Source organism: Papaver somniferum, chromosome 3 (genome assembly GCF_003573695.1).
Source record: "Papaver somniferum cultivar HN1 chromosome 3, ASM357369v1, whole genome shotgun sequence".
In the NCBI taxonomy this organism is placed as follows: Eukaryota; Viridiplantae; Streptophyta; class Magnoliopsida; order Ranunculales; family Papaveraceae; genus Papaver; species Papaver somniferum.
In genome coordinates this window covers 60257053-60329141 of record NC_039360.1, presented here as the reverse complement: position 1 = coordinate 60329141, position 72089 = coordinate 60257053, and the positions used below count along the sequence as shown (strand labels likewise).

The following is a 72089-nucleotide window of genomic DNA, read 5'->3' as shown; positions in this document are numbered from 1 at the left end:
CGGGTATGCATAATGTTTCCCAGACTTGGAATAACATGCAACAGTTTAGCATACAAGTACGCATACTGTGTGTTAGAGCATTGCTTGGTTGAACCCACTATCGTTGGTATGTCAAGCTAGTTGTCAAATTTAGTTGCCAAAATGCATTCTTGATTTAGTATACTAAAGATAGTTTCAGACTAGATTAGGTCTAAGAAGAGCTATTCTTGAAGGATGAAGACTGAAGATTACAAGAAGACATCAACAAGGACTTCATCAACAAAGGTATGTGGTGATTAATTTCATTTGGATACTTGTTAAATTCTACCTTTCTAATCTATCGAAACAAATGCTCATTCTATGGAACAATTCCTATGACGGTTAATATACATTTATGTATATATACTTGAGGTTATTTGAGCCACGACTTTTGTGAAAATAACCTTTATACTTAGAAAGGTTCTCATGTTATAGCGAATGAGCTTACGAATTCAACGAGCCAAGAATCACTCAATTCTGAGTTACAACGATGAAGTTATGAGTGATTTATTAAAGTAACATTTATAAGTGTTGTTGTAAATGTTACAGTTCGTTAGTAGGAAACAATCTATGGTCTGCTTGTAAGGGTTCACGGACTTGGGCCCAATTATGTGACTAAAAGGCAATTTTGGTCAAGTTGGTGATGTTTCCTAGGCAAGTTAGCTATTACTCCAAACATCTTTGATTATCATATTAAAGTGTTTGTGATTCCTTCCTAATTTAATTTGTGATTTATTCACATAAATACAATTTTGCTAAATTAATTGTTTATTTAATTATTTTGGCAAGAGTTGTAACTTAGGAAAGACTCCCAAAATTAGGAGAGTCTTGAAAAAGGAAAATAGCTTTGCTTAGTTTTCAAGCTATGTTTCACTATAAATATAGAGTTCGTGAATGCTACGCGTTTTCATCCCCTTTGAAAAATTGGTGTAAGCTCATAAGGTTGTTTTCCATGTCTTCTGTTCCTCGTGAACAAGAGTGAGATAAAAGTCTTTGTATTGGGGATCACAAAACCGAGTTGGATTAATCTTCGTGATTGATTATACAACTTGTAATCTAGGTTTTTCACCTCTTGTCTATTCTAAGGTTTTCTCTTCTGATATAAAACCATTCAAGAGTTGTTGATCATAAACCCTAGGTTTTGATAGATTTCAGTTTCCGATCGTATACCAACACTTGTTAGTCGAAATAGGAGACTAGAAAGAAAAACTTCTGTTGAGGCATCTCGTAAAAATCCTTGAGAAGTTTTAAACAAGATATCTCTAGATTTATTCTAGTTGTTCTTGTGGTAGAATAATTAGGTTTCTCTTCCTTTATTGAAGAGTATAATAATCCCTAATCTACACGTTTGTTTTGATATTACTTTTACCTAGTATTTGTTCTTATCAAAATAAACACAAGATTTCCAAAACCTTGATTCACATCTAAAGGGAAATCAAACCGGTGTTTTGTGCAAAAAAAATATCGAATCGTATCAATCGTGTTGTTGTATCTTATAAAGAGAGCCTTGGGTTCTGCTAGAAGATTTACGAGAAGAATTCCTAAAGACAAACGGTATTGTGCTAGGAGTTCTATTTGTGATGAAGAAGGTATTACATCTAGTTCGAATAGGTAGTAGGAATTTGGCGTAACATCTTATAATCAGTGTGTGTTTATTCTTGACTAGGTCCCGGGGTTTTTCTGCATTTGTGGTTTCCTCGTTAATAAAATTTCTGGTGTCTGTGTTATTTCTTTTCCGCATTATATTGTTTATCTTTATAATTGAAATATCACAGGTTGTGCGTAAGTTCAATCAATTTGGAATCCAACCCTTGGTTGTTGATTAAATTGATTGACACTTGGATATTGGTTTTTGATACCGTCTAAGTTATTTCTTATATTCAATCGGGCTCGCAAATTCCTATTTGTTTGATTGCGGATTTAATTGAGAAATTGAGATATAACTCTTTGATTTACTTTTCTTAAGATTGAGTCTGAATGTCTAGTTGATTCTCTTGAAAGTATATTGGAGTTAGTCCATGCAGATTGCCAAACGAATTATTGGGTGTGGTTGTTAGACCCCCACTTTTTCAATTGGTATCAGAGCAGGCAAACACGTTAAGACCTCATAAGTCTGTGTTTGTAGCAATCTGATTCTATGGACAAATGTGCTATCTCTATAAACGTACCACCATCCTTCGATGGCACGAACTACTTATGGTAGAAAATTGCTATGCGATCTTTTCTTCAAGCACGTGATTTTCAATCATAGGTATATATAGTTAATGGTTATGATGCTCCCGTTGTGGCAGTTGGAGATGTAAATGTTCCCAAGAACATTGGTGAATACAGTCCTGCCGAGATACTTGCTGCAAAGCAAAATTCCAACGGTTTGAATGTCATCATACATGCCATTACCCCAGATCTTCAGCACCACGTGACTACGTGTAATAAGTCTAAAGATGCTTGGGATATCTTAGAAATCGTATTCGAAGGGAATGCCTCAGAGAAATAAGCAAGGCTTCAAAATCTAGCTTCTGACTGGGAAAACCTTCGCATGTCTGATGATGAAACCTTTGATGAGTTTAACCAAAGACTTTCTCAAATAGTTAACTCCTCATTTGCGTTAGGAAGAACTATTTCGGAGAAAGATATTGTGTGCAAAATTCTCAGGTCTCTACCATCAAGATACGAGTCTAAGAAACATGCCATTGAAGAAGCAAACGATCTTTCTACGCTCTCCAGAAATACTCTTGTTGGAATGTTAAAGATCTTTGATAATGAACGCGCATCTAGAAAAGAGGTGATTTCTCTTAAAGCTGCAAACAATTCTGAATCCTCTAAAGATAAATCTGGTTCTCCAGATACTAAGGATGTTACTCCACAACAATTTAGAAAATTATTGAGAGATAGGAAAAAGAGTTTTTCTAAAGTTACAACATCTCATAATGATGATGTACAATGCTATAACTGTCGTGTTTTCGGGCACTTGTCTTCAGTATGTCCTAGCTGGAGCCGTAGACGATCGGCATGCGCAACATCTTTGCCTACTCTTGATGATGGTACTGAATATTATAATCCCCAAGAGCTCGTAGGCGAGGTTGCATTAGCTTCTGGAAAAATTCTTTCGGATACAGATTCTAATTCTGACGAAGAAGTGTTCCATGTTGATCCAGTCTCTAATAATCTTCTTAAGGAATGTCATAAAAAACTCTCGGAAGCTGAAGACACCATTTTAAGTGAGAGAGTTAAATATGACAGACTTTGTAGTTGGAATAAAGACTTGAAATACCAACTTGATTCTAGTGGTGCAAGAGATTATCTTAACGAAATACGAAAGCTTAAAGAAGAAATTTCCGAAGGTCGAGATCGGGAAATTACTCTTCAAGCAAAGCTAGATAACTTGGAGAACATTGAGATGAACTTGTTATTTGATTCGGAACGAGAAGATCTCAAAGTTCAATATGAATCATCCAAGAATGATCTAGTTATTGCACTTGAAAAGGTCAAAAGGTTGGAAGAAGAAAACTCGAGCTTAAAAGAGAGTTTGTCTAGAAATAGCAGCTCAGATAAATTAACCTCGATATTGGGAGCATGTAGAATTCATCGTGATACACGAGGATTGGGCTATGAAGGAATAGACACTCCTAGTATTTGCAAATAGGTAAAATTTGTCAAAGCTAAAGATTCTTCTAAATCAAAACCTTCCACGGTTGACAAAAGTGAAGTATCTCTACCAACTGCCGATGACGAAAAGAGGAAATTCTATCAATCTCCAAATCAAGCACATACACATTTAGGTAACACTAAACATAACTTTTTCCATTCTACTAAACATTGTTTTTATTGTGGAAAACCAGGTCACTTGCAAAGGAATTGCAGATATCTTAAACGAGATAAAACCAGATCTGATTTTGTTAAGATGACAAGATCTGATGTTCCAAACTGGAGAAAACTGAGTCTCATAATATCAGTTCTTCTAGTATTCCCTCCAAGAAATTTCATAATTATATTGGGGAGAAAAAGAAATACATTGCTCCAAAATTTACTCAGAAATGGGTACCAAAGAAGATCAATAAAGCAACGAGTACTTTTAAAAATGATCTCCCAGACAAGAGTGCGACAAGGGATAACATCTTAAAAAGGTATGGAACAGTTATTGAAAGTTTCAAGGGAGTTTTTAAATTCCTAGAGTCCATGCATGATTTTGTTTCAAATACCTGCAGTGAGCAATATTTTGTTCACCTCAACACAACCTGATTGTGTTGGAAGTGCATCCTCACCAAGAAGCCCTAGTAAAAGCGGTGAGGATTGCAACAGAATTGGGGAGCACATATTGTGTTTGGTAATTTTTGAATATGTGGAGCAATTTATTGTTTCAAGCTGAGTCTAACTCGCTTACATATTTCTCGAAATATGTGTTGGTAAGCTTTTGCTTTGGCCAATTCATCTTTACCTAGTGACGAAAGTCATGTTATGTTTCAATCACTTTGAAAATTGCTCTGACGAAAAATGGTTTGTGAATAAAAACTATATAACGTCCTCTGAGAATGTTTCAATGATTGAAATGAGAGTTTAGATTATATAACCATTGGAGGATATAAGCATTGTTGTGGAAACACATATATGTATAAACCTTAATTCTTGAACCGAAGTTTGCGGACTTTGTTGATCAAGTGAACAAGTGCGTGAGCTAAGTCCGCGAACTGGCAAAGTTCTCAAACCCGAGAATTTCTGCTGGAGTTTGTGAACTCCATCCGGGAACTTAAGTCCGCGAACCCACTCCGCGAACTTTAGTTGGTTATATCTAAAAACGGTTGTTCTTGAACTCATGTTTATATAAACTAAGGAATGCTTTTGCAAACCGTGTCTATAAAGTTCATGAACCGATTCGAGTGAATCAACCCGTTTTTGCTTCGATTGTGCCTTGTGTAGTTACATAAGATCTAAGCAATTGAACAACTCTCTGACTAGTTCACTTGAGTCATTTGAACTAGTTATGGTAAAGAAGAATATGGTTAAATACCACGCGTATGATTCTTAATTACCTAACTTGATGTGTGATTGAAATTCTTACGTATAATAGGTTAGAAGCAATAATCAATGCCATTGGATGAGTTTTTATTGTCAAAGAATCTTTTTCATACTCTTTTGGTAGCCATTCTTGGTGTAAATCCTTATGGAAAATGTTATTCTTCCTTCTATGCATATCAATTCTTGTCTATACAAGTGTGTATCTTAGAAAAGATGATCACAATACATGATCTTCATGATTATATAGTGTGTATTGTTACCATGAGATAGTTCTATTGTTTCTAGTAACACGATCTCATGAGAGACTTTCAATGATTGGTTCTTAACTCGTATCTCCTTGTATGTTTTCTAAAATCCAATATATAAATCCTTATGTCTGGAGTAAGGTCACTCTTGTTGTTCTTTCGGGAATGACATCTTATGGGGGAGAGTTTTTAAATGAACTTGTGCTTAATTGCTATATCTTTGAGGGGAGAAGCGGTTGTGGAACATGTAGGGGTTAACTTGTATCTTAAACTCCTTGATGAAGTCACCAAGTTTCGACTATGTGATATCATCTAAAGTAAAATTGATATGTTTTCCTTTGGTCAAGAAGTTCCTCTATGAAAATTTCATTAGGATCCCACCAATTTTCGTACCTTCGCCAATTTATATTGACAAAAAGGGGGAGAATTATTTTGTAGTTCACACTACATATACATATGGTTTACGGATCATTATGTAGGGGGTGGTTTTCATTGTGAGATGAAGTATTGACTAAGGGGGAGTGATACATATCCCCGTAGTATTATTATAAAAATTGTGATACAATTGAACTTTGTTGTGTAATAATACTATGATGGATCTTCAACAAGTACAGGATGAACACACGTATATCAAGCATGTTGGGTTTTGGAGCTGTAATGCTTTTATTTGTTTAAATCCATATGTAAAATGGTTTTGTCACTAAAATTTACAAAGGGGGAGATTGTTAGAGCGTTGTTTGGTTGAACCCACTAGCGTTGGTATGTCAAGCTAGTTGTCAAATTTAGTTTCCAAAATGCATTCTTGATTTAGTATACTAAAGATAGTTTCAGACTAGATTAGGTCTAAGAAGAGCTATTCTTGAAGGATGAAGACTGAAGATTACAATAAGACATCAACAAGAACTTCATCAACAAAGGTATGTGGTGATTAATTTCATTTGGATTCTTGTTAAATTCTACCTTTCTAATCTATCGAAACAAATGCTCAACTATGGAACAATTCCTATGGCGGTTAATATACATTTATGTATATATACTTGAGGTTATTTGAGCCACGACTTTTGTGACTATAACCTTTATCCTTGGAAAGTTTCTCATGTTATAGTGAATGAGCTTACGAATCAACGAGCCAAGAATCACTAAATTCTGAGTTATAACGATGAAGTTATGAGTGATTTATTAAAGTAACAGTTATAAGTGTTGTTGTAACTGTTACAGTTCGTTAGTAGGAAACAATCCATGGACTGCTTGTAACGGTTCATGGACTTGGGCCCAATTACGTGACTAAAAGGCATTTTGGTCAAGTTGGTGATGTTTCCTTATCTAGGAAAGTTAGCTATTACTCCAAATGTCTTTGATTACCATATTAAAGTGTTTGTAATTCCTTCCTAATTTAATTTGTGATTTATTCACATAAATACAATTTTGCTAAATTAATTATTTATTTAATGATCTAATGATCTAATGATCAATACAAAACATACCGAGTCTACATCAAATGACTGTCTCACACAAATCATGTAAGATGTTATCAGGAGATTTTCACATGATCATCTTTTGACTTTCGTCAAGAATATAAGATGAACTTGGTTAAAGTGAAATCTTACCAACGCATATTTCGAGAAATATGTAAGCGAGTTAAACTCAGCTCGAAATATCAAATGTGTATAATCGAAGTTTATATAGCTATACGACTTTTGTCTCAAATAGGAGATAAAGTAGATAGAATTTTGAGTGATAGATGAGTTCAAGTCTACACATACCTTTTGTTGATGAAGTTCCACAAGATCCCCTTAGTAGTTCTTCGTCTTCAATCGATAAATGCCGTGAAGCTTAATGCTCAACTACACTTACTATCCTAATCCGAGACTTAGCTATAAGGAAACTAGAAATCAAGACTTATAGTTTTGGCAACTAAACTTGACAACCAAGTTTGAGATAACAACGCTTGCGAGTTCAACCGATCAGTGCTCTAACAATCTCCCCCTTTGTCAATTTTTGTGACAAACTATCAATACATATGGATTACAAAATAAATAAACTTTGTAGCTTCTCATCCAAATGCTTGATTTCCTTTGTTCTTCAACATTACTCGAACTCTTCGTCACTTCCAAGTACTCCAGTGATTCTGAACGTGTTTAACTCAGCATCATAGTTGTTGAAGATCTGTAGCTATAACAACATATATAAACAAGATTTTTTCGTATTGTTATACAATGTCATAGTATTATTACACAACATCAAAGTACAATTGTATGAAAACCACTCCCCCTTAGTCAATACTTCATCTCATATGAAAAGCACTCCTCCTTACATAATGATACATAAACCATATCTATTTGTAGTGTAAACTACACATTAATTCTCCCCCTTTTTGTCAATATAAATTGGCAAAGGTACGAAAACTAGTGGGATCATAATAAAATTCTCATTGAGATTCTTCATGATTAAAAGAGAACATATCAACTTTGTTTAGATGCAATCATATAGTCGAAACTAAATGCATTCATCGAGGAGTTAGTAGAGATACAAGAAAACTCCTACGATATTCCACAGCCGCACTCCCCACAAAGATTTGGCAATTTAAGCACAAGTTCAAATAAGAACTTTCCCCCATAAAATATCATTCCCGAAAGAACAACAAAAGTGACCTTACTTTTGCAAGAAAAGAAGGACTTCTTTGGACGTTAACAAATTACATGAAACATGAATTTATATCCAGAAAACTCAATTAAATTAACCACAAGAGAACCCATGACTAATTTAATCGGAAATGCTCAACGTAAGAGAACTTACGGGGACGCACAGTACTTTTACATAGAAGTGGATCAGGTTAAGATCAATACTGTGGGATATTCAAAGATTCATTCTATTTTTTTTTATCAATATTCGCATAATGATATCATATACTTAATCTTTGTAATCAAAAGTTCACTCTATCTTCCATCAATATTTGCATAATGACACAATAGGCTTAACTTTTGACATATATGGGACAATCATAGTTCACGGACGCAAACACACATATCCCATAATAATTTTTGCAATATATAAAAACAATAAAGATTAATACTGCAAAATCATCTTCCAAATAAGCTTTACAATTTAAATAAATAAATCTAAAAACATTGCAAGATGAAAATCGTTGGCAGTGGCTATGTGTATTCACAATAATTGCTATTCCAAACCCTTGTTATCCATCTTAAAACACAAGAATAAATTCTCATAAGAAGTTTCATAGACATTAAGACCTTTGAAAATCGTCCCCGAACTCCTTGTCATCAACATCCATTGGAACATAAGGTTCATGAAGAAAGGAGTCAATTCCAACAAACCTTGTTGACTGATACCGAACCAGGGCCTTCTGAATTTCAAGAGTCCTAAAAATAATAGCCTTTATCTGTTGTATCTCCTTTGTTGTTTCCTTCAACTCTTCAAGAACACCAAAAAAACTTCTGAAGATTTGAAGGAACATCCCTTGGTTTTCCAACATTCCTCCTTTTTCTTTTCAAAGTTGAAGGTGCAGGAAATTTATCTTTTTCCTTCATGATTGATGGCTTAACAATCATATTAACATCTTTTCCATCAGAAGACAAAATGCTCCATAAGTATGTGGTTGTGAATGGAATTCACAAATCAGGATCAACAAGCTATCTTGTGATAAAAAGAGTTTTTCAGAGAAGGAAAAAGGAATGTAAGGTTACGAAACCTTTATACAAAAGAGGATTCACGTACGCATAATTCCCAACCCTAAAGAAGGCAAAATTATCGATTTTAACCCTTCTTTTATTGTTCAAACAGGGAAACCCTTTTCAATATTAATTAGATATGAAAAGGTGGAAAAATTCCAAACAAGCGAAAAACGAAAATAAAATAAAAATTCTTTTCCTAAAGCCTAAAGTGTGCAATTTCTTGTATCTTTTGAACCAGGCACTTGAGACAACAAACACCAACAACACAATTAAGTTGTGCTGGGGTGAACAATAATCTGTTCACCATAACCTTCTTGAATGGAATTCTTAGACCCTTGTTTCACAGATTGTTTAGACCATAATTTTTTCTCTATTGGTCTAATCTTTTATTTGGAAATTAACTTCTTCAGAGAAGAGATGATTTCACATACCTCGGACGACTTCTGAACAAGTTTGAGCTTGTTTGCTAATCGATTTTCTCTCAGTTGAAGTTTATTGACATATCTTATTTTATGTTTGTACTTGTAACACAATGAGAGTTCATGACCAGTAAAAGCACAATAAGAACATGTCAATGTGGAGGACGGTTCAGACACCATAGCTGAGCATGCTTCTACAGAAAAAGTGGTACCTGAAACATGTGAAATAGAATTTTCACTAGTTAGGGAAAGGTCCTATCCTCCATAGTGGTCGACGAAGTTTCTCCAAGAAGAATATCAAGATTGATGTATGTATTGCTACAATTATCAAAATCAATATTTTCACTAAGAAGTGCAACACTTGGCTTTTCATCTTCATCCGAATCATAATGATCAGACATCTCATTGAAAGTTGCAGCAAGACCTTTGTTCCCAGTGTATTTTTCTACAATTTGGACACTCATTAGAAAAATGACCAAAAACTTTACACTTGAAGCACTGTGGCATATCCTCATCATCATTATCGAATGTATCCATGTTTTTAGGAGGAACACGGTCATGAGGTTTAACTGATGATCTAGGCATATCCCTGACAAACCGTTTATTTCTCTTCAAAAGAAGATCTCTAAATTTTTTTGTGATCAGGGAGACTGAGTTATCAAGATCTTCATCAGACGAATCAGTCTCACTAGAATCATCCACAGAGTTGCCAACACTTTACTTTTATCAAGTAATTTAGTGTTCTTTTGTGCTTTGAAAGCAATATCCTTTCCATACTTGGATGTATGCTCATGATCAAAGATCTTTAACTTCCCAAACAACATATTTTTGGATAAAGTATTAAGGTTATTTCCTTCAACGATGGCATGTTTCTTAGAATCGTATTTGGCTGGTAACGATCTGAGAATTTTCATCATAATGTCTTTTTCAGCAATAGTCTTACCCAATGCAAAAGATGCATTAACAATTTCAGACGCCTTGTAATTAAACTCATCAAATTAATCTTCATCAGCCATACGAAAGTTTTCCCCATCAGAATTTAGGTTTTAAAGCCTAGCTTTCTTTTCAGAGGTATTCCCTTCGAATACAGTTTCTAAGATATCCTACGCATCTTTAGACTGAGTGCACGTAGTCACATGGTGCTGAAGATCAGGGGTAATGGCGTGAATGATAGCATTTAAATCGTTAAAATTTTTCTTTGCAACGAGAATCTTGTTAGGTTCATATCTACCAATATCCTTTGCAATAGAGACAGCGTCTAGTGTAACCATTGGAGGATCATAGCCATTAACAACATAAACCCATGATTGAAAATCACGTGCTTAAAGAAAGGCACTATATCAATTTTCCACCATAAGTAATTTGAGCCATAGAAGACTGGTGGTACGTTTACTGAGATAGTGCTTCTGTCCATAGAGTCAGATCGTTACAAACACAGACTTATAAGGTCTTTAAACATGTTTGCCTGCTCTGATACCAATTGAAAAGGCGGGGGTCTAACAACCTCACCCGGTATTTCGTTTAGGCAATCTGTATGGACACACTCCAATATAATTCCAAGAGAATCAACGAGACAGTCAGATTCAATCAATGGAAATATATCCAAGAGTTGTATCTCTGTTTCTTAATGTAATCAGTAAATAAAACAGATAGAAATCCATGAACTTGATTATTATAAGAAACAACTTGGATGGTATTAAAAACCAATATCCGAGTATCAATCAATTCAATCAACAACCAAAATTTGGATTCACAATTGATTGAACTTATGCACAACGTGTGATATTTCAATTATATAGAAAATGAAAAAGAAATAATACAGACACCAGAAGTTTTGTTAACGAGAAAACCGCAAATGTAGAAAAACCCCAGGACCTAGTCCAGATTTGAATACCACACTGTATTAAGACGCTACAGACACTAGCCTACTCCAAGTTAACTTCAGATTGGAATGTAGTTGACCCCTAACCAATCTCACACTGATCAAGGTACAGTCGCGTTCCTTACGCCTCTGAATCCCAGCATGCCTATGCGCACTTGATTTCTTAGCTGATATCACCCAAAACTAAGAGTTCCTACGACCCAAAGTCGAAGACTTGATAAACCAATCTATCTCACATAGAAAAGTATATTGAGAACAGATAAATCTGTCTCCTACAGAATTACCTATGAGTTTTGTTCCATCTTTTGATAAATCAAGGTGAACAGGAACCAATTGATACACCGGTCTTATATTCCCGAAAAACATCCTGGTAATATCAATCACCTCACAATAATCTTAATTGTATGGTAGCGAAACAATATATTGGTCATAACACTATAACAATGAGCATGTATTCTTACATACTCATCCCTTGACATATTGCCTAACCATTTGTACGGGAAGTCAACTTGTTGATAGAGCAGAGTAACGGGGAGGCACATGTGAAAAAGCGGGGGTCTAACAACCACACCGAATATTTCGATTAACAATCTGTATGGACTAACTACAATATACTTTCTAGAGAATCAACTAGACATTCAGACTCAATCTAGATAAAAGCATATCAAAGAGTTAATAATATCTCAATCTCTCGATTTGATCTATACTCAAGCAAACAGAAATCTGCGAGTCTTTATCAAATACTAGAGAGATAAACTTGGATGGTACCAAAGACCAATATCCAAGTGTCAATCAATTTAAATCAACAACCAAAGGTTGGATATTCTAATTGATTGATCTTAACGCACAATCTGTGATATTTCAATTATATAACAAAATATAATGCGTAAAAGAAATAACACAGACACCAGAAGTTTTGTTAACGAGGAAACCGCAAATGCAGAAAAACCCCGGGACCTAGTCCAGATTGAACACACACTGTATTAACCTGCTACAGATACTAGCCTAATACAAACTAACTTCAGTCTGACTGTAGTTGAACCCCAATCAATCTCACACTGATCCAAGGTACAGTTATGCTCCTACGTCTCTAATCCCAGCAGGATACTATGCACTTGATTCCCTTAGCTGATCTCACCCACAACTAAGAGTTGATACGACCCAAAGTCGAAGACTTTAATAAACAAATCTGTATCACACATAAAATTCTACGGTAATAGATAAATCTGTCTCCCACAGAAATACCTACAAGTTTTTGTTCCATCTTTTGATGAATCAAAGTGAACAGGAACCAATTGATAACATGGACTTATATTCCCGAAGAACAGCCTAGAATTACCAATCACCTCACAATAATCTTAATCGACGTGGCGAAAAAAGATATTGTGGAATCACAAACGATGAGACGAAGATGTTTGTGACTACTTTTTATCTTGCCTATCGGAGATTAAATCTCGAGCAAATCTTAGAGAAGATAGTACTCAATACGATAGAAAACAACAAGATCAGTAAACGCAACTACAGAGAAAATAGTTGGGTCTGGCTTCACAATCCCAATGAAGTCTTCAAGTCGTTAACCTACAGGGTTTTGGAAAAACCTAAAGTTAAAGGAGAATCGACTCTAGTCGTAACTACTATCACACAAGAGGTATGGGGATTAGGTTTCCCAGTTGCTAGAGTTCTCCCTTATATAGTCTTCAAATTAGGGTTTGCAATCAATGCTACCTTGGTAACAAAGCATTCAATATTCACCGTTATATGAAAACTTGATTAGACTCAAGCTAATATCTTTCAGCCGTTAGATCGAACTTAGCTTGTTACACACAAATAAAAAGTGACTTCATTTACCTAAACGTGTGTACCTTGTTGGCTCAACATTTGTTAACCGAAGTTAGCCATATGAACACTTTCATATCAACTTTAACCATAACTAGTTCAAATGACTCAAATGAAACTAGTTCTAGAGTTGTTCAATTGTTTATATTCTCATAGAAGTATACAAGACACAATTGAAGCAAAATCGATTTTGATTCACTCGAATCAATTCATGAACATTATAGCCACAGTTTGCAAAAGATTTCATTCGTTAATATAAAAACGTATTAGTTCATGAACAAACCGATTTTAGAACATAACCTACTCAAGTATGCAAACGGGTTCTCATACCTAAGTGGACGGACTAAGTTTGGGTTTGCCGGTATGCGAACGGGTACGCATACCTCCAAACTCAGTTGAATTTCCCGGAATTGAACTTATGCCAGTACGCATAAGGGTATGCATATTAAGTTCCCGGACTTTCATTAACCAACCAGTACGCATACGGGTATGCATATTATGGTTCCCGAAATTGGAATAACATGCAACAGTTTAGCATACAAGTACGCATACTGTGCTATATCCAATCATGGTTAATTGTTCTAAACTCTCATTTCAATCATTGAAACATTCTTAGAAGACGACAACAACTGTCTCACACAAACTATTAGCTTCAAAGCAATTTTCAAGTGATCAAATGATCAGTACGAAACATTCTGAGTCTACATCAAATGACTGTCTCACACAAATCCTGTAAGATGTTACCAGGTGATTTTCACATGATCATCTTTTGACTTTCGTCAAGAATGTAAGATGAACTTGGTTAAAGCGAAAGCTTACCAACACATATTTCGAGAAATATGTAAGCGAGTTAACCTCAGCTTGAAATATCAAATGTGTACAATCAAAGTTTATATAGCTATACGACTTTTGTCTCAAATAGGAGATAGAGTAAATAGACTTTTGAGTAATAGATGAGTTCAAGTCTCCACATAATTTTTATTGATGAAGTTCCATAAGCTCCCCTTAGTAGTTATTCATCTTCAGTCGATGAACGCCATGAATTTTATTGCTCAACTTCACTTACTATCCTAATCCAAGACTTAGCTATAAGTAGACTAGAAATCAAGACTTGTAGTTTTGGCAACTAAACTTGACAAACAAGCTTGAGATAGCAACACTTGCGAGTTCGACCGAGCAGTGCTCTAACAATTTGGCATTATCAAAAACTTTGGAAGACATTTTTGTATGAGTAAGAATGAGACAACTTTTTTTCCACAGATTCAAATTGCTACAAACACAGACTTATGAGGTCTTAAACGTGTTTCCCTTCTCTGATACCAATTGAAAAGGCGAGGGTCTAACAACCACACCCAATATTTTGTTTAGGAAATATGTATGGACTAACTCCAATATACTTCCAAGAGAATCAACTAGACAGTCAGACTCAATCAAGGAAAATACATCCAAGAGTTATATCTCAATTTCTCAAATCAATATGCAATCGAACAAGTAAAAATCTGCGAGTCGGATTAATATGAGAAATAACTTGGATGGTACCAAAGACCAATATCCAAGTGTCAATCAATTTCAATCAACAACCAAAGGTTGGATTCACCAATTGATTGAACTACGCACAACCCGTGATATTTCAATTAAATAAAAATATAATGCGGAATAGAAATAACACAGTTATTAAGCCACATTGTATTAAGCGCTACAGACTCTAGCCTACTACAAGTTAACTTCAGACTGGAATGTAGTTGGCCCTAACCAATCTCACACTAATTAAGGTACAGTCGTGTTCCTTACGCCTCTTGAACCACGCCGGATTCTGCGCACTTGATTCCCTTAGCTAATCTCACCCACAACTAAGAGTTGCTACGACCCATAGTCAAAGACTTGATAAACAAATCTGTCTCACACAGAAAAGTTTACTGAATAGATAAATTTGTCTCCCACATATAAACCTATGAGTTTTGTTCTGTCTTTTGATAAATCAATGTGAACATGAACCAATTGATACACCGGACTTATATTCCCGAAGAACAACCTAGTAATATCAATCACCTCACAATAATCTTAATCGTATGGTAGCGAACCAAGATATTGTAGAATCACAAACGATGAGACGAAGATGTTTGTGGCTACTTTTTATCTTACCTATCGGAGATTGAATCTCGAGAAAATATTAGAGAAGATAGTACTCAATATAATAGAACAAAGTAAGACCAGAACACACAACTACAGAGAAAATAGTTGGGTATGGCTTCAGAATCCCAATGAAGTCTTTAAGTCGTTAACTTATAATTGTCTTAGTAAAAACCTAGGTTAAAGGAGAATCGACTCTAGTCGCAACTAATATCACACAGGAGGTGTGGGGATTAGGTTTCCCAGTTGCTAGAGTTTTCCCTTATATAGTCTTCAAATTAGGGTTTGCAATTAATGCTACCTTGGTAACAAAGTATTCAATATTCACCGTTAGATGAAAACCTAATTAGAGTCAAGCTAATATCTTTCAACCGTTAGGTCGAACTTAGCTTGTTATACACAAATGAAATGTGACTTTATTTAGATATGGGTAACTGTGCCTAAGCATATACACTTAGTTGACTCAACAATAGTTAACCGAAGTTATCCATATGAACACTTTCATATCAACCTTGTTCATCTTTATCACAACTAGTCAAATGACTCAAATGAAAGTAGTTCTAGAGTTGTTTAATTGTTTATATTTTCATAGAAGTATATAAGACAAAATTGAAGCAAAATATATTTTGATTCACTCGAATCAATTCATAAACATTATAGCCACGGTTTGCAAAAGATTGCATTCCTTATTATATAAATGTATTTTTTCATGAACAAACCGATTTTAGAACTTAACCCACTCAAATATGCAAACAAGTACGCATGACTCAAGCGTATACACTTAGTTGGATCAACAATAGTTAACCGAAGTTAGCCATATGAACACTTTCATATCAACCTTGTTCATCTTAATCACAACTAGTTCAAATGACTCAAATGACATTAGGTCTAGAGTTGTTTAATTGTTTATATTCTCATAGAAGTATATAAGACACAATTGAAGCAAAATATATTTTGATTCACTCGAATCAATTCATAAACATTATAGCCACGGTTTCCAAAAGATTGCATTCCTTATTATATAAATGTATTTTTCATGAAAAAACTGATTTTAGAACTTAACCCACTCAAGTATGCAAGAAGGTACGCATACCTAAGTAACCGAACTTGGTCTGGGTTCGCCAGTATGCGATCGGGTACGCATACTGTCGTACATGACCAAACTCAGTTGAATTCCTGGACTAGAACTTTAATCCGGTACGCAACTTAGTACGCATACGGGTATGCATACTAAGTTCCCGAACTTCAAATATCAAACCAGTACGCATAATAACTTGTAAAAGTTAGCATACAAATACGCATACTGTGTTAATTTTTGTATCCAATCAATGGTTAATTTTTCTAAAATCCATGTTAATCATTGAAACATTCTTAGAAGAGGGAATGGCTGTCTCACACAAATTATTAGCTTCAAAGCAATTTTCAAGTGATCAGTAGATCAATACGAAACATTCCGAGTCTACATCAAATGACTGTCTCACACAAATCATGTAAGATGTTACCAAGCGATTTTTACATGATCATCTTTTTACTTTCGTCAAGAATAAAGATGAACTTGGTTAAAGCGAAAGCTTACCAATACATATTTCGATAAATATGTAACCAAGTTAAATTCAACTCGAAATATCAAATGTGTATAATATAAAGTCTATATAGCTATACGACTTTTGTCTCAATAGGAGATAGAATAGAAAAGACTTCTGAGTGATAGATGAGTTCAAGTCTCCATATACCTTTTGTTGATGAAGTTCTACAAGCTCCCCTTAGTAGTTCTTCGTCTTCAATCAATGAACGCCGTGAAGTCTAAAGCTCAACTACGCATTCTATCCTAATTCGAGACATAGCTATAAGTAGATTAGAAATCAAGACTTATAGTTTTGGAAACTAAACTTGACAAACAAGCTTGAGATAGCAATGCTTGTGAGTTCGACCGATCACTGCTCTAACACTATGAATTGAATCTCTAATCATAAAACATTTTCTTTCATACAGAGAGTTAGGAATTCAAGCCCCATAAGTATTATTTGAGCAACGCTTGGTTGAAACCATAAGTTTTGCTATCTCAAGATTGTTGTCCATGTTAGATGATCAAAACTATATCTTGATTTATAGTCTACTAAGTCAAGTATCGGACTAGGTTAGAATTTGGTAGTTGAGTATCAGACATCACCCTTGAAGACTGAAGATCGACGAAGACATTTGTAGAACTTCTGTATCAGGTATGTGAAAACTGACCCATTCTATTTTACTAATTATCTTACCATTCTATCGGAGATGTCATATGACTTCTAGTATATTCACAAAGAAGAAGTTTTGAGTCAAGCTTGTCTTGTTAAAAATCTCGAAATATGATTCTAAGCAAAGATGTTCAACGATCCTTATCAGTATTTTTTTAAACAATTTTTTATGTGAATTAATTTGTGGATCAACTTAAAATTTCCCATGCAAATGATTTTATCATGTGGGAATGTTTCAAACATCATAAGAGAGAAATATTAAACTATATGATATTTCTGCTCAGGATACGTTGGCGAACCAGTTCGCATCCATAGATATCTGAGTTTCATAAATACACGAGGGTTGGCGAACTAATTCGCAAATCGAAAGTTCAGAAGGGCATAGTTCACAAACCGTTGTGAACCCGGTTCAAGAATTTTGAAAGTTGGTATTATAGGCTAGCAATTGACAAACCCGGTTCACGAGTTGTTGCACCCTAACTTCTGAACAAGCCTAACGATTCACGAACAATTATACCAACCATCCCAGTTTAAGATTTTAGCAGATGCTCAAAGACTTATTTTTAAAATATTTTTAGCATTGCTAGAACTCTCTCAAACACTTATAAGACTTCATTGATCACTCAAACACTTATGTATATACATCATGATTAAATTCTTAGGTGTTTAGATGAACATCAACTTGCTTTAGTTCTATGGCATACTTGGCAAACTGTACAATAATTATACTCGGTTCCAGAACCGGTTCCTAGTGTATATTCTTCTATTGTATTTTCAAGACCTAAAAGTGTTTGCTTGATTCTCAAGTTATCTTACCTTGAATTCTAAGCAACCACTGGTTCTTGAAAATCTATAAATAGAGATGCTCTTTCAAATGGGAAATTTAATCCCTGACACTTTGTGTCATAGTTGATTCAAGAGTCATCCTCTATAGGCCTAGGTTTCCTCTGAGAAACATAATTAGGTCTACGACTAACAGACTTCTCTTTGGGGTTCGTGAAGCCATGTCCGACTATTTTTACCTTGATAGGTCGTGTATCCTGATCTTAATTTTCTATTATCGAGGTTTTTGTAATCTCTTTCAGGAAAGATATATAGTAATCACAAAGTTCTCTTCATCTTAGACTTTGTGATTCCACAAGATAGATATATGAAAACTGATCTTAATTGATCTTTTGAAGATTATTCTTGAGAGGTGGTTAAGAATCTAGGATGCTCTTCGGGAGTCGTAAGTTCCGAATTTGTAAGGTTTGATGGCTTTGTCTATTGCAAACATATTTCCTCACCTTGATATTTGATCTAAACGTAAATCAAATAGGTTTATATGTTATACGCAGATTGGTATCAAAAGACTTCACTTTGGGTGAAGCAACTCTTAGGTTGTAAAGGACGACAGATAAGGTAATTAATTTCGTAGAGTGTTGCTAGGTTCAAGAGGCGTAAGGAGCGCGAGTGTAACCGGATGCCTTGAAGGTTGAATTTGATCTCAACCACATTCTAGTTTGAAGTCTGATAGTAGGATGGTATCTGCAGCGGCTTCATACAGTTTGGTATTCAAATATGGACGAGGTCCCGGGGTTTTCCTTCTATTGTGGTTTCCTCGTTAACAAAACTTCTGATGTCTTGTGTTTTCCCTTTTTTGTGTTATATTGTTTACGGAGTAGCGGCTACGATGTGGTCGGGCCACATACTTGAAGTATGTGTCCCCTCTTTATATTTTGACACATATTGTAAAATAGAAAATAAATTTTAAAAAATGTTTTATTATACAACTGTTTAACTAAAAATGAAATTACCTTCCTGTTTTTTTATTCATTCAAAAAGTGAATGTTTTACGGGGATTTAAAGGGGGGGGTTTTTAGGTTATACAGGTGTCAAGAAATAAAGATGTGCCACATACTCATTATATGTGGCCCGACCACATCGTAGATGGAGCGTATTGTTTATCTTTATAATTGGAGGTTTGTACGTATTCAAGCTAAGTAGATATGTCCGCTTAAGTATAATCGATTATGAGACAAGCTTCTTGTAGAATTCGTATCTCGAAAGATAGATAACAAGTTTAATTACTTGGAAGAATTCTGATTGGATTATTTGGATACGACTAGATTGATCTTAGATATTGATTTTTGAGATCGTCCAAGTATTCTGCTTAACAATCAAGTTCACGGACTTTGTGTCTATATACATACTGATCGAGTAGAGTTGAAGATATAAATTATATATCATATTGTCAGGGATCATTCATTTGGTCTATTTGCACCAGTATTGGGTTTTCTCCATACAAGTTGCCGAACAAAAGTTGGATGTGTACTTGGTACCCTTGCGTTTTCATTTGGTATCAGAGCAGGAAAAAATCGTTAGACCTAATAAGTATGTGTTTGACGCGATCTGTATTATCGACAAGAGTGCAATCTCTATTAATGTACCACCATCCTTTGATGACACAAATTACTTATGGTGGAGAACTTTTATGTATTCCTTCTCACAAGATCGTGACTTTCGGACATGAGTTCTTGTAGTAAGTATATACAATACTCCAATGGTGGGAGAAGGAGATGATGTTGTTCTTAAAGGCATAGAAACATATACCGAGATTGAAATCAGTGTTGCTAAACACAACTCTGATGGACCGAATGCTATTAACCACACCATAAGCCCAGATCTTCAACATCATGTGTCTACGTGAACTAGATCGAAAGATGCATGGGATATCTCAGAAACCGTAATTGAAGGGAATTCCGCAGAAAAGGAGGCACGGCTTCAAAACCTAACTTCTAACTGGGAAAACCTTTGTATGGATGATGAAGATTCGTTTGAGGAATTTAATCACAAATTTTCAGAAATAGTGAATGCTTCTCATTCATTAGGAAAGACTATTCATTCCTGAACGGGATATTATGATGAAATTTCTGAAATCTTTATTAGCTCGATACGAGTCTAAGAAACATGCCATTACTGAAGGAAATGATCTTTCTACACTTTCCAAAAGCACCCTTTTTGGAAAGTTAAAGATCTTTGACCATGAATAACTCACAGCTAAAGAGAAGGCTTTGTCTCTAGAAGTTGTGACCAAAACAAGCCCACCTCCTCCAAAGGTCAGTTTTTCTTGGGCCGATGAGCGTTGTGATGATCATGATGAATTAAACATCACTATATATATGATCACACAACATATTATAAATCTTTTCAAGAGACGTAGAGAAAGACATTTTGGAAAACGGCCCCGTGGTTCAAATTTTCAAGATGAATCTTCTTCTCATGATGAAAATCCACTCGAGTGCTTTAAATGTCGCGATCTCGGACATATAAAAAAGGAATGCCCAAGTAAGTAATACTATCAAGGAAATAATGCTATCATAATTTCTCTCGATGATATGCCTGATGAGCTCTTGTTTGAAGATTACGCAGAGTATTATGTTCTTACTGTAGAAAAACCTGTGGTTCTTACTTCTTAACTCTGAGTCAGATAATGAAATCTGGAATTCTTGAATAAAAGTGAAGAAATTCATCGTGAAAACCTTCATCTGAAGAAAAACTTGGAAAAGGTTGAAACATCTCTTCTTGTGAAAAATCAAGAGCTTGACAAGCTTAACGAGAGTTTCACAAAAACTATGTCTCTAAAGGATAAAAGATTAATATTCTTAAGTGTGACTTACGAAGGCTCTCCGGAAGTTTCGATAAGATCTCAGCTATGTTTTTTGGTCAAAAATCCTTTAGTAACACTAGTGGAATTGGGTTCAACAGTGATACCTCTTTCACCAAGAACAATTATTTCATTCTTGCAGGATCTAAGGAGGATGAGGATGTTCCTTGTGACAAACGGGAGACAATTCCTTTAGGAAATTCTCTTACCTCTAACTGCACTTTTTGTGGCAGTTGTGGTCATTCTAAAGGGAATTGTCAAAAATCAAAAAAAAAATGACAAGATTCTTGTCAAGGTTCATAATAATATGGAAAGGATAATCTTACTCTGAAGAACTTTACAAACTCTTCAGAATCTCTTCGAGGAAAAAGAAAAAGTAAACGCAGAAACAGTAAGAAAAACATAAAAAACCTTGTTGTGCATACCTATGACACGAGTGGTGAGTATCCCACTCACCCCATCACTACTTAATTCTAGTGATGTGTGCAACCTCACAATATTAACTTGGAAATATGAGGTTTGCACAAAAACGTCATGAAAAATTATGTTTTTCTGATGTCAAGGATGCTCAAGTATGGTGTTACCTTTTGTAAAGGTCGCTCAGTATTTTTCTTTACTTTGGTATTAAGGGTGTTCACACGGGTTCTGTTACCCGTGGTAATACTGGGTCACGAACCTTCTTGCAGATGTTTCTCTTCAAACACCATTTTTTTTGTTTTCTTGGATTTCTTGACTTCATGGTTCTCCTTTGTATATATATGACATTCTTTCTCCCAACAGAAGGTAGAGAATATGACTCTTGTAACTAGAGGTGTTACAAACAAGGATGCAGTAGAAGTTGTCAATATTTCTTTATGTGAAGGCATCACGTCGTCAAGAATCAAGAAAGAAAAATCTTCAGAAGATGCAAACGATCATGTTGTCAACCTGCTATTGTGATAAAAAAATTAGACCCAATGTGGAGGAGTTCGTGACTAGGAGAAACGATCTATTATTCAAGATCAATCACTCCTTGAAAGAGATAACTTACTATGAACAAAAGCTTAATCTATGGAAAAATACATTATATGATCTTGAAGCAGAGCTTAGTGAGCTAACCGATATTTCTGAAGATGTATGATGCGTGTCGTAAGTGCGACAAATTACTCAAGATATTTCTCACTAATTAACTAGTAATATAGTGAGAGTAAGGATCGTTCCCACAGAGAACTGTGTAATTGATAAGTTATTTAGTTCAGCAAAACAAGATAAAAGATAAAGGGGGATTGAATTAAAGTAAAATAAAAAGAATAACAAATAAAAGAAATATATCAAGGAGTCCTTCGCCGTTACCAAACGTTGAATCAATAATATACTTATTTATCTTCTTCAGAACCATTCAGCACCATCCGTAGAATAAAATCTAGAGAAGTGTTATCCCCAAAGTTCCTCATGTAACCAGATATCGAAGCGCTCGCATATCAAGTTTTATCCAACCGAACCACCAAGTATTAGCGAACACAAAGTGTAACCCAATCGGAAGCTTTAAGTTATGTGAACTTAGGTCGATCCTACCAGTTAGACTTTTAGTGCTAGGTCCACTTACTACTGTTGTCTTCACACACGATTGCTCCACAAAATCCCTCTATGAGGTCTCACGTTCTCTACTTGTGTAGGAGATGCACGACAATTACGGATCGCCCAAACTCTCTACTAGCAATAGAATGATCAAAAAAAAAAAATCCAATTGTACACTTAAATAATCTAGAAGTGAATCGTAAACCCTAATTATAGTAACAACAAAGGATAATATGATTAAAACTCCAAATAAATTTATATAACTAATAAATTAAGCTTCACGCTAGAACATTAAATTTATCCTTAACCAACAAAGGATTAGCTACACATGATTACAAGAAAAATGGGTTCTCCCTAAAGGGGTAAACCATAGGTTTAGATGTAGAAGATTTGGTATGAGAGGTAGAATTGTGTTTCCAAGGTGTTGAGTATGTGTAAGATGTATTCTTAATGTATTCAGGCCATCTTATATAGTGCTCACATGGTCTGGGGTTTAGAATTCTTCCCGGACCGTGTTTTCCTTGATTTAGAACCCTAACTCGTGCCAAACACCTTAGTTACGGTTGGACTCAACCCAGCCGTAACTCTGACAAGAAAACCGTGTTATAATATCCAGATTTACGGTTGGGTCCGAGTCTCTTGGACCTGGTCGTAATTATTCCTGTACACTTTTTGTTCTTCGTCGTTTCGACCATAACTTCTTCATCCGACGTCCGATTGACCTCATTATTTTTGAGTTACATTCGTATCGTCGTCCTCTATAAGATGGAAATGAACAAATATTCATATCTCTTCACTTAAATTTACGGTGTCTGGAGGTATAGTTGTAACTCCTTATGCAAATTATAGTGGAAATTCATCTCTTTTACGGTTAAATTTGGGGAATTTCTTTTCCAAACGTAAATCTTCCTGGAACTTGTATCCAAGAGTTGTATTTGCACCTTACAACTTCTTCGTTTCTCTTCTTAGTTCCTTTTAACTCTATTTCATTGATTTTGGATGATTCACCTAAAGAAACAATTAAAATATAAAAGAAGAGCAATACAAGGATAAAATGAAAGAAACATAACAACTATTAGTATGGATTTGACACTCTAAATATGTGAATTAAGTACCTATCAATGTAAGAGAATTGAATGGTTCAATCATCGATGAATTCTTCAACAAAGAGAGAGAATTTTCTGCACTTTTCTTAGGGATGAACTATCACGTTACTAGTTAACTCCTTGTAGGAATTTTATTATTATTGTTTAAGGAGGAACACTAGCTTTTGGAGTAGTTCTTATGTGTTACATTAGCTATTCCAAATACTATCATCTTGCATGTTTAAAGTTTATTTAATTAAATTTTATTTTGGAAGATGACTTGCAATACCTAATCCTCATGGATTTTATATATGTACTGCTTATTTTGTGAGATTTATTCTTTCCTATCATATTCGGGTGATTAGAACATATATCTCATATTTTCTCATAGGTTAAGCTCTTAACTCTTGCAAAAGAGGAGTAAACTATTTTGAAAATGACAGTTTTGATCTCTCCACCTTACACTTTTGTGAATAAACTATTACAGGATTCCGTAAGATATTCTTTAGGGGTCGAATTACTTCATCGAATGCGTCACCGCCAGGGGATAAGTGGTGAACTTAATCTATACTCTATACATGGCTAGAGAAGTTATAATTCTTATGTTGAGTCATATCACACTAATTGTTCTCTTGTTCGTAACTGGCATAGAAAATACTTTTCGTTGATGATTATTTTTCTCAGGAAAATCTAGTATCTTAGTGCCTCTAACATTAAGATCGTTATTTTTTAACTTCTTTGTTCATAACTGGCGAGAAGAGAGAAAAATATTGGGATACTCATTTACTTTGTTCGTAACTGGCAAGTAAATTTGTATGTACAAGGAAAATCCTCCTCTTGTGGTTACAGTAGTCTTTCATGATGTTCTTTCGCAAATGACATCAAATGGGGGAGAGTTCTTTTGAACTTGTGCTTAATGGTAATATTCTTGTGATTCCATCTTACACTAGGTATCCTTCAGCAGTAAGCCTTCAAGACCAGAACGTCCATCATCAGCTGGGTTTGATTTGCCAGAATTGATGTGGGACTTATAGCAGGGGAGGAGCTAAGGGTTGACTAATCCTTGCTCTAGCCCCCACCCACCTGGGGTAACCCTTGCCCACCCCGCCCAAAAAAAAAGAAAAAAAAATGATAACCATGTACTAAACCCTTGTATTATCTTTGTATTTTAGAATTAGTCCACCTAAACCCGTTAGTCTAAGTGTTTGTATTCTATTTCAAACTAAGTACCTAAATATCAATATATCGAACCTAATATAGGGTTATTTTTCCAATCATTTTAATTATTACAACAATAAACATCCAAAATCGAAAAAAATATTAATGTTCAAACTCAGAAATTGATGATTTTGCAGGTGTTTATTTAACAAAAAAATCTATCCATACATAAACTTTTTAGCCCCCTCTAGATGAAACCATGACTTTTTCACTGAGCTAGAGTCTCGTACTATGGATGGAGAACATCATATACTTCCAATTGTATCATAAGGTCTCGACTGTCCCAATTCGTATACAGGAACATCGATTGGTCAGTCTTGAACAATGCACAAAACACTTGAATCGAACAGAGTTAAGAGGCATGTAAATTAAGCGTTTGTACGTACAAGAGCTATGCAGAATGGAAGCTAGCATGAGTTTTAGTCCTAATCTTTTGACCAATGCTGGAACTCGAGCGTCCCAGGAAAGAGTTGCAGACTCACAAGCCATCATTATGCAAAGAGAAGGCAACCAACCAGTGCTACCATCTCTGTAACGTCAAGCTCATGAACAAAATTCTCAGGATTATCAAGATTATAAAAAATCATTAAACTTCGAATGCGCTCCAGCTCAAGGATTAAATTCATGATTGAACTAGCCGTTATCGGCTGAAACAAAACTGACGATGGACAACGCCTCAACTTGAGCCGAGGCTCGACCTTATAACGACCATTCAGGTTGAACGGCTCGGCTCAATCTGAAACGGGATGGGCAAACTCCCAAATTTAAACAGTTACCCATCCTTTTTTAGTTTGACAGTCCCACTATGTGGGATGACAATAGACAAATCTGCTAATTTGCCCACCCGCTGTCTTTACTCTCAGGGGACACGAGGGGCTACCAATATTCTTTCGAATGCGATTGGTTGATACAAACGTAAATACACTTGACAGTCAAAGATACTAATCTCTACGTGATTGATGATTCATTGCTTCAAAAAAAAAAAAGAATTAATTGATTCATGAATTTTAAGTTTTAATGTAACTACTACTAGTACTAGTGTAATAATGGTACAATTAAAAGATCAATGAATGGCAGAAATTTCCATAAATAACGTACCTTCCATACCACTTCTCTTCCCATATATGTAAAATCTTAATTACCATATTCGAATTTTTCTTTGAATTTCTTGTTTTCTTATTACTGTATATAGTTAAACATCCCTATTATGTCTGTAGAACCAAAGAGTATTTCGTTTTTTTAGTATTTTTTCCTTTTTAAGAACTAAGAAAACGCATCCCTTTAAATATGGAAACTCCAAGAGTATTTACATTCCGTTGGTCCTCTCTCTATATATAAATATACTTGGTTGCACCACAGTATACTACTAGTCTACTACACGGTTCCCGTTTTGCTTATCATCTTCTTGGAGTCGTACAATACTAGGTTAGTTTTTGGTGGACTTTCCAGCTTCTTTACGTTCTCTTTTAGTTCATCTCTAGTCAGCAAGTTTCTGCAAAATCGCGCAAGAGCGTAGTGCGTAGAAAAGATGGACATGAAAAGGATCATCACAGTACTGTTCCTGGCATTGTTTTTTGCTCACCAGTTGTTTATCACCAGTAAGATATCCCAAATTTTCTTTCAACGTAGCAAAGGTATTTATGTTTCATTATCATCTTTATTACTTTTGTATATGAAAATCATTCTACCTTTTGTACTTTGTCCCAAATCAAAAAGAAAAGAGATATCTTTCGTGAATCAGCAGAGATTCTTGAGAAATCAAGAAACGGATATTTCGAGGTCTAAAACGATAATAGATGGCCCAAGTGGTAAACAGCCGAATGGGAGTCTGGGACAGGCAATTCTCGATAATTTTGAGCCGCATCTTATAAGGCGTCGAACTGTCGGGTCAATTGTTTACCGTTGCTATGTGGATGCGGGTGTAGGCCCATAGGAGGCTTTTTTTTTTTTTTTTTTGTTTATAAGCATAACATATGCCATGATATCAACCTGTCAAATTTAACTTTTTTTTTATGATCTTCGAATTCTATCATGTTTTTAGTGATAACTAACTCAAACCAATTGCATGGCAGGTGCTGCTGGTCGAATTGGGGTTTGCTATGGAACAGTTGCAGACAATCTCCCTTCACCTAAAGAGGTAATAAGTCTCTACCAAAGAAATGGAATCCAAATGGTAAGATTATTTGCACCAACACCTCAAATACTAGAAGCATTAAGAGGAACTGGGATTTTAGTAGCACTAGGTACTCTTAACGAAGATTTAGCATCTCTTTCGTCGAGCCAAGATGCTGCTAACTCATGGGTGGCAACAAATATTGTCCCATACAAAGATGATGTTAAGTTTGGTTGGGTCACTGCTGGTAACGAAGTTATCCCTGGACCGCTGGCTCAATATGTTCCTGGAGCCATGACCAATCTTTACAATGCTTTGGTGAATATCGGCTTAGATCAAATTAAGGTTACTACAGTGGTTCATGCTTTTGTTCTTGGCACTTCTTATCCTCCTTCAGCTGGTGCTTTTTCTCCTGAAGTTATCGAGGTCATGACTCAAGTTTCCGCGTTAGTAAAAAGTTATGGTGCACCGTTAATGATCAATGTGTACCCGTATTTTGCTTATGCTGACAATCCAGAATATATCTCTCTGGAGTATGCACTATTCACCTCTACTACACCTGTTGTGGTAGATGGAGACTTGAAGTATTACAATCTCTTTGATGCCATGGTTGACAGTTTCAATGCAGCTCTGGAGAAGATAGGTATGTCTGATGTAAACATTGCCGTATCTGAAAGTGGTTGGCCAAGTGCAGGGAATGAGCCTTATACAAGTGTTGATAATGCCAAGGCTTACAATACAAACCTTGTGAAACATGCTTCAAATGGAGGAACTCCAAGAAGACCCGATCACCATTACGATACATTTCTTTTTTCGATATTTAACGAGAATTTGAAGCAGCCTGCTGGAGTTGAACAGAATTTTGGTTTATATTATCCTAATATGAACCCCGTTTATCCCTTATTTTGAAGTTCACTCTTTGGTTCCAAGAAGACCATGGTCTAGGATTTGCTTCACAATTTAGTTCCTCTATACTTTTACTTAGTTTCATGAGAATAACACATTCTCTTAGGCTGGTTTAGTGGTACTTGGATTTCTATGTTAAGTTTATGGAAGGCTATACCAGACATGCTTATTATTGTAACTTATAATCAGCTTTGGCTCTTTCATTGGATCAGTAAAAAGATCTTTTTTTGGTTAAACCTTGTTATAATTCTGCATGATTGGTTACTTTGTCCTTGTTTGTACCTTTCTATTGCACTTATGTCACAATTGCACAAAGAAAAGAAAAAAAATCACATTGAAGATTAAATTTTTGATTTAGGTGTTGACGAATTTCTAACTGAAGTCATTGGTAAGCTCACTTAGCGACTTTACCATGCACTACAATACAATGACATTTCTCGAACTGAAGATATTATTAGTACATACTTATGTATGTTCTTCAAATATACAAAGTACATTGAGCTTATACAAAACTAGTTTCATTCTTCCTTATAAAGAATCAGAAACCCACTTTTTATTACTACTACTAGAATTCGCACTTTCTCCATCTTTAAGAACCAAAGAAGACCCTGATGTAGGTTGAACTGTACGAAGAGTTTCTTTATTAAACATATTTGTGATGGCTGCTGCAACAGCAACCCTGAATTTTGGATCTGAAGCAATTGCACTCACATTTTCAGCTAACGAATTTGGTTCCTGTCCTATCCTATTATTATTATTATTATTATTGTGCGCATCAACTACGGCTTGTTGTGCACTGTTGAAGAACCCTGCTGTATTATCAGATTCATGACCACGGTGATAGCTGGAATTGCTATTAGGATTCATCCATGAATAATTCAGCTGCGGAAATGAGTTTGATGAAGAACCTGGGATATTGGTGAAATGAGTAGACCTGTTTGGTGGATTATGATAAGAATTGTTTGAGAGGTCTAGCATGAGCCCATTGTTTGCACGATCCGCCGCCTGGTTGAACATACTATTGATGGCAGAAGTATTGGAATAATGGTTTATTTGGTTAAGGTTGCTCCAGTGTGAAGCTGGAGGTACGTGGAAACTGTTCAAGATACTATCTGAAATAGCACTATCAATTCCGGAATATGGTCTCGACGATAGCATAAAATTATTAGCTTCTGCAGATGTTGTCGAAGCCATGGCTGTTGCACCTACAGGTAATGGATGGTTGTGTGTTCCTTCATAGGTTGTTATGAGTATGGTCATATCTTCAAGACATCTTTGCACCTATATACATGAGCAATGATTAGACTTTGCAGCATAATTCAGCTTCTAATTTTGATTCCTGAGGAACCAATTTTTAGCAGTTAGTCAGTTACATTATGTTTTACCTGTTTCCGCACTGGACATCCTGGAGCAACCGTGCAGCGGTAGTAGGCCCTTGGACAAGGATTTCCTTTTGCAATTTTCTGCCCGTATTTTCTCCATTGACACCCATCATTCATCTGCACAAGATCAGTAGATTATCGGGATCCATAATATCGAAATGCATTATAATACTGCGCGACTTAATGATATATGTTTATGTCTAGTAATATAATACTCACTGTGGCTTCTTGACATCTAGCTCTGACGGAGACTCTGGCCTTCCTATTAGGAGGGGATGACATATTATTGTTTGCAATTCCCATGAATTCACCACCACTCTTTTGCAACTTGTTTTGTGTTGATAAAGCCAAATTGGTCGTATCTTCTATAACCTCTTTAGGTTCTTCTACCATTTCATGTTGATGATGACGACTTTGCAACCTCAATGTCAGTCCCAATTCAGCAGCTTCTCGATCATCGTGGCATCTTGAGGGTAATGGGGGTGTCGGCGTTCGATTTTCAAAATCTAAACTCCTCGTGGAAATCATCAGTTCTGGTCTCTTGGATGAATCTTCCTCATGATCAATTGTGTAATCATGATGATCACCGTTTAGTGACAGAAAGATTTGTGGGTCCTAAACAATCAAAATTGCCAATCATTAATGTGTGACTAGATCCAAAAATAAAACGAAAAAATAAATTAATTTGTACTATAAGATAAGAAATGAAAAATAATGTACCTTAGTATAGGATTGATCATTTTTCTCTTGGATGAGTGATAGTTTCATTTGAAGGTCATGATAATCCTTCGTTGTTTTCTCAATTACCTTCCTCAAACCTTTGTTTTCCTCTTGCATTCTCTCCATCTCTACCTTCAACACTGATAACTGAAAATCGTATAGGTACACGTAGTGGTTAGTGACAGGAGCCAGGATTCAGAAGAGACAAACATAAATAATATATGAGCAAAATATGTACAAAAACAGACAAATCCAGGAGTTTTGGTGTAAACGCATAAACAAAGTTACATTTGAGAGCCAGTTAGGGAGCCGGGACAATTGCCCCCACTTGTCCATGCCTGCATCCATGGTACTAATTGCAGTAGTAATTCACATATTAGTCTTTCCCCTTTGGTATATGATATCTGTAATAGAATTGAGACCAGCAACTAATTATCATGCGAGAGAGAGACAATACCTCAGTGTTAGTTTGATGCAGCTGAGATTTATCTGATGACAGTGGACCTATATCATTTTGTCCTACGTTATCTTCTTTGTCTTCATCGTATGATTCTGTTGAGGGTGCTTCTCCTTTGTTTGGACTAGTTTGAGGGATGGCTTCGTTATCGTTTTCATCATCTGCTCTTGTTGTTTGATGATCCAAAGTCTCTAATTCTTCTCCTTCATCTTGATTATTGGCTTTTACTTTGAGAGAGAGATTAGTCTGCATTGTGTTTTCTTCTTCCCAATCCTCCTCCATCCACTAAGCTGTCGATCTCACTAGCTAATCCCCAGAGACAGAAAAGTACTAATACTACTGGTTTATTATTATAAATCCTTCTTTTGAGGCACCAAAGTCAATGCCCTTAGTTCTAAAACGTATTTATACATTATTTAAGCTACATACGATACCGAGAGAGATAAAAAAAAAGGCGTCTAAAATACAAGTCATATATGGTTCTTGCTTTTCTTTATTATTTCTCTCCATCGTTTAATTATATGCTGATGTATATCTATCACCTTCCAAGAAATTGTCTAAATGAAGGTGTTGGTGGCTATAAGAGCAACTGCAGTGGTGCGACCAAAATCAAAGATCAAAGACTAAAAAAAAAGATCAAATTTGGGTTTAGTCCGTCGTGTGGCGTAGAGGAAGAAGAGTAAATTTGGTCGCACGTTGATATAAAGTTCGCCTGGACATCGAGCGTTGGTAAAGTTTACGCCTGGAATCAGGCGTTGGTAAAGATAACGCCTGAAATGGGGCGTTTGTAAAGATTACGCCTGAAATCAGGCGTTAATAAAGATTACGTCCCACTGAATTCAAACAAACAAAAAAAAATGGGGCGGAGGTATAAAGCCCGCCCCATGTGATGTATCTCATTTTGGTCCAAAGTATATCAACGCCTGGTCTTCAACTCAAAGAATATCAACGCCCAACTAAGGGGCATTAACTTTATGTACGCCCCATCCAGGCGGACATTATACCAACGCTCCATCCAGGCGTAAGGTATACCAACGCCCTGCATCAGGCGTTAACTTTACGAACGCGCGGCTACTAGCGGACATTATATCTACGCCCGTTGGGTAGGCGGACATTATATAAACGCCCGACTATATTTGGATTTGGTCTTGGTCCCCGACCAAATTTGGTCTGGATTTTAGTCTTTGATCAAATTTTGATCGATGGTCCGTCCCACTACACCTATCCACTGGACACTATATTTAGGTTTAGTCGTCCATTGTGGGCGCTCTAAGAGGACCAAGTTTTGCTAATCAAAGAGACCAAAAATATTAGCATTGGGTTTTATGGTATGCAATTCACAAGATTCATAGGCAATGCACTTTGGAAGAATGACCAAGATAATATCTTGTTTATGAGAAAACCAGAAATGTTTTGAATGCTGCTAGTAAAATCCCAATGAATCTTTCATTTTAATACGATCTAGATCGTCGCTAGATCTGATATACTTCAAAAATGTCAACTGTTAGTAAGATCCCTTGCCCATAAGATTATAAACATGATGACTCATTAACTTATTAACTATCATAAAAATAAATTAATGACGATCCTTTCATAAATTTCAGATTGGGATAGTGATGTATTCTAATCTGCTCTAGTCAACGCAATTAAGAGCAGCTCCAGCCCAAAGAAATATGTTACTATATCCAAGTCCAGTGTCCGGGAAATAAGAGTAACCGATCGACACCAACGGAGACGCTAGTATGGAATGTCGCTGCATTGACTAAACAACTGCTCAACGGTTATCAGTCCTCATTTGATTCACTTGTTCGATGACTCCGATTTTGTGCACACTCCCCTGTTACTGTTATACTCCACTGTTAGTACGTGATTTCAAGGAAGTATCTATATTTCTATATTTTATGATACCAGTACCTCACTTTAACTTGAGATTGTTGGATAAAACAATGTATAGAAGTCAGCAACTTAATTTCCATCTGAATTCAGCTTCTTTAATGGAAGTGTTACTCATCATCACATAACTTAAGTAGGTTACGATCTAGACTCCAACATGGCTATATAGTATATAGATGATATACACCTTGTTTCTATCTCAAGCAACTCAAAAGATGCTGATGTCATAGAAGACCCGAGATTATTTGAGCCGAATCCCGAAATATGCCCTTAACAGATCACACTTTCAGAAGCCATGATAGAGTAACATGCAAAAAAAGACTCCCCCAATATATAGCACGGTTTCAACTTTCAAACTTCAATCTAGAGAAAACAAAAGTCTTTTTATAGATTGGAAACATCATGCAGAATAGAGGACGGGAGCAGTGGCACGTTGCTGCAGACAAGGGAGCAAACGTCGCCGCAGCCAATTCATCCGTCGGGATTATATGTATAAATTGGAGAGAAATATTATTTTCTTAATTCTAGCCCATTCCCCATCCCCATCCACGGGGATTTATGCTTGTTTAGATACTAATCATGTTGTTTGAGATTTTCAAACCTTTGTACTTAAGAGGGGTACCTCAACTTAATAAAAACAACCGAAACATAGAAAGAAAACCGATTTGGGAATCGGTTATCCAAGAAAGAAAAAAGTGAAAAGAGATCGAGAAAGTAAAAGGGAGAACATACAAGATTGCCCTTTTAGGCCCTTTCAAAGGGTTAATAGAAATATGAATCCCACAAATAAATTACCATATTGGCCGTTAAGCCTAGCATTTTGGTGTTTCATTCCGCCCAAAAGAAAGCTTGAATCTTGATATCTCTAATTATACTTGCTAAATTTTTCCTTTTGTTGTTGAAAATCCTTTCATTTTTTTCCTTCCAAATGCACCACCATATTGCGGCCGGAAGATTGTTCCATATACGGTTAAGCCGCTTATCACCCTAATCACGACTCCAACATTGAATCGTTGTGGCAATATGATCATTGTAGCTCCAACGGAAATCACATCCTTCAACAAAATAAGTCCAAATTCTTTTAATTCTCAAACCTTTATTAGTGCATTGCATCCACCAGGACCAGGAGGTGGAGGGAGGATGTGATTTTCCTCATGGAAACAAACTTACGATGATTATACTAGTCTAAGATATTTTTTTGAAGCCTTTCTTTCCGACTATAGTGATAACACGGTTGGAGCTAAGCGTGCACATAAATTTCAGCTAATATAACCAGATATGTGTCCAACTTTTGAAACACCGGGAAAAAACTTATAAGATACCAACATTTTGTAGGAAGATTTATTTGTGGGTGGAGTCAATTAATTTGGGACTGCAGAGGTTAATTTCATCAAGGGCAGTAGAATAACGGATAATTTTGGGAAAATTATCGTTTGGTCCTTTTATAGGTGGTCCCAAGACTATTTGGTCCAGCGTGAAAAGGTGTTTCTTGTTTGGACCATAATTATTTGACAAAAACACCCTTTGGTACTATTTTAGCATTAATTTTTGTAACTTTTCTATTTGCATAATTATTTGAGTTCATGCTCTCTGATGAACTCTGAACTTCCTACTTATTTTCTTGTAAGAGTTCATCCGGTTTGATAAACTATCGGGTGTTTGGTAATGCTTTTTATTGATAAAAATGAACACACAACAAAGAATTCATTATTATGAACAAAAAATAAAAGTTCATTCTTTCGAATGAACACCTAATCAAAACCACTAAATCAAGTATGAAAACAAAATTCATTCTTTCAAATGAGCAGCCAATCAAAGTTCATTGTATTAATTTATTATGAACAAAAATTCAAAGTTCATTCTTTCAAATGAACATCCAGTCAAAGTTCATTATTATGAACCCAATAATTAAGACCAAACAACAATATATATTTTAAAATAGGGCCAAACAGACAGTTGACTAGGCCAACATGACCAAACTAACACCATTATATTATTTCTATGACTATATGATAGTTTCTAGTAATTTAATGGTAGAAAAGGACTAGATTATCTTTAGATCGAAAATTGTAAACAACTATCTTTTTATGGGAAAGAAACAGCCGAGCCTGAATTTTAACCGGGTAAAATAACAAAAACGAAACCTCGGACAGCCAAACCTGAAGTTCAGTTAGGTTAAAAACGAAAACGAAATCTTAGGTTTGGCCGGGTGACTAGGTCAATAAAAAGAAATTGAATCTCAGGTTAGCTAATAAAATTAAAAAAAAAAGGCGAATTTCGGGCTCACGACTCATGTTCTTGTTGAAAAAAGTCAAAAAAAAATAATACATTAATCCAAATTTTTCCCAGTTCGGTCAATAAAAAATTGTCAAAATCTCAACTTAACTTATTACACTATACCAAAATTAGGATTTTATCACAGTGTAGATTGTCACAGATTCGTTCTAACAAGATTATCCCAGAATCAATTAAGATAATCTGGACATTTACAAAAATATTTGGATAAAGGTAGCCCGACATTTACTTCATAGTGACTATATTTCGATCTATTCAAAGCTTAAAATAAATTCATTGTAGTCCCTAGCCCACAACCTTTAATTTGTATAAGGATAATTTCTATGGCAATCAACAAAAAAAAAATTGTTGAGCCACCTGGGAACAAATTGTGTTTTCTATTATGGAAAACTAGAGCAAAATGAACAGATTGGGTTTCCTAGGTCCCCACTAATATTTCTTTCTAATATAAAATGCTTTGTAGGATAAAGTTAAAACATAAAATATAATAGTTTGGTGAGATAAAATAGGATGAAGTGAGATAAAATAGGATAAAAGTGAAATAAAATAGGATAAAGTGAGATAAATATTAGTAAAATAACAGAATTTGAAGTGGGCGGTTGTGGTAGAAACATCGGAGTTTGTGATAGGAACGCCCGCGGTTATGGTAGAAACGCCCGCGTGTTTTCATGGCACGTGCGGATTACCTAGGCTCGCGCGACCCTCTATTAAACGCGCGCTACATGTTCCATCTCAATGTTCAAACCAATAAATTTGTTGAGTCCATAGTCGGATCAAAATCCACAAACTTCATGGTTTATTCATTCCATAGAAATTGTTCAAAGATGCTGGATTACATAATGTTTCAATGATTTTGGGCCCACCATGTGATCTCAAATGGAACAAAGAAGACGAAAAGTAGATTTGTGAGACTAAGCTAAATTACAATCTAACATATCTTTTATCGCCTGGTCAACCTGAACATACATTTGCTTCCAAAATACCAGCCTAAAAACACAATATTTTGTTATTCATACATGTTGATACGGGATACCTGGCTTAGGCAGTAGTCATCCATAGTCATATGATCAAGTCCGGTAAACTCTGCTTAGAGCTTCGGCTGTAGCTACACACTCGCATATAATGAGCTCTAAAGAGCGTATCATCATAGGAGTAAACTTGTAGCTGACTGTATCGACCATCTCAGTAACACCGTATAACCTGAAGGGTATCTCTTCATGAAGTTTATAAATAATACGCTTAACCTTTAAGTCGGGTCCCTATCCTTTGAATCACTGTTATAAAAAAAAGGTGCATTTTATCTCCTTGATCAAAGAGTCAATCGGTGGACAGGATTCACTGAAAATTGTCATCCGGCAGTCGGGATCATTCGGATGGAGTTTGACTTGGACGGCTGGGAATAATTTGGTAATGTTTTGGGACTGGGTGTGGGTCAACAGATACAATACAGAACGAAATCGTCTTTTACGATTCAAGGTTCAAAGTATACAAAAAACGCTCTCTCTTCCCTTTTTTTTCATCAAAACACTTGACCTGATTATTGTTTGATTTCCGAAGTTTGTTTGTTTTATGGTATAGGTTTAGGCAAATTTAGTTTTTTTTTCCTTCCAAATTGAGGGTTTTCTGAATTCTAGGGTTTTCACTCCTCCGTCTCAGCCATTAACAATTGTTGTAGATGCAACTGTAATTATAAAATCAACTCTTCTTCCATATGATTCCTTCCGAAGTAACTACCTCTCTATTAAAGAATGCATCTATTAAATTTAGTATTCAATTTTGTTATCTTTTTTATGTGTCGTCTTCTCCTCTCTAAAAACACTTCATACAGATTTCTCTAGTGTCTGTTTTGTTTAATTTTTTCAGTTGTATGGTTTGTTTATTGCTATTTTTATTACTGTTTCTCGCTTCAAGAGGAAGATATTGTAGTGCTTTTAAGAGGTTTGGATCTCGAATTGCAACAAACCTCAATTTCTTCTGTGATATCCAGGGCTTTAATTCGTTTTAATTCTGAACTATTGAGATACTCCTTTGTATAGTTACTGATAAGATTTGTAAAATTGTTGCAAGTTAGGGTCATAGATTTTGGCAAAGTTAGGATTTTCTGGGTTTTGCAAATTATGGGGTTTTCTTCGGCCATTAACGGTTCTAATAAGAATATCTTCAAATTTTAGGATGCCGATTACTGTGGTGTAATAAGATATCTAGCTACGAATTCTAAGCATGTTATGTTGCACAGTTGAAACTTGAACGGACGGGTGTTCTGAAACCATCTCCAAAGGAGAGGCTTCTTTCCAATTCAAGGTCAGTTTTCTTCTTGAGATTAGTTTATTAGATTAAACTTATCATTAATAGCATATAGTTTAGTACCCGAACATGGGCAACAAAAGATAATCCATTAGCATAATTCCCATGGCATAGGGGGGTTTTATTCATATGTTATGGAAACATAGTGATTGTATAGAATCTTATATGATGTCGTTTGGGGTTTTAGAATGTCTTGACATAACCCATGGTTTTCTAGGAAGAAAAGAAAACTTATTGAACTTGGAGTTTATTTTTCATTCTATAGAGGTTGATTTTGTGATGCTTAGTAGTGTTCTTACGTAATACATTGTGCACCCTGGACGATTACAATCGGTCGGTGAAGTTCTAAATTTGTTTTGCAAGATGCGTTAGGTTCTAATTTCTTCTAAATATGATAGATGTTCTTCTATTATGTCTCCTAGCTTCTTTTCCATGGACTATACTTCTATAATTCATTCTAGCACATAAATTATGCTAGGTATAATATTTATATGTGTAACCAACAAAGCTCATGCAATTAAGAAGGAATTTGCAGGAAAGATAATGTGAGTTCTAATACAGTCCTAAGATATGTTTCTCTTTACTTTATATTTACCTATAAGTTTTGGTCACTGAGCTATGTTTTGATTCCATGGTAAACAGGCCAGACAACAGTTATGCTGCTAAATATGTCTCAAATGACTGTCCGTATTACTCGCCAAGGTTTGTGATCATTCCATTCTATGTATAAGCACTTGCATGTGTAGACATTGTTGGTTCAGCGTGCGTTGGCTTATAACGATCTTACTCTCATCTTTGTTTTCTAATGCATAGGAAAAACACCGACTAAGATGGACTATAGCCTCTTTAATTACTTGATCCTCGACATGCTCGGCAAAAGATGATCAAGGAAAGGATTTAAGTTTCTAAAGACCTGGCAGTGGAAGTCTGACAGCCGTAAACCAATGAAGTGTATGGCATGGATATGCACTTGATGGATGTAAAGGTAAGAAAAACGTCTTCCATAACTTGGGATTTGTTATATTATAGTCGATATGTTATTACTGTGCTAGAATTAGGTGTCTCACATGTCATAGAAACCTCAGATCAATGCAAAGATACCAAAGGATCTCATAGGAATATTCGAGAGCCAGTTGGTCGGAGGAGACATATAATCCATTGAAAGATTTACTCTATTGGATACAAAGGGAACTATAAAATTGTTCACCTCCAACATGTTATGTGGTTCAACAAATTCAATAAAGTAAAGTGTTTGACAACGATAGCCCAGGATTTCCAGAACACAAGTTCGACTCCATAGACTTCGAAAATACATCGAGAAAAGTGGACGACACCACATTCTATTTAACTAAGGATTGCATTGCCTTCCAGTCATTTATGTAATGTAAGATATGCATGCCTGGCAGAATTTTTGTGTGTAGATGCTATAGGAAAATTGACGTCTGTCTGATATGTTACCATGGTTGTGTTTGATAGTCAGGACAGGACTAGCGAATTGGCAAAGAGGAAAATAGCAGTTGGAATTTTTTGGGATGCTATAGGAAAATTGAAGTCTGTCTTAGGTGTTACCATGGTAGCGTTTCTATATCCAGGACAGGACTAGCGAAATGGCAAAGAGGGAAATAACAACCCAAGATGCAAATTAAGTCAATTTCTATAGACAAAAGTACTAAATAGTAAATAGTCAATTAAAAACTTTCGTTTTTTGGTTTTAATACCAGTAACCCAGATAAACACACTAACCCTTATAGATTTTGGTTTTTCTGTAATACATGATTTATTTTCCTTATTTTAAGTTTTGATTTGTTTTTGTGAATTTATTGATGGAGAAGTACGTATGTAACATTGACATTCAGAACCCAAGTAAACTTCAACAATTACGAAAGAGGGGTATCGGTTATTGGCGAAACTCTTATTCCTATCAAGAAGGGCCCCTCAATGCGTTGCTTTGAGCTTCGAGATGGTATTACAACTTCATTTTGCTTCCTGTGATCTAATTTATGTTTTCTCTTGGATTTCAAGGTTCGTGTTTTTTGTCCCCATTTGCTCTTGATACGTGAGTTTATGACGCTTTGCTGTCATTAAGGACACCTCTCAATTCAAAGTCTGATTTTCATTTAATTGCGACATAAAAAAATATCATATGGTTCAGTCATTCTAAGGTTAAAATTTTAAGTAAATTCTATTAATCGAATTTTGTTTTTATGTTTATATACAAAAGATTATACTTTGATGTCTAGGTCTCAGTTAGTGTCGCTTCCCAATCGTGATATTCTTAATTGTAAAAGTTAGGGAATTCAATTGAAGGAGGTATCCTATAAAGGTTATAATTTTGCAGCCATATTGAATTTTTGACTATCATCTGATGGGATTGTTATCCTACAATTTGGTCTTTGCTGCTAACCTAAACTTGAGTTTGATAGCTTCAGTTTGTTGTTACGTGTAAATTGACTAAGACATGAAGATAATTGATTAGACATATCTTTCTATTCGTATCAAGTGATACCAATGAACTAATATCTATCTATACTTTTAGTTTCATATTGGGTGACTGGGTGTTGTGCTTATTACTTGCCAGGTTTAAAATATTAACCTTTTATGAGTTGACATATTAACGTTTAAGATATTAACCTTTTATGAGTTGACATTAATGTGAATCCAGGTGAAGCAAGTCAATGATCATTTCAAAGAACCACATCAATCATTAGAGGATTGGTTCTTTCACGAGGACTGTTGATGTTATCCATTGTCGGAACCGCATCAGTCGTGCCCAAAATGGTGAGTTTCATGGTCCATACATTTGTTTACTATTCAGCGATTTTGACTGCATGATTGAACTATCTTCGAATTGTTAGAATATGAATTTATATTCGAATTTTCGTTGTTTCTTGAATGATTTTTGAACAACAAATATGGCAAGGCAACCATGTGCTGGGGTCTTTTGGGTTTAGCAAGCTCTAGGTTTTTTTCCTCCTCGGTCTTAGCTATTTGCATTTTAACAAGAGGTTAAGCTGTAAATGCTAAGCGTGTTGCATATTTGGAATATATTATTATGCTGAAAATAGATTAGGAAATGCATCTTTTTTCTCGACCTTATTTGATTCCTGGAAGGTTGAGCTCCAAGGAACGTCGATGATAAGTTTGTGACTGTAGTGAACAAACAGAGTTGGCTAATCATTCTTTGTTAACACGTTTGAGGTCCACAGACCGTCGACGATAAAGCAAGTCATCTCATATGCATCTTCGTTCTTGGTAACCGAAAATGTGTTTGCATATATTGCCTAATAACACATTTCCTGAGAAATAGGTTAGCTCATTATAAGATTTTGATTTGCCTTTTGAGGTTTGGTCACACGATTAGAAGCTGATTAATTTTGATCAGTTTAGTTTAGCATTTTATTTTTTTAAAGCCTGGAAAAGGTACAGTTGAGTCTGTGGTTCCTGTGCAAGGCATGCACTTTTTTTTTATGACTAGATTTTTCTTACTGACAATTGGGTGTTGGTGTATTGACCGTGTAGTCCATGTCTATTGCACAAGATTACTAATGAAAGAATCATAGCATCTGCGCAATAGTGAGGCAACTTCAAAGTCTAAGGACATGTACTGCCCTAAACTATAAGAGGGATACAAAGGATACAAGTCTTTTGAGGATGGCAGACTCACATCAAAAGATAAAAAAAATCTACTAATTTATGTACAAAATTGTATTGTATATGTAACAGCCTTTCGTCTTAGATCATTTTAAATGTGATTACAGTAGAAGGAAAAAGGTGTTTACATTAGTTTGCGGACGGGATGTTGGAATTGATGTGTATATTGGTTGATTGATTTTCCTATACTGGCGGTAGAAGTGACTTGGAGATCTGTTAGCAAAACGTTCACAATTGATGGCGAAGATTAATATAATATGAAATTCAGTCTAAGTAATCTTGCAGATCTGCATGTATACAGTCTTTCTTTTTTTTTAGTAAGGTGTAAATCTTAAAATGGGTTTTAGTATATAAAAAAAAAAAATCTTAAAATGGGATTAATGAAATATTTTTGCAATCTACTAAAATGGGTTTGATAATTGACAACACGTATCCAGTCTCTACAGGTCGTTTTATCACGAAAAAGGACAAATTCTAACCGATACCAATGGCTTAATGAACATAGGTGTGCATGTAGAAAGAAAACTTTTTATACCTATACATTGTTTTCTATCAAACAGATACCAATATTGTTCTCTCTAGAGGAGAATATCATGAAAGTTGATTGCCTTTGCGTCGTACCTGAAGTTTCCCTTATATGATTTACATACCAGTATATTCAGACATCATTAATCGTGACAGTATTTTAAGTTGATTATTTTTTACCATATTCTTTGTTGTGCAACAACCAATCAATCCCATTATTTAATCACATTTATGAATTTGTTAGATAAGAATGAGCTCAATCAATCCCAGACCTAGCACAAGATGAGGAGGAAGTTGAGGCTTTAGCAGCAAAGGCAGCAATCAAAAGCTTCAGCTGTGGAAAAACTGCATTTGGAGGCGACTGTCTAAATGTAGTGGATGCAATAAATGGAAGTGTAGGCAAAGATGGACTAATAATAATATTATTCAAGATTGCAGAAGTTTATTAGTAGGTTTTGGAGATTGGAAATGTACTTTTGTACACATGGAATCAAATGAGGTAGCAAATAGCTTAGCAAAGAGAGCTAGGACTTCCAGAATTGATCAACACTGGAGTGAAAATTTCCCTTCTTGGTTAAAATCTCTAATTAGAGAAGAACTAAATGTAATCTTACATTAAAGTTATTTAATTAAATTTCTTTCTTATTAAAAAAAAAAAGACCATGGATGTTGAGGAGGCGTGATAATGGGGTTTGTGCTACTTTTAACTGTTGTATCCATCAAGTAGAGGTACGGCCAGGTCAGGCATGTTTCTGGTCGGCCTAGCCTAGCCTACGGCCTGGCCATAATCAGCCTGCTTATTAAAATGGCCAGTCCGGCCTGTTTAATAAGTTGATTGCCTTTGCGTCATACCTGAAGTATTCAGACATCATTAACCATGACAGTATTCTGAGTTGATTATTTTTTACCGCTTTCTTTGTTGTACAACAACCTAATGCAATGTCATTTATTTCTTGGGTTATTTAATCACATTTATGGTTTGTTAGATATGAAGCTTGAAGTGCGGAACGTTTGTGACATTATGGTAATGGGACCATGGATGTTGAGGAGGCATGATAATGGGGTTTGTGCTACTTTTAACTATTGTAGCCATCAAGTAGAGGTACGGCCAGGCCAGGCCTGTTTCTGGTCGGCCTATCCTAGCCTACGACCTGGCTAGAATTAGCCTGCTTATTAAAATGGCCAGGCCGGCATGTTTAATAAGTTTATTACCTTTGCGTCATACCTGAAGTATTCAGACATCATTAACCGTGACAGTATTCTGAGTTGATTATTTTTTACCACTTTCTTTGTTGAACAACAACCTAATGCAATGTCATTTATTTTTTGGGGTTATTTAATCACATTTATGATTTGTTAGATATTAAGCTTAAAGTGCGGAATGTTTGTGACATTATGGTAATCGGACCATGGATGTTGAGGAGGCATGATAATGGGGTTGGTGCTACTTTTAACTGTTGTATCCATCAAGTAGAGGTACGGCCAGGCCAGGCCTGTTTCTGGTCGTCCTAGCCAGAATCAGCCTGCTTATTAAAATGGCCAGGCCGGCCTGTTTAATAAGTTGATTACCTTTGCATCATACCTGAAGTATTCAGATATCATTAACCGTGACAGTATTCTGAGTTGATTATTTTTTACCACTTTCTCTGTTGTACAACAACCTAATGCATTGGCATTTATTTTTTTGGGTTATTTAATCACATTTATGATTTGTTAGATAAGAAGCTTGAAGTGCGAAATGTTTGTGACATTACAGTAATGGGACCATGGATGCTGAGGAGCCGTGATAATGGGGTTTATGCTACTTTTAACTGTTGTATCCATCAAGTAGAGGTATTAAACAGGTCGTCCAGAAACATACCAGGCATGGCCGGGTCGGCCTATTTAATAAGTTGATTGCCTTTGCGTTATACCTGAAGTATTCAGACATCATTAACCGTGACAGTATTCTGAGTTGATTATTTTTTACCACTTTCTCTGTTGTACAACAACCTAATGTAATGGCATTTTTTTTGGTTATTTTTTTACATCTCTGAATTTGTTAGATAAGAAGCTTGAAGTATGAAATGTTTGTGACAGTATGGTAATGGGACCATGGATGATGAGGAGGCGTGATAATGGTGTTGAAAGGTGCGAGAAAGTCGACGATAAAAAGAGAAGGTTGGATGTGATGAATTCTAACGGCTTCTATGTGGAAAATGGAGGGATTTGAGGTTATTATGTTAGTGAGATGTGCAGTGGTTCTAAAACATAATTGTATAACTCTCCTCCCTCAAATAAGGATGTTTGTTGTATTCTTACACACTTGCATAAGAACCTGTCTTTTTGTCAGTGTCAGACATGAAATGCTACATTATATGTTCTGAAACATGCATCGAGTAGTATAATAGGCTTTCTATTCATTGATAACATTGTTGATGTTACTACTGATAAACTATCAAGTAATGACAAGACAAAAAGATCTTTATAAGTGAAATTAATTTTGGAATGCATTGGAAGAATGAGCAACGGAAGTCAATTATAATGTTCAAGAGGAGTGCATACCTTCCCTTGCTGCTATTTTCATAAGGTGAACCGAGTTGGAAATTTGATATGAAAAACTGGATACTAAATCTTGATTGACTCTCAAATAATTGCACAATTTCCACTTTTTCCAACAGATAGGTGAGTATTCTACTATCATAAGAGCAAAAAATTATTGCAAGAGTTTTTAGTAAATGCTTGGGCATAAAGTGAGCAGAATTGTCTATACTCATGGATATGCTGCCAAAAAATTGTTATGTTACTATAACAAAAATGGTAGGCGATTGGATGGTACCCAATAAAGAAGGTGTCATGCCATAGTCGTTCATTGATGGTCTCAGACATATAATTGAGATATATCAAGATTAATGGCTATCATATGATTGGATTACACCCAGATATCGGCCAGACAATGACTTTGAATCCTAATTGGGTGGAGATTAAAGACAAGCTCCTGCAACATCAATATGCTACTGATCGTCCTAATTTGATATCCCGTGTCTTTGAGTTAAAGAGAGAACATTTAATGACAGAAATCATAACGAAAAAGTGTTTTAAAGTGGTTTCACACGTGTTTGCAATTTAATTTCAAAGCGCAGATGGCCTTATATGGATGCTTTTTTATTTTGGAGGATCCTGAAGAAATTCGAATAATGGAGCATGTTAAACATTTTGTTTGTGCCGATTTTCTATATGGAAAAATGGATCCATTGTATTCAAGTTGTTAGGAAATGCATGGTTCACGCTGTCAATGGGTACCCATTACCCGGAACTGGAACCGAACCCGGTAGATTCAGGTCCGGTTTCGGGTCCTAAATTTGGTCTCATCAAAAACTTAAGACCCAACGGGTAACTACTCGATTGAATCTGAATCTTAACGGGTCCAAACAGGTAATACCCGTCTGGTACCCGATCATTTGTCCTTTTAGCAACGTTATAAGTAACTTCTTAGTTTTGGCTTTGATTTTTTTTTCATTTTTCATTTTTTCTTACATTTAATATTTATTTAGTGCATTAAATATAATTTAGATTAAATATATTTAGTACATTTAATATAAAAAATAATAACAAATTTTTTAAAAATAATTTAGATTCAAGTCAAAAGAGAAAGATATTGAGTTTTTGATTTATTTATTTTTTTTGGTTGTTTTCTTAATCCCCAAAGGGTACCCAGAATCGACGGGTACCCGGAATTTTTAACGAGCCATGTTCTAGATCCACAAATTTAAGATACGAACCCGGAATTGTTTGGAACCAGACCCGGTTTTTGTAAGTATGTAATGACAACCATAGGTTCATGAAATAAGGACTTTTTGTGCATGAAACATGGAAAATGTAATGGAGGTTATCCGAAGAAATATGTCGATAATACATGTATGAATGAAAGTGGATATCCAGTTTATCGTCAGCGTAATGATAGGAGGGAAGTAATTGTTCATAAAAAATACATAGCAAGCAATATAAATATTGTTCTGTACAACCCATATCTGTCTAAAAATATAGTGACCACATTAATGATGAAATCGGTAGGAGGAGTAAGAGTCGGAAAATACGTACATACATCTAAAAAGTCGTGACGGCGCGTAACTTTAGATTTCAGTGAATATGACGAGGCACAATAATACATTGATGCAACATACATTGGACCACCAGAGATTGTACGGCCACTCGCTGGACTAAGAAGAGCCTAACGTTGTTTGATTGACTATCCACCTTCACGGACAACAAAGAATTGCGTACGATGCCGTAAGTCAAAGGATAAAGTTTGAAAAGTTGCAGAAGAATATAACAATAACATTGATGGAGTACTTTAATATTAACCTCACTTTTAAAGAATATCCTTATCAAGAATTACCTGACGGACCTCACCACTTTGTGCGAACAAAGAAAAATGGAAAAATAAGACAATGAGGTTTTTGGATTGCAAGGATATAATTCGTCAAACATAATGCCAATGAGTTGTACACCATATTCATTTGTAAGGTGTATAGTTATTTGAATTTGTGAAGACATTTGAAGGATGGTGCATGCAAGGTGAAACTTCACGCTACTTTCAAAGCAATTTGCATTTTCTTTGAAATTTAGATGATGGTGTATCCTTTTAGTGTCTACAAGAAGAATCAATGATGAAAACTGGAATTCAACTTAGAAAACTTTACAAGATCACTCTTCACGAATGTAATCTTACCCAACAAAAAGTCTTGGAGTCAAAGTTTGGATTAAGAATATGCGATGACTTACACTTTAAACTACGTGTGAGGCACAACATCCATTTGCCAACTAATGACAAAAATACTCGATTTTGGATTATACCCCCTAGATAAGAAACTACATGAACTTGGAAAGTCTCTCGACGATTTCTAACCAATATAAAATTGGAGTAATCGATGTCGCTGGTGATAGGTTAGGAGTATTGGTTGGTACAACTTGCGGTATGAGATTATGAAATTAATGAGGATATTAGAATAGTAGAACTTTGCTCAGTTGTTGCAGTACTAATTGGTTTCGCGCAGGTAAATAATGAGATTTTTCCTCTCTCTAAATGGCAACGCAAAAAGTGGCAAAACTTTTTTGTACAGAGCATATTAGCCGCAAGTTTTCGCATAGTTGAATACATATTTCTTGATGTTGTTTCTTCTAAAATTGCTTTGCTTCTTTTTGTGGGAGGTCGTACCCGCATTCTACATTCAAAATTTCCAAAGAAATAGTTGAAACCAGTGTTTATGGAATTGATAAAGAGGATATATATATATATATATATATATATATATGTTAACCTCCCGAGACAAGTGAAACTAATTATATGAGATGAAGTTCTGATACGTCATAGAATTTGTGTAGAAGGAATTGATCGAAAAATTCGTGATTCTCGAGATTATAAAAGACCATTCGGTGAATTATATGTATTATGTGCAGAGATTTTGGAAAAATATTTCCTGCTATCGCCGGAATATGTCGCGAAGAAATATATCAGTGGAACATGTCTAAATATAATTGCTTTGGATAGACGTCATTATACTAACCCTTAATCAATGCATGGATATAATCATGCTTGAGACAAAAAAAAAAATTGCAAAATTCTTGATAGAGGTAAAAATCTTCGCAATGTTGTGTTTACCATTTGGTTTCATATTTACACATGAAAGAATACTTTGATATTCATGTGTTGGATATTATAGGTTAGGGATAATTTGAAGGAAGTTGTTGATCTTCCCGAGTTAGTGCATAGGTGTAAAGACATGCCTAGATTAAATAAAATATATTTATCCCTAGATGGGTAAATAAGAGAGAGCACGTCCAATTCGTTTTACCGAGCAGATCATACTATCAAAGCGCAATGAAGAAGTACACAAAGTTGGTTGTTTAATCATTTTACTGAGAAATCTTACACCCAGAAAAGTATATATAGAGATACAAGGCTATGATTTACTAAATGTGGACAACACGTAATCGAAGCCAGATCTCTAACCAATGACAAAGCCAAAAAAAATGCATTTATCCAAGGCGTTACTTCCCCGTCCTTGCGGCATTTTTCATGACCATCAACATATGTTGGCATAAATATGTGCAATCCTTTATTTATCCATGGGAAACTTTATGTAACACTATCAAGGTGTACTCGAGGATAACTATGTTACTAACAAAGAAAATCGCAGGACTTTCGACAACAAATATCGTGTACCCCGAAGTTTTGTTGTAGAACTGTAAATTTTGTATTCTCATAACAGTCTACGTAGTACATATTTATCAGGAAATTTTGTATGGAGATTAGTTTTTTTTTTGTAGTTTCATTTTTCATAGATTAGGTATCGTTATTCAAAGAGGAGTTGGAGCCCAGCTTGTGGCCAGGCTACCAACCAAAACATATGTATGAGTTTATGAAATTAAACATCACTCAGACGATATAATATTTTATTATGGTACGCCATTGTGAACTATATGGGATGCAAAAAACTGTTATTTTATTCAAGAATTTCTAAACATCGAAAAGATGATATCACATGTTTATTGTTCTTATGCAATAAATATGGAAACGCCTTTTTACCATCACAAAGAAGAAATATTTTTCACAGATAATTTTCGACTCAATGTATGTATTAAAAGTAAAAGTCGGTTGTGTGTATTATTGTAAATCCATATCATTTTAATGTGTTTCTTTGCAATAAGAACAAAATATATACATCATTTATATATGTTTTTATATTCATAAATCCATGTCATATTCGTCGTCTGAAAGACAAATATGAAATTAAATAAAATGATTGATATTTTTTTCGAGATATTTATTTGTTGTAACTGTATGCCTAAATATATACTGATTTTGTTAGTAGTGATGTCATAGAAGTATGGCCACCCTTGAATGATATAGGTTATCTATTGTATAATTGACTAGGTTGTAATCTTTTTAAGGAATTTGGATACATTAATTAAGTTTGACTCTTTTTTGATATATTTACAAAGAAATGAAGTATGTAAACTTAATAATAAAATTAGAGATCCAGTCGGGGTCGTAAAGCTAAGTTGAACTCTTTTTTAAGAAAAATATGAGTGTACGTTTAACACTAGAACGTTACTACCTGAACAAGGGAAAAGACCGACAAGGGAAAAGACCCAATCTATCAACAATTGTCTGTTTATGATCTTAAGAAAGAACAAAATAAATTGCGAGAATATGTGGTTATCATCCTAAGAAAAAACAAAATAAATTGCGAGAAAACTTATACAAAAATATAGAGGACTTAGCTGAATCTGGGCTAAATCCCGACAATGGAGTTAAGCCATAAGTGTTACCATCAAATTTTATCGGTGGTCCTGGGTATATGTATGAGATTTATCAAGGGTGAATGATCATTGGGTTCAAACTGGATATTTTCGCAGTCTGTATGAAGTACCTATAAAAGCGTTTTGAGAGCGCCCCGAAAACAGAAAACGTCCTACGTGGCTTAATCATCATCCAAATATATTCCTAAGAATAAATGCAAATACGCATTGTCCAAAAATTTAAGATGAGATTTTACCCATCAATATGCTTTCGATCGTCCAGATCTCATATCCATGTCTTCGAGTTGAAGAGGGATGAAAGAAATAAAGAAAAAGAATGTCTTCGGAAAATAGTTTCTCATATGTTCACGATTGAATATCATAAACGTGGTTTACCTCATATACATACTTTTATATTCTTGGATGGTCTTGAAAAAATTATGACAGTTGAACAGGTTGATAAATTTTTATGTGCCGAATTTCCAGATTAAAAAGAACGATTCAGTTTTATTTGAGACAATTAGGGAAATGAATGGTTCGTGGTCCATATGGTGTGTACTCCATGTGCATGAATAACACAAAATTCAGCAGAGTATATCGAAAGAACTCAGACATACCGATAGTACAACCGTGGATGAAACTGGATATCAAATATATTGTCGTCACGACAATGGGAAGGAAGTGATTGTTCACATGGGATACAATGGCAATAGCACAAATGTTGTGTCGTACAATCCATATTTTTCTATGGTGGTAAACTGCTACATTAATGTTTAGATCTGTGGGGGTATAAGTGATGTTAAATACATACACAAATATATACCTATAAAAGTTGCGATTGTGCAACACTAATCGTCGGTGAATGTGATGAGGTGTAACAATACATTGATGCAAGGTATATTTGGCCACCTGAGGCTGCATGGTGTTTGTACAATCACTTATTGCACCTGGAAGAACCTAATGTAGTTCGATTGGATATTTATATTCCAGGCTAATAAAAAATCGTGTATGATGCAAGTAAGACAAAGCTGCAGCAGAAAATTACAAGTCAACATTAATGGCATTTGTTGAGAATTATCGCAAAAATCCCACTGCCAAAGCATCTGCTTATTAAGAGTTTCCGCAGTATTTTGTATGGGACATAAAAAATGAAAAGCAAGGAAGCAGAGTTCTGCAATTCCGAGGATGTATACTTTTTCAGTGCCAATGTATATGATACCTGCGTTTATTACTAACAATCATAGCCGGTGCAAATCCAATAGATTTTGAACGCTTTATAATTTAATCGACCAGTCCAAATAGTATTTAGATTTAGAATGATATTAATTTGAAATGTATTCAAAAGTTGCTTATTATCTATAAGTGTCATTACAACGTTTATATCTTATTATAACATGGTACATCACCGTAACATGCTTGACGCTTATCTGAAGAATGAAGCAATCACTGAATATGAGGATGACAATAACAATTTAGCACTCAAGCAAATCGAGGTGGATATGTTGCATTTTTAGAAGTTCGGGTTATCGAAATGGTATGTTAACAATGATTTTTCATAGATCTTTACCTACAGGATGGATCTGAATATGAAATTTATAAATGCATGACATCACCCATGTAAATCTAAGGAAGTTAAAATATCAAAACAAATTCACATGATAGAAATTCGTACAACACCTAGGATGGCTGTACGAAACTAGCTTACGCAAAATCTGGACTCGGGAAAGAATGCGTGCAAGAACAGTGGACTACCCAAAGAGAGAATCTTGAAATTCTTAGCTAGGTATGTTATAACTCGAGTTTATATTACTCACATTATCATGTGGTTCGCCAAGGTTTTGGTTGTATCGATTCAAAAGGAATTAACAACTGCTTAGATAGATATATCATTACATTTACGACACTATTATTGTTCTGGTAATTTAAATTCTTCTTACTCACATTAGATAGTTTTTCTCTTTAGAATAAAATTGGTAGAAAGTTTTTTTGAAAATTTTTATTCTTTAAAATTCTTATAATTTTATTTCTTTCAAATAATATATTAAAGCAAACGGTGGGAATGCCCATTTGTCCATTTTGAGTACATAATTCATATTGGGTTAAACGACTATATATACACTCAAACCACGTTTGCATGTTTTGAAATTACAATTTTTTATATAAAGAGGCAATATATTTTGGATGCTTAATTTTTATGGGTGATAATCAATGATCACCATTCAGTTATCTTGTAATCAACAAATATAAAAGGCACCAAGGATCTTTTTAGGAAATCATTAGTGGTGATGCTAATAAGAAAACACTATATATCAACTGGAATACATACCTGGATAATACAAGTATATTAATGACATTTTATAGTATTTTCATGAAGCATAACAAGTGAAAAACCATGTGTTTAATACTGAAGACTACGCGACTCATAATATTATCCAGAGGTTGAGCCGGGGCCGTAAGGCCCCGATGATACCTAGTATTTTATGAAATTACCCCTTCCACAATTGCGTCTTTTTGATTTTGAAAAAGCGGGGGTCTAACAACCGCACCCAATATTTCGTTTGGCAATCTGAATAGACAAACTCCAATATACTTTCAAGAGAATCAACTAGACAGTCAGACTCAATCTAGAGAAAAGTATATCAAAGAGTTTATATCTCTATCTCTCAATTCAATCTACAATTAGCAAATAGGAATTTGTGAGCCCGATTGAATATAAGAGAAATAACTTGCACGGTACCAAAGACCAATGCTCAAGGATCAATCAATTTCAATCAACAACTAAAGGTTGGATTTTCCAAGTGATCGATTCAACGCACAAACTGTGATATTTCAATTATATAACAAAATATAATGCGAAAAAGAAATAAAACAGACACTAGAAGTTTTGTTAACGAGGAAACCGCAAATGCAGAAAAACCCCGGGACCTAGTCCGGATTTGAACACCACACTGTATTAAGCCGCTACAGACACTAGCCTACTACAAAGCTAACTTTGGTCTGGACTATAGTTGAACCCTAATCAATCTCACACTGATTCAAGGTACAGTTGCGTTCCTTACGTCTCTGATCCCAGCAGGATACTACGCACTTGATTCCCTTAGTTGATCTCACCCACAACTAAGAGTTGCTACGACCCAAAGTTGAAGACTTGATAAACAAATCCGTCTCACACAGAAAAGTCTATTGGAATGGATAAACCTGTCTCCCACAGAAATACCTACGGGTTTTGTTCCGTCTTTTGATAAATCAAGGTGAACAGGAACCAATTGATATAACGGATCTTATATTCCCGAAGAACAGCCTAGAAATATCAATCTTCTCACAATAATCTTACTTGTATGGTAGCGAAACAAGATATTGTGGAATCACAAACGATGATACGAAGATGTTTGTGACTACTTTTAATCTTACTTATCGGATATCAATCTCGAGCAAATCTTAGAGAAGATAGTACTCAATATAGAACATGGCAAGATCAGAACGCGCAATTACAGAGAAAATAGTTGGGTCTGGCTTCACAATCCCAATGAAGTCTTCAAGTCGTTAACCTACAGGGTTTCGTGAAAAACCTACGTTAAAGGAGAATCGACTCTAGGTCATACAACTAGCGTCACACAGGAGGTGTGGGGATTAGGTTTCACAGTTGCTAGAGTTCTCCTTCATATAGATTTCAAATCAAGGTTTGCAATCTAAGTTACCTTGATAACAAAGCATTCACCGTTAGATGAAAACCTGATTAGATTCAAGCTAATATCTTTCAACCGTTAGATCTAACTTAGCTTGTTACACACAAATGAAATGTACCTTCATTTATGTTTTTGATGATCAACCTGTCAAATTTAACTTTTTGATGATCTTCGAATTCTATCATGTTTGTAGTGATAATTAACTCAAACCAATTACATGTCATGTGTTGGTGGTCAAATTGGGGTTTGCTATGGAATAGTTGCAGACAGTCTACCATCACCACAAGAGGTAATAAGTCTCTATAAAATAAATAGAATCCAAATGGTAAGATTATTTGCACCAACACCTCAAATACTAGAAGCATTAAGAGGAACTGGGATTTTAGTATCACTAGGTACTCTCGATAAAGATTTAGCATCTCTTTCGGCGAGCCAAGATGTTGTTAATTCATGGGTGGCAACAAATATTGTCCTATACAAAGATGATGTTAAGTTTGGTTGGGTCACTGCTGGTAACGAAGTTATCCCTGGACCGCTGGCTCAATATGTTCCAGGAGCCATGACCAATCTTTACAATGCTTTGGTGAAAATCGGCTTAGATTAAATTAAGTGAACTATAGTGGTTCCAGCTTTTGTTCTTGGCACTTCTTATCCTCCTTCAGCTGGTGCTTTTTCTCCTGAAGTTGTGGAGGTTATGACTCAAGTTTCCGCGTTAGTAAAACGTTATGGTGCACCGTTAATGATCAATGTGTACCCGTATTTCGCTTATGCTGAAAATCCAGAATATGTCTCCCTGGAGTAGGCACTATTCACATCTACTACACCTGTTGTGGTAGATGGAGACTTGAAGTATTACGATCTCTTTGATGCCATGGTTGACAGTTTCAATGCAGCTTTGGAGAAGATAGGTATGTATGATGTAAACATTGCCGTATCTGAAAGTAGTTTGCCAAGTGCAGGGAATGAGCCTTATACAACTGTTGATAATGCCAAGGATTACAATACAAACCTTGTGAAACATGCTTCAAAAGGAGGAACTCCAAGAAGACCCGATCATCATTATGATACATTTCTGTTTTCAATATTTAACGAGAATTTGAAGCAGCCTGCTGGAGTGGAACAAAATTTTGGTTTATATTATCCTAATATGAACCCTGTTTATCCCTTATTTTGAAGTTCACTCTTTGGTTCCAAGAAGGCCATGGTCTAGGATTTGTTTTACAATTTCCTCTATACCATTCTCTTAGTCTGGTTTAGTATATATTAAGTTTATGGAAGGCTATACAAGCCATGCTTATTGTAACTTATAATTCAGCTTTGGCTCTTACATTGGATCAGTAGAATTTCTTTTTTTTTGGTTAAACCTTGTTATAATTCTGCATATTGGTTACTTTCTACTGCACAAAAAAAAGAAAAAAAATCACATTGAAGATTAAATTTTCGATCGTTCGCTACGATTTAGGTGTTGACAAAGTCATTATTAACCAATCATGCAAAGTACAAATTTCTAACTGAAGTCATTGGTAAAGTCACTTAGCGACTTCACCATACACTACAATACAATGACATTTTCTCAAACTGAAGATATTATTAATACGATTAACTGATAAATTGAAATCCTAATTATGAATGCAAGCAGTGCAATCATTTTGGAGGAATAACAAATATTGTATGAAAAGGGAAATTGCGGGGAAAAATACTAAAGAAAACGCTGGAGGAAAAACTAGCATCGCGTTTTAGGTATTCAAAGGCTTAAGCCATCGTGAGTAAATTGTCACACCTTCCAGTTCGTCTGCATTGATGAGATTGCAATAACCCCCTAAGACAACGTCTGCCACTAGGTATGGCTCATCTTTTCCTTCTGTAGGTGAGTCAGGCTGAGTGGTAACTGTCACTACCATATATCCAATCTGAAACGGGTTTGGGCGTTGCACGGCTACTTGACTCTCAGACTCGTTATATTTGATTAAAACAGCTTCTAGATTTTTAATGAAACATCTGAAAGGCCCAGCAGCCCATTCACATCTCCTAGTAACGGCTGAGTTGACGATCGGGTCAAGTCCCCGACCCTTGACAGAAGGTGAATTGACTGATCGTAGAAAGGGTTGTTCAATAAGACTTACTTGGGTTCGGAACCTTCGAATGTACATCGATGGGCTCTCTCCAGGTAGCTGCGTCACATTGGCAAGTTGTCGATATGGCAACAAATAATCTTCGGGGTTGGACGGCTTGTTGGAAATCCTTTCAGATATAGACACTGGCAAAGGACACACTCCTAGCTTTGCCTTGTTGTCATGCACCCACGAGCGCCCTAGAATCATATCATAATTCGGGCATTCTTTCACAATATGAAATTTTCCGCGTGTTAGAGCGTCTCCCACCTTGATTTCGAGGTCGATGTACCCTAAGCGTCTCTAGACTCTCCTTCTGGTCTTTTGATTATGGTTGGACAGAGAACGGCTTCTTGTTTTGGAATCTTTGCTACTCTCAGAGTCTTGATGGTGACAACGTTGAAGTCTGAGGCAATGTTAATCAATGCACTATCGAACTTGACGCCCTTCAGGCGGGTAGTGGTCAGCAGTCCCCGGTTGCATTTTCCAGCAGCGCCTTCTAAGAGAGATTGGGGTTTAGGAGTAGTTTCCCCGACTGAAAGCAGGCGCTTTCCTGATACAATATGACTGAGAGTTGAAAATATATTTTTACGTTGTGCCTTAGAGAAATAAAGAATTTCACATACATGCTCCATCATGGATTGCACGGTTTTGTGAGCAGAGCCCCCAGAAAGTGCGCAGCTTCTGACTGGGAGAGGGTCTCTGTGAACTCCCTCAGTGCCTAGTTGAAGTTCCCCCGCATCTATTTTTTCTTTGAAAATGGGTTTCAACTTGTTGCATTCATTGGTGGGATGATTGACGAACCTGTGGTAACGACGATATTTTGGATTTGCCATCTCTTCTTCAGTTGGTGGGTGTCTGACAGGAGGTAGTTTAATGGAATCATCATGAATCCATGCTTCCAGGATCTCAATTATTCCTCTATTGGGAACGGGAAGTCTGGAGCAGCATCTCCTTAGTCGGTGCCTTCCCTGGTGGAGCTGCCTGATGCGTTGGTGCTGCACGTTTGGGTTGTTGCCGCTGGAGCTTTTCTCTTTCCTCCTTCACCCACCACACTTACAGAGGGCCCAGCATTGTATTGTTTATTGATGAGACTCCTGCTTCCTCGAGTCTCACGTGCATCTTCCTTTCTGGCGGGTCTGGTCCTTTCCAGTAATGTCGGTGTTGTCGTGGCCGAGCGTTTAGCGGCTTAATGAAGTTCAGAAAAAGTTTGGACATGCAAGTTCTCCAGTAGCGCGCGATAGATGGGCACCATGCCGTTGATGCATGACTCTAACAACTGTTGTTCAGTCACGTTTGGATCGTGACAATCCAGCGCCTGAATCATGTATCTCTTGACATAATCATTTGGATGCTCGTTGTTTCGTTGGAACATTCTCCCCAAGTCTGAAAAGGTGATTTGCTCGGATACGAAGAAATACTTCTTGTAAAAAGCGGTTACCATCTCACGCCAGTTGGATATGCTGTTTGGTGCGATGTTGTTGTACCAGGTGTACGCTCTCCCGGTAAGTGACTTCGAGAACTCTTTCAGGCGGAGGATGTGGTTGTATTCGTGCTCTCCTAATAACTCCAGAAAACGAGATATGTGTTCACGAGCATTACCAGTACCATCATAAAGGGAAAATTGAGGAGAAGAGTATCCTCTCGGGAGAGGAACTCTTTGCACATCAGGAGGATAAGGAGGTTGATGTCGATGCAGGTCTACCGGGTTTTCCTTGCCTCGATTTTGGAAAACTCGTTCTAGATCCTCACGTGTGATGAAATTGGATAGTTGATTACTTTCTTTTTAGTGCTCAGGAGCAACACGAACTTCCTCATCTATGAATGCACACCCTATTGAAGTGCTTGCGCCAAGAGTGTTGAAAGTACTCCTTATTGGTTCCATGGGCTGACGCGGCTCTTGTGGTAGACGCTCCATCAGTGTTTGGAGGAAAGTAGGTACCTCTTTCTGAGTTGTAGCCATGTCCATCTGAGCCTTAGCGAGAACTTCTTGTCTTTCCATCAAATCAACAATGGTGATAGGGGGTTGGCCTCCTCTGGTTCCTCTAGTCTCTCGTCCTGATGAGGGAGTGACAGTAGCTCTAGTAACAACTGGGGGCGTTATGCTCGAAGAAACATTGGGGGTTGCGGCAACGGCTCTGGTTCTGGTGATTGGAGGTGTCACACCGAAGGAAATATTTCCTGCGCCGCTGGCATTGGTGGTTGAGGATGTAGTACCACGAGATGTGTTGATCGTGCTGGTTGGTGGTACATTGGTGTCACCGACAACAACGTTGATACCAGGGGTGTTGTCAATGCCAGTAACATCGGGATTTGTCGCTGATCCAGACCTAAGATCCACCATCTTGAATTTGAGAAAATTGAAATGAAATTGAAAATTGATCTTGCAACCGAGAGATTAATCTCCCACTATGGTCGCCACTTGTTTTGGGGTAAAAACTGTTTCTGTTGTTTTTGGTAAATTTGGTGTGTTGATGATAAATGAATTCAAACCCTAAACAAATGCACTGCACGGGAGTACTTTTAGGTTCGAGAGATCAATCTGTAAGACTCTAGCCTAAACCAAAAAATGGTCGTTCCAGATTCAACTCGGTCACAAAGTGAAGGAGAAGGGTTGATCTTAGAGAGGGAAGCGAAGAAGATGTTTGAGATCAGAATGTTGAATTATGAAGGCGTGATTGTTTTATGACTTGTATCAGAAAATGGTTTCTGGCTACTTGTGTTGATAACACTTGTGTCCCTTTGGAATAGGTTGAAAACCTATTTATACAAGTCATTGAGCGCACCCTTATCTCATAGGAAGTGGAGGAAGTTGAGTAGTGGAGAAGTGGAATTGTGCAGAAAGTGGTGATCATCGTGTTTCTGTTATGATGGAAGACTGATCACACTTTCACCCACTACTCTCATTATTATTAACCGTCCTTCCTTTCCTGACACTTTCTCGTAATGGGCGCGTTGCACGCCGCATGCTGTAAACCACCAGACCAATACCCAGTGAGTATCCCAAGTTTGTACATGTTTGATGTCTCAAGCGAATGGGTCAAGTCATGAGACATGCCGCTAGAATCAGCACATAGCGCTTTTAGGTTAAATGATAAGCTATTCGTGAAATCAATATTTTGCATAACATTGCTTACAATCGATGTATAAAGCATCGCTTTCAAATAAGCAGCTAAAAATAGTCCATTGTGCTAGAAGCATCGTTGTTTTAGAGCTCGATCGAATCAGTCACGAATTGAGCGTCTTAAAGAAGTAGCATGACTGGCCACCTTTGGGTGATCGTTTGAGGACCCTATGGGCGATCTATCACTTGGTCGATCGCTCCATGTGGAGGAGGGGTGGCCGATGATCAAAATGCTACCTTGTTGGTTTTCTGAAAATAAATCTACACCATCCAACTAGGCTAGCGAAGTTGGATGGACGAGATGATTTGCGGCAGTTGTTTATTGCCATTAATGTAATTTTAGGGTTTAGGGGCCGTGCGGCCGACCCTATTTTGGCTGATCGATTGAAAGCGCTGGCCGTTAACTTGATCAAGCCGATCGGCCCTATGCAAAGGCGGGCGCCAGCGAGCGCGCTGACAACTTTTGGGCCGCCTGAAATTGAATCTAAGCCACTTACTTTGGCTGGAAAAGATGGACGATCGTGATCGATTTGCGACAGTATCTCGTTGCTGCAAATGCAATTTAGGGTTTCTAAAGCAGCGCGTTCACCCTACTTTGGGTGAACGATTCTATACGCTCTTGGCTTGCCGTGAGCAAGTCGATCGACCATGTGTGTAGCTGAATCGTCGGTGAACACGCCAGCACTTCTTTGATTGTTCGAAGGAAAATCTAAGTCGTCCAACTAAGCTAGCCAAGTTGGACGGTCGTGATGTCTTTGAGACCGTTTTGGCCGGTCTTAGCTCGTTCGAGCTTTCTTCTTCAACAGCGCGATCACCCATATTTGGGGTTAGCGTTCGACGACGTTGGAGTGTGCTAGATGGAGTCCGACCGGTTGGGGTATTAGTGGGCCCGTCGGTGGTTATCCTGTGATCGCCTAGTTCCGCTAGGAGTAGACTAGACCTATTAAATTGTGCGGCAAAATCGTGCGGCCTTGATCGTTTTTTAAAGACTGATACGGACAGTCTAGATTTTCCTTAAGGAATTATAATGTGTTCGTCAGAGGGTGGTGTAGCCTACGTGAGTGTTTTCATGCAGGTCTCAATGCTGACACTTCGGGAGATTTATGCTACTCCGCTGCGAGTGAACATTAATCGTCATGTCATGCCAATATTGAGAGTTCAGCTGAGAACATAGCATAGGAAAACACTAGGCAGGTGAATGCATTAGTGAATAATGCAATAGGTTAAAGTTTACAGAATATCAGGAGTTATTGCTTCACGCACCATTCTGAATAAACTTCATAAATATGTTGAGTTGCTCAATACATATGTAAGTAAAGAGGTCTGGACACTCATTACTTTTAAACGACCTTTATTCCTCTGCAGGACGACAACGCATTGAATACAGTGTTTTACAATTTTTGCCCTGAACTGAAAACCACCATCAACAACTGGAAAAAAGTAACAACATGTCTGTCTACTGGGAAAAAAAGTAACAAAATTATGCTTGTTTACAGAATGGATCAATCATGTGTGCTTAATGAACAGGAAAAACAATCAGACATTTTCAGTTCGCTTGCTGAAACTCTCAATGGCTTCCCTATATCCACTCTACAAAATTACAGATCAAGTCATGCAAATATACTACAATACCAAAAAATAAATAAAACGATTCGTTTACGTACATAAAAATACAATGATATCTACAGCTCAATTTCTGCGGCAAAATTCTCAATAGCATCGGACCTCATTAAGTGTCATTTTAATAAGATTAAATGTCCACCATTCATCTCATGGCATCATCTCAAACAACCTTTATGCAAGGCTGCCACAAATAAAAAAAACATGACTATATTTACCTTTATTTGAAGCTAGCCGAGAAGCATAACAATCTGGAAGAGTAGTATTAGTTTCCCTAGTGTGAATTAGGTTAGCATTAATACACCTAACAGGATATGCTTCACATTGCAACAGACCTTAAATGCATAAATGCTAACCAAATTCAGCTAGGAATGAGATTTTCTCCCTCTGCAGTTTTACACTCTGACAGTGTTGTGCATCATTTAGAAATATATTATATCAAAGACACCAATGTAATAAAAATATAAGAAACCACAAATCTTAAAGCGTGCCTCCTACTGTTAAAGCGGAATGTCTGCTACGAAGCAAGTCGAACCTTAACTGATTAAACCAAACAACTCAAGCTAATTCGAAGTTCAAGTTCAAGTTCAGTTTAATTTATAAGTAAGTAAACAGCAAGTCGAACATTCCTGTCTAGAGGTAAGGAAACATGGAACATGTTAACCTGATTTAAGACAGTGTTGTCTAATGAATTTGACAGCGTTCTACGGAATGAAAACTCCATGCCTGTGTTATTTTTTGATACAAAAGTAAATGTTGCTTACATAGTTGCAACCTGGTGGGAGATTGTAGGGTTATGATGTCACTTCTTCAAATGGCCATTTGCAATTAGCCTATGGCTGCAGCATCTTATAAATTTTTTTTCTTGGTGTGCACCCTGTGCTAAATAAGTTTAATTTGGTCCATGCTTAATGTACATAGCTGTTTATTATATTTTGCGATTAAGTTAGTGTTTATTGTCAGGTTGACACGGCTGGTTGGTTGCAAAGATCGAAGCAGGAGAAAGGACCAGGGTCCTTGAGTGTCATGCAATCCCGAAAAAATCTTATGAGGGCTCATGTCATCGCTTTGGTGCTTGATGCAGATGAGGTTGGTATATGTTTGTGCATGCTTAAAATATACTGTATCTTGTTTTCGGTGGTACTGTGAAAGGTTCCTTGGTCTTCTTAAGTTTTGAGTTGTTATTGGAGCTAACGAAGAACCCCTATTATTTGGTTTGGTTTCTCCGTGGTTTGGATCATTTTTCTTGTTTGTGTATGTTTAGTGCTCTATATACCATTTTCCAAACTTAGTAATCCCCCACCTACCTTCTCTAGCTGTAATACTGATTTGGTGAACTGGAGGCGATGTTGATCAATTCTAGTTTCTTATGTTGGACAATAAGCTTCAACCTTTTTTCCATATCTTTTGAGAAAAAGTTAAACATGCAACTGTTAAGATGACATGTCCATGGGGCCATGGGCAATTGCCACTCCACTACATACTTGTGCCTAATTGATACCACATCCACACTTATATCGTACTCATTGTTCTGTATCCATATCAGCTTATCTGGTTGTATTGTCAATAAAAAATTATGAATTCACGCATAAGGCCATGCCATTTGACAAGCTTAGTTTGACATGCTTAAATGATTTACTCGTTAGCGCCAAAAGGGTGAAGACCCAGCGGTGATATTCAGGGACAATGATCTACTGCTTGACCAGATTCAGCTCATTCTAAAATTTGTAACCACATATTAACAATGAATAAACAAGTGTAGTATTATACTAAGCGGATGGCAAAACAAGTCCTTAAATCTTTACCATTTGGCGCTATGGAGATTGTCATTTTAATCCTGTCAATGGAATCTACCTCTCTAACTTATAAGCATGTATTTGTAGATGCACATTTTGAAATATATCAACTTAGAAAAGTGTGATGTTCAATTTCATTAGGTTTTTAGCTGAATCCTTTCTGTTTCGTCCTGTCCGATAGATTGCAAAATCCAGGTGTAGCATGAATCATGCAGAGGTAGTTATAGCGAGGCGTGCGGTAGAAGAAGGTCGTGGTTTGGTTGTGATTGTGAACAAGGTGGATCTTTTGAGAGGGAAGGAAAATGCTAAATTATATGAGAAGGTCATCAAAGCTGTTCCAGAAGAAATTCAAACAGTTATTCCTCAGGTTAGTCGCTGTACATACCTAATAGTTATATCTTCCGGCCATCCGTTTTGATTCTATGTAATTGATTTGTCTTTTTGTCAAATGAATTTAGCTGATGGATTCACATAGATTATTCATTTGTTTGTTATGTTGGTCTTTTACCAGACCTAATATGTTGTTGAACTGAGTTTGTTTCCAGATAACAGGAATTGCAGTTGTATTTGTGTCTGCACTAGAGGGAAAAGGTCGGATAGCTATAATGCGCCAGGTCATGGAGACGTATGAAAAATGGTGTTTAAGGTTTTCAACTGCACGTCTTAACCGTTGGCTATGCAAGGTCAGTTTTCCATTCCAATATGCATATTTCGTTGATATAATTCATTTACGCATTCTACTTAAATAACACATGGAAGTGATTTCATGGTGGTTCTTGTTAGGTTATGAGTAGGCATTCATGGAAAGATCTAAAGGCAAAGCCAAAAATCAAGTATTGCACACAAGTGAAGGCTCGACCTCCAACTTTTGTGGTGTTTATACGTGGCAAAACTGAATTTTCAGATACGGACATTAGGTTCCTAACTAGATCTTTGAAGGAAGACTTTGACTTGGGGGGAATTCCCATCCGAATCATGCAGCGTGCTGTTTCAAGAAAAGCAGATGCTGGTGCTAAAGGCAATAAATCTTGTGGAAGGATGACGGACAAGATTATCTCTGACAAGAGAACTGTGTTGCCTGACAAGATTTCCTCTGACAAGAGAACTGAAGATTCCCCAACACCAACCACTTAGGGAGTTACCTGCATTGCACCATGCTGATAGTGAGAAGAAGGAACAAGATTGGTGGTGTTTGTATTTGTCACTTAGGGAGCAAGCAAGCCGGTAAGGCATATTTCACTTATGGCTTTGTCATGTGTAAGGCATGGGCAAGTGGTAGCAGGTATTAGCGTATTGTGTGCACTTGCATTCTAATTTTCTTCTGATCTGTAAACTCCTATGTTGTACCAGTATTGGTTCAGGAAATCTCACAGGCATGCCTACTTAGAAAAGGAATCAACAACCAGCATATAGTGTCTCCTGATTCTGCAACGAGGAGTCATCCAGCTCCAATGGGACACAAAACAAATGTTCTTTTACCAGTCTGATGAAATTAATCCATTTAGGATTTGGTGCTTCATGTTAGTTTAGGAATATATCAAATTTTTGTCGTTTTACATGTAAACTTTCCTTTGTAAATATATTCAATACTTGCATGTGACAATGAGACATGTTCCACAGTGATGTTTTTTTGACCAATCCTGTATGATGCGTCATTCTGCTTCTTATCTGCATGTCAGTGCCCTTTTGCTAAGTCAAAATTATAAACCGAAATTAATCAAAACCAAAACAAAAACACAAAAACAAGATCAGCCGAACTCCTCCGTCTTCAAACGGTGGGAAAAAATATTTGTCACCCATTAATTGTTTGATAAAAAATCTTTGATTGTCAATTTAAATCACAACTATAAAATGATGAGTACATCGAAGTGTTACGCTATAGATTTACTTCCAGATCCGCATGTTGGAATCCAATTCAGTCAAGCAAGTAATCAAGCAAGTGAAACACAAATTGAAGTGAGCAACGTTGGAGAACAAATCCAAATCCCGATTGCTCGCAAATGTATATCAAAATGTATTTATAACAAACTCATATTCTTTTTTATTTTGTTTGATAGATAGAATAGGTATCATGGATAAATTAGGGTTTCAGAATGTTGTTAGGCTCGAAATGTCACAAATAGTATAAGTCGAAACTACCCTCGTTTTCATTATTTTGTGTTTCAAAAGAACGGTTCGGCTGATGTAGGAACATCAAATTTTCATCCGTACTTAGTTATTAATGCAGAAGATCGTTAAGTTCGGTTGATTATCGAATACATAATCTTCAGCCGAAATTTGTGTATTTCGGAATAAACTGAAGTTTGGATGATTCAATTGTTGCTATATTTCAACCGAAATTCTGATTTGAGTTTCACAATAGTACTACTCATAGGTTCGTCCAATAATTGATATCCCATTGTTAACGGAACACTCTTATGTCATTCACATATTTTAGGATGATCAGTCGAACCCTTTAATTTGTAGCCTAACTTTTATCAACTATTCAGTCGAACCCTTGCACATTTGATATTTCGAGCTGAGTTTAACTCGCTTACATATTTCTCGAAATATGTGTTGGTAAGCTTTCGCTTCGACCAAGTTCATTTTATATTCTTGACGAAAGTCAAAAGATGATCATGTAAAAATTGTCGAGTAACATCTTACATGGTTTGTGTGATACAATCATTTGGTGTAAACTTGGAATGTTTCGTAATGATTATTTCAATAACTTGAAAATTGCTTTGATGCTAATAGTGAGTGAAAAAAGCTATTGTCATCCTCTAAGAAAGTTTCAATGATTGAAATAAGAGTTTAGAACACTTAACCGTTATTGGATTGTGACATGTTGTGTACTCTTGCACATATGTAATCCATGTCCGGGAACCATAGTATGCGTACCTGTTGGTTTGAGAAATCCGGGAGCCTAAGTATGTGTACCCATATGCGTACTGGCGTGAGGTTCATGTCCGAGTTTTCTGCTAGGATTGGAAGTACGCATACCCCGTTTGCGTACTGGAGAAACCCAATCTTGGTCCGGGTATTTCAAGTATGAGTACCTGTTGATGGTGGTTTTTAGTTCATGACTAAATTTGTAAAACCTTGCAAATCAATGTGTCGTCACTCTGCAAAGAAACAGAGTCATGTAAAAGTGATGAGTGTTCAACCTCTCCAGTGGCGTATTTATTGAGCAACTCAATATATTCACATGAAATTTATCCAGAATGGTGCATGTAGCAACAATCCCAGATATTCTGTAAATTTCGGCAGCTTGCCTATATTATCCAATTAATATGAGCTTCTTTGAATGTTTTTTGTGCTATTTTCCCCGGCTGAACCCTTAATATTGATATGACATGACAATTAATGTTCACTCGCAGCAGAGTAGCATGAATTTCCCGAAATATCAAGGTTAAGGTCTTTGTATAAAAGTACTCAATAGGAAAGCATACTGCTCTCCGGCAATAAATTTAAAGAACTCTATGCAGAGTTCGATCAATTTTGTGATAACTCACGAAAATCAAATCTCAACCCTATTAATTTGCAAAATTAGGGTTTTGCCTCCCGCGCAGTATATCAGACCCCGCTGGTCGAAACTAAACTTAGGCAAGCTAGGCAATTGATCCGCCATGGATTAGTAGGTACAAAATCCTACCCAAAATCAGAAAACAAGGGATAAAAAAGGAGCCGCGGAAAATAGGAGCAGTGGCAAAGGGAGGTGTGGTCGTGCCATAGGCCATCTAGCGCCACTTACAGATGGCCACGCCCCCATGCTGCTTGACCGGCCCTCCTCTTTCCCATCGACCAATCAGGTCGCTTCAAACCCGCCACACGCACACTAGAAGTGTGTCCACGCCCATGTTTGGTCGGCCCCTTTTCTATTGACCAATCAGGTCGCTCTAAACCTGCCACAGTATTAAAAGAGGCAAATTGCAACAGATGGTCACAATGCCAATTGGATTTCCGAAAACGCTCCAACATGCTAATGGCATGCCAAACGTGTCATTCAGCTCCAGCGTGCTAATGGCATGCCAAACATGCCATGCAACGCCAATGCGCTAATCAGCATGCCAAACATGTCAAACGTGCCACTTGCCGCAATAACTTGCCTAACGTGCCACTTTGCCGCAGTAGCATGCCGAACGTGCCATATGCTAACCCACCTCATGTTCGTGGCCAACGCCATGACAAATTCCAATTAGGGTATTCTAATCAAAAACACGACTTTGCTTTAGTGGCATTAGTTGAAACCCTAATTTCCAGTCGTGGCCCAAATTATGCCACTTTGGGCCCCGTAACATGTCACGAGCCATGCGGGACCTAGGAAACCCTAAGAATGGCGCCATGTTATGGCCACTCATAGCCTCCCTTGCTCCTGTGGCCATCCCCATGGTATGGCTCTACCATAATTCCTTTGGCGTGGCCATGGCGCCGTTTTCACAAACGTCACCGTGCCGCGACCACATGCCACACGCGCAAATTAGGGTTTCGATATGCCAAACCCTAATTTAGCTAAGGTTGCCATGCCAACCAAGCCAAGTAATGCTCCATAGGGCATTAAGTTTGATATGGAAACTGAAGCCAATGTCGCCGAATCCATATTTGGGTCTAACACCAATATGCCAAAATCCTAGCCTTGGCCATGCCGCCAAACCCTAACTTTGGCCACGACGCCAAATCCTAGTCTTGGCCATGCCGCCATGCCACAGGTGCGGCTATGCCACCATGCCACCGGCATGTGCCAATGGCTCCACTATGCTATTAAAACATGCCAACGGAATGTGGCCATAATAAATGGCCACCCTCTCGCATGAATTACAATCTCAACCGTCCAAATTCGTCACAGAATTAACAGGCCTATGGAAAGTTTTAGGCGACCAGCCAAGACAAGCCTAATGGCATCACACGCTATTCTCCTGTGGGAAGTCTCCTGACTTTGACTTGCCACGCATGGCTATCTGCTACTTAGTTGGCACACAATTAATCAGAATAGCCAGGTCTTGCATACAAGACCCATTCAGCAATCTGCTGCATATTTTCCACGAAAATACTCGAGACATCAAACATGTCACAAACTGGGGGATGTTCATCAGGGTATTGGTTTGGCGGTTTACAGTGTGCGGCATGCAACACGTCCATTATAAGAAAGTGTCAGAAAGCAGGGCAGTTAGTGGCGGCAAGAAGTAGTGGGTGTAAACTAATCCATTTCCTTCATAGTGGGAACGTGGTCTCTGGCATTTACACATTACCCCACTTCTCCATCACTCAATCACTCCCACTTTCTACGAGATCAAGGTGCGTTCAATTATGACTTGTATAAAATAGGTTTACCTATTTTGACCAGACGACAACAGTTTGGTTAACAACAACACAAGTATCCAAACACAAAAGAACTGATAGCTTACATTCTGCAAGCTAGTTCCACATTATGATATAAGTCATAAAATAGCCACACCTTCAGAATTAACCATTCTGGTCACAACACCTTCTTCGCTTCCCTCCCTAAGACCAACCTTTCTCCTTCACTTTGTGACCGAAGCAAGACTGGAACGACCAATTCTTGGTTTAGGCCAGGATTGTACAGATTTATCTCTCGAATCTAAAGTATTCTCGTGCAGTATATTTTTTTAGGTATAAATTCGTTTCTCATCAACACACCCAAATCTACAGAAACCAGCAGAAACAGTTTTCACCCACAAACAGTTGCTATTTGCATACTTGAAGGTTAAAGTTCTAAAATCGGTTGTGTACACGAACTTAAACATTTATATAATAAGGAATGCAATCTTTGCAAACCGTGGCTATAATGTTCATGAATTGATCCGAGTGAATCAAACCGATTTTGCTTCAATTGTGTTCTTGTATACTTCAATGAGAATATAGCAATTGAACAACTCTTTAACTAGTTTCATTTGAGCCATTTGAACTAGTTATGGTTAAGATGAACAAAGTTGATATGAGAGTATTCATATGTCTAACTTCGGTTAACTATTGTTGAGCCAACTTGGTGTACACGTTTAGGTACAGATACTCAAACCTAAATGAAGGTACATTTCATTTGTGTATAACAAGCTAAGTTCGATCTAACGGTTGAAATATTTTATCTTGAATCTAATAAGGTTTTCATCTAACTGTGAATAATGAATGCCTTGTTACCAATGTAACTTAGTTTGCAAACCCTGATTTGAAAAATATATAAAGGAGAACTCTAGCAACTGGGAAAACTAATCCCCACACTTTTGTGTATTACTAGTTGCATAAGCTAGAGTCGATTCTCCTTTAACCTTAGTTTTTCAGGAAACCCTGTAGGTTAACGACTTGAAGACTTCATTGGGATTGTGAAGCCAGACCCGACTATTTTCTTTGTAGTTGCGTGTTCTGATCTTGCTTGATTCTATCGTTTGAGTACTATCTTCTCTAAATTTGCTCGAGATTTATTTCTCTTATAGGCAAGATAAAAAGTAATCACAAACATCTTCATCTCATCGTTTTTGATTCCACAACATCTTGTTTCTCTACCATACGATTAAGATTGTTGTGAGGTGATTGATATCTTCAGGATGTTCTTCGGGAATATAAATCCGGTATATCAATTGGTTCCTGTTTACCTTGATTTATCAAAAAAATGGAACAAAACTCATAGGTATTTTTGTGGGAGACAGATTTATCTATTCAAATAGACTTTTCTGTGTGAGACAGATTTGTTTATCAAGTCTTCGACTTTGGGTCGTAGCAACTCTTAGTTGTGGGTGAGATCAGCTAAGGTAATCAAGTGTGCAGTATCCTGCTGGGATCAGAGACGTAAGGAGCGCGACTGTACCTTGAATCAGTGTGAGATTAATTAGGTTTCAACTACAGTCCAGTCCGAAGTTCATTGGTAGTAAGCTAGTATCTGTAGCGGATTAATACAGTGTGGTGCTCAAAGCTGGACTAGGTCCTGGGGTTTTTCTGTATTTGTGGTTTCCTCGTTAACAAAATTTATGGTGTCTGTGTTATTTATTTAACGCATTATATTTTTTTATATAATTGAAATATCACAGGTTGTGCGTTGAATCGATCAATTGGGAAATCCAACCTTTGGCTGTTGATTGAAATTTATTGATCCTTGAGCATTGGTCTTTGGTACCGTTCAAGTTAATTCTCTTATATTTAATCGGGCTCGCAAGTTCCTATTTAGTGATTGCAGATTCACTTGAGAGATAGAGATATAAACTCTTTGATATACATTGAATCTGACTGTCTAGTTGATTCTCTTAAAAGTATATTGGAGTAAGTCCTCTCAGATTGCCAAAAGAATTGTTGGGTGTGGTTGTTAGACCCCTGCTTTTTCAGTCTTCACTGGAAATTTCTTCATAGAATTCCTCTCCAAAAATTTCATGATTCGTACTTGTATAGAAAGTTAAAAGACTATTACACTTATCTCTCGGTACTCAATTAACAATAGAATAATCAATAGATAATTTAGCGTATGCTTTAAACAATCTAAGAATCACTCGTAAACTTAAGATGTGATTGTTAAGATGTAAAGATATTATAGGTCCTACACGTCCTAGTCATAACAATGACTACACCTTTTCCTAGAATGGTATATGACAGAGAGCTTTCCTTCCATTCTACTACACCTTCCGTCCCTAATTAGATGACCTATACCATAAATAAGTAGAGTGATAGATTAGTATTATTATAAGAAATATGTAAAATTTGATAGTCATATTTGTATTCATTAAATAGGTGTTTTAAGATGCTTTTCGATGACACAAAGTTTACGAAAATCCGTTGTATAGTTTGAGAGATAAATCATTTCTAAATTTACTAGTAAATTTTTTAACTAGGTCATCTAATTAGGGACGGAGGTAGTATATTCCTCCTTTTATATGATTTTCCCAAAATCCATTCTTCTCGTGACTTCGTGTCACATGTCATTGGAACCCTCTTATTTACTATTGTTATCACTCTCCCTAATATAAACCTAGTTTCTCATTAATCCCTTCCTTATCCTTGTCATTCCATTGCATGTATCATCAGTGATAAAGAAAAATGATGAACTTATCAAAACTCCAAATAAACTTGTACAACTGATAAAGGTTCACGCTTGGAACATTGAATTAATAAAAATTAGTTACACGTGAATTTAGTAAAATCTAAAAAGAATTAAAATCTAAAAGGAAATAAAATCATCATAAGAAAATCAAATCAAAAGGAAATAAAATCTAAAAAAAATAATTAAAATAAAATAGTAAAATCCATTTAAAATATACGAAGTAGATAAAACAAAATAATAAAGTTATCATAGGGAAAAACCTAATCTCTTGTGATTGTCTATCCTCTTGCCTCCTTGCTGTAACAACCCAAATTTCGTGCCTGGATTTCAACCCAAATCCAAAACCCAAAATCCAAAATGCTACCTTAAATATCAGGCCCTGACTTCCATACTTGGCCCAAATCCAAACGACTAATTCTTTGTTTAATCTTTATTTATGTTTAATTCAGAAATTCTGTTGCAGCGGATACATAAAAATTCTTTTCGGAACATCTAACCGTTAATTTGACGTGATTTTTAATTTACATGAACCCTAAAGAAATATACTTTATCAGAAAAATTAATTTCACCGTTAAAAGTTCTAGATTAAATCCAAAATAATTACGTTTTTAAGAAAGATTCATAAAACAGAAACTGACGCCAGGTCACTCAAATAATTTTACTGAGTCCAATACGAATCTATAAGTTATTATAATTATATATTCTGAATCCAAACTTATCGCCTATCCAGTAATAAAATTTCTAGGATTTTTAGTTTATCTTAAATACCTTTTGACCATAGTCAAACGAGTAGTTGACCAGTACTGCAGAAACGTACAACAGTGACGATTCGTTTTAGAAAAATCATATCAATTCACTCACAACTTCAAATTTTCTTTGGTCGATCATTATGAAAATATAAAAGAACCATATTTGAGTTTTCAGTAGACTCTAAAGGCTAAATCATGACATAGAATATTTAAAAAAAAATAGACAACTTCAGTAAAATTGAATCTGACAGAAAACGTCTGATCCTTATACAGTGAAAACAATTGATTTAAAAATACTTTTGGAACTCAGAAAATTATGAAATTTTTATATGTACATATTGAGAGATTTTTACATGTAACATAAAAAAATGAGACAAAAAGGTATTATATAATAATTATGATAGACAGTCAAACTGACATGATCCAGAAATTTCCATTATTCAATCAAATAGAGTAGTCTAACCAAAGCATTGTTTTCTTTGGTTATACATTAATCCAATAATCTTTAAAGATTTAATAACCAATAAATAACTAATTAAATCATCTAAAAGAGTTGATGATATTTTATTACAATCCCAATCATAAATCCTATGCAAACTACTAATAATAGCACCAAAACCGATCTCTACGCTTTTCCGCCATTAACTCCTTGTGGTGCCATAAAATCTGGAATTTTTTGTCATTAAACGACGTGAGTCGTGACACCCAGTAGGAAAAGAAGCAACAAAACATTTTATCAAACATTTTCAATTCTTTTTAATACAACTGGTCAATAGCATCACAAATACATGGAAACACCACATCCATAAGAACAATCAAATCAATCACATCAAATCCGCTCGCCCTAGGGTGCCCCACGTGGATTTAGGGAACAAAACCGTTCCCAATGATATCTCGTATCCCATCATAGTTGTTTTTAAGAATCACAATCTATGGACCGCAGCCCAACATACATAATCATACACACAACATCGATTATCATTCATATATGAATCAAAACTTACAAAATAAAATTAATTAAAAGAAACTTAAATAAAAAGAAGGTTTTTGATTGTGTTGCGCCTACCTCCAATGCTAGCCAGAAACACAAATCACCGATAGATAGTTCACCGCTGCCTCTCTACTTTTTTTTTTCTTTTCGTTTAGCGGAGCAGATAACTAAAAGATAAAACCCTAAAAAAAATATAACCCTTAATTATATATTGACCCGGTGGGTGCCCTAGCGACTACATCTAATTCCAAACAGTTTGCTTAAAAATCTTTGACCGAGCTACGGGTATCGAATACGAACCCAACCCAAAATTCACTAACTTCCTAAGGTCAGAATCAATCAAGTCAACATCCAATGATAGATTGACATGTAGCTAGATGATTACCACTAACCAATCACAATATGAGGTGCAAAATAAAAAATACCATAAAAAGATTTTCCTAAACAGAACACGTTTCAAAATCGTCAAGGGAATATATGTCAAAGTAATTTCATTTTGATTTTCTTTTGTTATTAATTATATTTACACCTATATAATTATTGTCCATTTATGTTGCTACAACTGTCCACACTAGTGGCACTTCCTATCAAACCACTAACTGCCTAAATAAAAAAAAATAATTAATCTTATAAATATACGTGCACCAAGGTGTTAACTAAATTTGTTATGTACTTACTAGTGGCACAACCAAGTCAGGATACGACGCCTAACTCAAAAAAAAATCTCAACCAAATTACCAAAATGCCATTTTGTAGAAAATGACTAATTTACCCTTAAGAGGAAAATGACGCAAATACCCTTAAAGATTAGGACGGGTCTTACAACTCTTCCCTCCTTTAAGAAATTTCGTCACGAAATTTAGAGGTTACCTTAGAAAAGTTCAGGATATTTGCTACGCATTTCGGAATCTAATTCCCATGTCGCTTCCTCAACCTGGCGGCGTTGCCACTGCACCTTAACCATAGGGATGGTCTTAGTGCGAAGCACATGCTCCTTAAAATCCAAAATTCGAACCGGTCTCTCCACGTACGTAGCATCCTCTTGAATCTCCAAATCTTCCCAGGCAATAATGTGTGAAGGGTCAATAACATAAGACGGATCTCTCTCGTATTTCCGCAACATTGACACGTGGAAAGTGTCATGAACGTGACCAATTCGCTGAGGTAACTCCAACTGATAAGCAGCTGCACCCACACGTCGAATAATTTGAAAAGGCCCAATGTAACGTGGTGATAACTTTCCTTTCTTGCCAAAACGCTTAATACCTCTCTTCGGGCTCACTTTGAGCAACACCAAGTCACCCTCGGTAAACTCTAGAGGTCGACGTCTCTTGTCTGCATAACTCTTCTGACGACTCTGAGCTGTCATTATCCTCCGTCGGATTAACTGAACCTTCTCAGTCGTCTCTCATACCAAATCCGGTCCAAAAATGTTACGTTCGCCGATCTCGGTCCAACACACTGGTGATCTACAAGGTCGTCCA

General features: G+C 36.3%; 3 protein-coding genes and 1 pseudogene across 3 annotated transcripts; 3 read left to right on the top strand and 1 right to left on the bottom strand.

Annotated features, from left to right (window-relative positions):
- The first annotated feature begins 26370 nt into the window (after positions 1-26370).
- Positions 26371-28023, top strand: LOC113361301 (putative glucan endo-1,3-beta-glucosidase GVI). Its single transcript, XM_026604590.1, has 2 exons — positions 26371-26576; positions 27051-28023. The coding sequence occupies exons 1-2, from the start codon at positions 26507-26509 to the stop codon at positions 27998-28000; spliced, it is 1020 nt and encodes a 339-aa protein (XP_026460375.1). The 5' UTR covers positions 26371-26506; the 3' UTR covers positions 28001-28023.
- A 387-nt stretch (positions 28024-28410) lies between these two features.
- Positions 28411-30849, bottom strand: LOC113361300 (probable WRKY transcription factor 9). The gene is made up of 5 exons (XM_026604589.1): positions 30557-30849; positions 30100-30246; positions 29599-29994; positions 29383-29496; positions 28411-29278 (listed from the first exon to the last, which is right to left on the bottom strand). The coding sequence occupies exons 1-5, from the start codon at positions 30836-30838 to the stop codon at positions 28526-28528; spliced, it is 1692 nt and encodes a 563-aa protein (XP_026460374.1). The 5' UTR covers positions 30839-30849; the 3' UTR covers positions 28411-28525.
- Positions 30850-52411: 21562 nt separating this feature from the next.
- Positions 52412-53368, top strand: LOC113359494 (annotated as a pseudogene).
- Positions 53369-59884: 6516 nt separating this feature from the next.
- On the top strand, positions 59885-61979 carry LOC113359493 (GTPase Der-like). The gene is made up of 5 exons (XM_026603114.1): positions 59885-59917; positions 60013-60138; positions 61027-61212; positions 61391-61528; positions 61629-61979. Exons 1-5 carry the CDS (start codon positions 59885-59887, stop codon positions 61977-61979), a joined length of 834 nt encoding a protein of 277 aa, XP_026458899.1.
- Positions 61980-72089: the final 10110 nt, after the last annotated feature.

Coding starts and splice junctions, on each gene's coding strand:
- LOC113359493 (XM_026603114.1), top strand. CDS start 59,885: ATGGCTGCAGCATCTTATAAATTTTTTTTCTTG. Junction 59,918..60,012: donor CTTATAAATTTTTTTTCTTG/GTGTGCACCCTG, acceptor GTTTATTGTCAG/GTTGACACGGCTGGTTGGTT. Junction 61,529..61,628: donor TTAACCGTTGGCTATGCAAG/GTCAGTTTTCCA, acceptor GGTTCTTGTTAG/GTTATGAGTAGGCATTCATG.
- LOC113361300 (XM_026604589.1), bottom strand. CDS start 30,838: ATGGAGGAGGATTGGGAAGAAGAAAACACAATGCAGACTAATCTCTCT. Junction 29,995..30,099: donor ATGATCAATCCTATACTAAG/GTACATTATTTT, acceptor TTGATTGTTTAG/GACCCACAAATCTTTCTGTC. Junction 29,279..29,382: donor GATGTCCAGTGCGGAAACAG/GTAAAACATAAT, acceptor TCATGTATATAG/GTGCAAAGATGTCTTGAAGA.
- LOC113361301 (XM_026604590.1), top strand. CDS start 26,507: ATGGACATGAAAAGGATCATCACAGTACTGTTCCTGGCATTGTTTTTT. Junction 26,577..27,050: donor TCACCAGTTGTTTATCACCA/GTAAGATATCCC, acceptor ATTGCATGGCAG/GTGCTGCTGGTCGAATTGGG.